General features: G+C 39.3%; 2 protein-coding genes across 5 annotated transcripts; both read right to left on the reverse strand.

Moving 5' to 3' along the window:
- Positions 1–1,249: 1,249 nt before the first annotated feature.
- Positions 1,250–15,110, reverse strand: LOC146671634 (nuclear GTPase SLIP-GC-like). The gene is made up of 21 exons (XM_085403916.1): positions 14,842–15,110; positions 14,619–14,706; positions 14,398–14,510; positions 13,411–13,435; positions 13,167–13,253; positions 12,760–12,847; positions 9,996–10,212; positions 9,654–9,875; positions 7,836–8,042; positions 7,568–7,743; positions 5,995–6,088; positions 5,825–5,912; positions 5,563–5,684; positions 4,456–4,629; positions 4,214–4,368; positions 3,985–4,102; positions 3,752–3,860; positions 3,526–3,656; positions 3,253–3,334; positions 2,974–3,055; positions 1,250–2,860 (listed from the first exon to the last, which is right to left on the reverse strand). Exons 2-21 carry the CDS (start codon positions 14,683–14,685, stop codon positions 2,791–2,793), a joined length of 2,427 nt encoding a protein of 808 aa, XP_085260042.1. The 5' UTR covers positions 14,686–14,706; positions 14,842–15,110; the 3' UTR covers positions 1,250–2,790.
- Positions 15,111–24,461: 9,351 nt separating this feature from the next.
- LOC146671635 (nuclear GTPase SLIP-GC-like) lies at positions 24,462–39,558 on the reverse strand. 4 transcript variants are annotated; one of them, XM_085403920.1, is made up of 23 exons: positions 39,430–39,558; positions 36,645–36,726; positions 36,361–36,473; positions 35,552–35,593; positions 35,405–35,443; positions 34,454–34,478; positions 34,210–34,296; positions 33,814–33,901; positions 32,789–33,005; positions 32,449–32,667; positions 30,633–30,839; positions 30,365–30,540; positions 29,665–29,758; positions 29,495–29,582; positions 29,256–29,377; positions 28,847–29,020; positions 28,606–28,760; positions 27,106–27,223; positions 26,865–26,973; positions 26,633–26,763; positions 26,338–26,419; positions 26,080–26,161; positions 24,462–25,822 (listed from the first exon to the last, which is right to left on the reverse strand). In XM_085403920.1, exons 2-23 carry the CDS (start codon positions 36,709–36,711, stop codon positions 25,753–25,755), a joined length of 2,505 nt encoding a protein of 834 aa, XP_085260046.1. In that variant the 5' UTR covers positions 36,712–36,726; positions 39,430–39,558; the 3' UTR covers positions 24,462–25,752. The 4 variants fall into 4 exon arrangements, with proteins under 4 accessions (XP_085260046.1, XP_085260043.1, XP_085260044.1 ...); XM_085403917.1 differs by lacking the exon at positions 39,430–39,558 and adding an exon at positions 38,790–39,418; XM_085403918.1 differs by lacking the exon at positions 39,430–39,558 and adding an exon at positions 38,790–39,418 and having other exon boundaries at positions 36,645–37,182.
- Between the last annotated feature and the right edge of the window lie 32,531 nt (positions 39,559–72,089).

Below are 72,089 nucleotides of genomic sequence, written 5' to 3' on the forward strand. Positions count from 1 at the left end.
GTCAAGTGAGTCCTCACTAATATTTCAAACTAAACAGGTTTTCTAGATCAAATCCACCACCTCTCATACTTTGAATAAATTAAAAATACACACAAAATGGGCCTATCACATCAATGATCGACCTGCTCATTACTATGTCCACCTTGTTACTGTGGAAAACGAGGAAGACGCTTTTTGCTTAAATTAGCCATTATCACTTATGTCAGGGGTTCTTACATTTTGTTTTTTTTGTTTTGTTTTTATCTCAGGGCCTGACGTTTTCACTACAAAGTGGACCAGGGCCCATTCACATATTAACACTGTATTGAATAAATTAATTTTGCTTTTGGTTTGATTTATATTTAATAAATAAATCAATTCCACCTGATCTTAAAAGCTAAAACCTTGCCAAATAAACATGATGATGACGACATTATACAATGTAATAAGACATTTATTTATTACATGTATGTGAACCTGGAAATAAAACAAAATGCCAAACAGGTCAACAATTCATGAAACAAATCAAACTGCAAGTAGAAATTGAAAGGCTCAAGTCAAGGTTAATAACACAAAAATAATTAATAATTCAATTTTACTACAACGAAAGAGAAAAAAGGGACTGATCTAGTTGTAAAGAGACAAAAATAGTATTTTTATTCTTTCTAGAAGCTGATGCTGTATGTCTAAGGTCATGTCCATGATACGGTGGCTCGCAGTGTCGTTTGAGTGTTCTTTGCAGCAGCCCCTCCGATGATCTCATGGCACATATATACAGTGGCAGGCCAAATCAATTCAGTGCTTCAATGTATAGCATTACTCCACACATTGGGCTCTCGGGTCCGCCTCATTTCCTCTGTTCACAAACCGCATGCTTCAGGAAGTCAAAGCTGTACTTGCACAAACATTTTGACTTTTGGGAGGGGGTTGTCACCTTTATCTTCCTTTTTGCATTTTAAGAACTTCTCCATATATTTTGCTAACTGCAAACAGCAGGCAGACTGTCTTCTTCTTCTTGCTTTTTGAGGCTGTTTAAACAAATCCCACCAAATGGTGTGAAGCTGTATTGAGACTGAGATTGTCATGGACAGGGAACAATAACCAAAAGTATTTTGCGGCTCTTAAGGTGTGGCTCGCAGCCCCATGGTTAAGAATCACTGACTTATGTGATGCTGTTTATACTGTAAGTAACCATAAGAGGGTGGGCATGCTATGCTTTAACACATCTGTGAATCATTCAGAAAAATGGAAGAAAAGGTTGATGACAGACTGATATTTATTCTGGTTTTAATTTTTTAGATTTCCTTAAAAAAAACAAAAGAAAACAAACAACAACAAAAAAAAAGAATTCACATTCAGGATATTCATAAGGATTTCTGTGGGAGTAATGGGGGTAAAGACAATTCAGGGACTTACTTCAAAGACTTTAAGCATTAGAAAATTAGAATTAAAAGGACATCTCGCTATAATATTATGAGTAAGGCTATAATGAAGAGGAACAAAAATGCACAAAAATGATGGCATTTTAGGATAATTGTGCTAAAAAAAAAAAGGAGAGAAAAAAATTTCCCGAAACATATAATTTATTTCTAAGGTAAATTGGGATTAACAATGTAAGACAAGCTTTTAGAAATAATGTGATAGTGTATTTTTATACATAATACACTCAGTTCTTTTGTGGGGACTCAAATGACACAGAGTACTAGACCTGCAACAACAATGGCTGTTAGATGAGACAGAGGTGCACGTTAGACAAACTTAACTTCTGTCAACAGCGCAAAATATCAAAAAAGAGTCAGCTGATACTACTGCCAAAACAATCTTCATAATTAATTTTTTTGTGAAGAATAAAGAAAGGTGACAGGTGAGAAAGGTTGTTGGGACCAAGAAACTTACAATTAAAGAGCATAACAGGAATTATGAATGGGTGCTTGGAAAAAACCCCCAGAAACTTTAGGTTTTACAAATAAATTTATTAATAGTTGTGTTTTTCATACACAAATCCATCTAATCCTAATTCAGATATTGTTTTTAAGAAAAACACCCTCTGCTGTGGCTCTAATGTATGAAAACCTGTCAAAAACACATATTTGAGTGTGAAAGGTTGAGATGAAAAACTACTTTGAATCTCATAATCAGACAGTTAATTCCATAATGAAAAGAACTACTAAAATTAAACATTTATTGGAGGAAAAGATGGACACAATGTAGAGGGATAAAACTAGTCCTGTAGCTGCATGGAGATAGAGCTACTTACCCTAACTGACCAATCAACGTTTACAAGATAAATTTTAGGAGTCATTAATACTAAAAATCTTGGAACAATGGTCTGGATGACTTGTTACCTTTAAATATTTGTAGGTAAATATAATCACAATTTTAATTGTAATTTTAGATAAAATACATTGATTTTCCATTTAATTACACCTTAGTTGTGGGCTGTATTATAAAGTGTTACCATTTTTTATCTAGTGTGTTAAGTACACTGATTTTATATGTACTGAAATGTGCTATATCATTGCATTGTCATCTGAATGAACCATAACTAAACTCATAAAATAAAACGATTAAAATAGATTTGAAATATATGTAGAGTGATGTGATGTGAATCTCTTTCAGTTTTCCGCAAACTTCTTTGTCAGCCTCAATATTTAAAACATTAAAAGATAAATATGTCTTACAGAAATAAAAGTCCACAATCACTTATAATGACATTCACAAAATCAAAGTCAAATGTCACCAAACAACTTTTAAAGGGACCAAATAAAAACAACTGAAAATGATTGAGACCAAATCGGATGGTTTTTTGTTTTAAACAGCACTTCCTCTGGTAAGACCTGTTTGTGTCCAGGTTTCTGCAGTTTCTACCTGGTCAGCAAATCTGAAACATCCAAAAAAAGGTTTAACAATGAGCAATAAGGACCAAAATATATATATTTTTTTTTAAATGTAAAATATTCTATGTAATACTGATGATGACGTATAAGAATTTACCCAGTTAGTGATGTTTCATCATCTGGAGTGCCTACAAGTTTATCATAATGTTTCTTCACCATCTCAAGCTCTGTTGAAACATCTGAAAAACAAAACATTTTTTGAATTGTTTCCTCCCCAAGAGTGACTCACGTAATAGTGTGTGTGACTGTAAATTATAAGTTAATTTTAAAAATAGAGAGACAAATAGGTAAATACACTGTGCTATCAGGTTTCAACGATAAAGAGAAAAGGAAGGAAGCTTTATCAAATGTAAATACAGCAAATTGTCCTGTTTACCTGGGAGTAAGCCCCCATCAGTCTTGAATGAACGTTCAATGGATTCCTTCATAGTTTCCTCCAGAGTCTTCAGGATTTTTTCCTATTTTAAAAATGGTTATTACTTATCACAGATCAAAATATTGTGTTAAGTCAAATACAATTACATTTAGAAGGTTCTCAGATACTGCATAAAAACATAAATGGAAACATATTTTTGTGTAAGTCTATTCCAGTTAAATATGGAAAAAGCCTTCATATGTTCATCCCATTTTTTCATAAAACATGACAAACCATCAAAGTGTGCAATTTCTCCAACATGGTATTTTTTGCCCTCTCAAACATGTCCTCCTTTGAGTGCACGTGGTCCGTAATAGTCTCCCTCATGTTGTACAGCGTGTCTTTTCCACTAAATTCTGCAGCCTCTACAATAAGACAGAAAGCTCCAATCAGATTTCTCTTTCTGAATAATGATAAATATAAATATGTGTTTTTGTGAATCTCTGATCTTATTTCTTACTCTTGTAGCCTTCATCCATAATGTCTTCAATTGTCTCTGTCAGACTGCTGTAGACTCTTTTCTTCTGTTTCCGCATCGTTCTGTTCAGTTTTGCCTTAATTTTTTCTTCCTTAGAGAACAAACATGAAATATGGATGAACATCACTTGAAATCACATCAAGCCATAAAACTAAGGTTAATTTTTCATGTTTTCCATTTACTGTCCATTATGTCAGTAAAGTTTCATCTCTTACCTCTGTCTTGAGAAATCTGAGCTGCAGTTCAGCATTTTTGTACTTTTCAAACAGAGAATCAGTGTTAAGTGAAAATGTATCGATGACTCCATTGAATGCTCCACGTTCTGAGTCATTTCTAAAACATATAAACATTGTGGTTATTAATGGCAGAATTGGCAAGTTTATATGTTATGATTACATATCTTGGATAATATTATGTGACTGTTTAGAACTTGTCTTTTCTTACGGGAAGGTCTTTCTGAATTCATCATCAATGCTGTCAATCAGACAGGAAGCCAACTTCATATTAAGGTTAATTAGGGTCCCTTTCTTTGGTTTGTAGACGCCACCATTCTTAACAACACACTTCAGTACCTTGTGAAAAGCACCACCCTTCTTTCCCTAAAACAGAAAAGAAAAGAAGAAGTATTTAAACACATATTCATGTAAAATATGTTGTTTTGTTGTAACTATATTTAAAATACATACACGATACAAGACGTTCTTGAGTTTTTCTCCATATGATCCTTTGGATTTCTCAACGCCATCATCAAGATATTTTTCAAAAGCCGTATAGGTGTCTTCCATTTCTTTGTTGACATTACGAAGTTGGATGTTCGTGTTTTTCTCAAGTTCTGCACACACCTCGGGTTTTTTATCATCCTGAAAATTTTTGAAGGAATAAAGTCAGAAAAACAACTTGTTGTTTCGTATATATTTATGAAATCAATTGATTTGATCAATTGAAGTCACTGTCCTGTAATAAGAACCTGAGAAGTAAAATAGAACAGCAAAAATAAATGAATCTATTAATAAATCATAAATTAATAGATTATAAAAACAAGATACTCGAAAAAATTTGGAAATCTCAACATGTAAGAGAATGTGTATCTTTTAATGCTGGGCATACACTCTGCGATTTATGGTCCATTTTGAGACGATTTTTCAGTCGTGCGACCGTTTTCGGGATTGGTCCAAGTTTTCCCCTAATCGTGTGTCATGCATCGTGTAGTATACGTGGGGTAACAAGAAGCGATTAATACCTCACGATCAGTTCCCGATCTCGTAAGAAAATCAAACCTGTTTGAAATCCTGTCGCTCGTTGCGAGGGTGTCAACGCAGCCTCTCACACTGCGCACACAGCTCCATCTTTCAGAAGTGAAAAGGTGGAGCAGCAGCACGGCAGTGGAGCGTGTGATCTGGACATAAGCGATGGAGGCACAACTTGTAGAACTTTGGCAAGCTCATCTGAGTCTTTTCGATGTGGCCTCACAAAATTATCACGACCACAACAACCGTGAAAATAGTTGGATGGATATTGCTGCTCATTTGCAGCTGCGTTTTTCATTAGCAATTTAGTAATGTTGATGGTGGTGGTGTGTGTGTCTGTGTGAGTAAAAGACAGAGAGGGAGAGATAGATTTTGTGTTATGTGTTATGGACGCACAGTGTGAGCACATCAGGCCATATAGTGTGAGACCCTGCACCGTGACCTACGAACTTCTCACCCCTGCGATTCAATCGTACAGTTTGCGCAGAAGCTGAATAATGCGACTGAAAAAAATCGCAGTGTATTCCCAGCATTAGTTGACCTTACCACTCCTCTGGAGTTGGCTCCGTGAATCAGAGACAGAATCCCGTGAGCTCCATTCACATAGTTTACTGTCTCTGAGTGACAGTCATTGAGATCTTGCAAAAATCCCTGAAGTTGAGGTATTTCTGTTGAGAAGAAATTTCAGTGCCAGTTTGACATTACTTAAATTCAAATTAAATAATTCTTCTTTCAGTCAGAGCAAACTAAAACAACATGTGCATTTCAGCTGTTTATATTCTGTTAGCAAAACGGAGACTTCACTCACCAGTTTCATCTGGATTTAGATGCTTCCCTTTTAGGAACTCTTTGGAGCTCACTGTGAACACTTTGAAACTGTCATCAGTGAAGTGTTTCTGCGGAAAAATGATTTAATTTTAAAGCATCTTTGCAACTGTGGAGAGTCTGTATTATTTTCTGTAAGCCTATAAAACTCACCTTAATCTTGGTTCGCTCGTTGAATGCTTTCCTTACTCCATCCTTGGCTTGAATGTTTCTTTTAACTATTCGATCATGGATATCAGCTGATGAACTACAACAAATGTGCATATATGTACTGTTACCATCATCACTATTATTATCACCATCATTAATCTGGGGCAGGCTGGGTGGTTTTGATTTACTCTTGGGCTACGTCCCCACGTACAAAGGTGTTTTTTCATTTTTTAAAAATCGCATCGACGTGTGCACTTTTTAAAAAATATCTCTGTTCACATGTAAACGCAAAAACAAAGTCAAACGCTGTCAAGAACATGCCAACTCCTAACTTACTAGAATTATGTCCTCTTTTCTTTTCAAGTGCCTTCATTATTTCAAATGTTAATAACTAAACTGTATTTTGGATTTTATCTCACTAGCTCTTTTGGCCAGAGTTTATTCAATAAAGAAAGAAACTGACAATTTTACATTTGTCTTAGTGATTTATAATCATGAGTCACAGCTCTCTGAAATACGGCTGGTGTAGACTCACAACTAAGAATGGACAAAATGCATGCATACATATATTTAATTTAAAAAAATTAAATTTATTAAAAAATGAAAAAGGCATTGGTGTTAGGACTTGGGTTGTGACAGCGTCTGTGTATTTTACTCTGACACCTCTGTCTTTCTAAGTAGAAGGGCAGTAACTGCATGTGTACATGTAAGCGTGTAAAAAAATGCAGATAGTATTTTGTTTCTGTCTCCCATTTTGAAAATTCATCAAATGTAAACAATCACGTGGCGCACAGCGTGGCGTCATGTTTGATGTTGCGTGACTAACTCCTCGTATTCCTCGTCCACGGGTAAATGCAAAAACTGTTTTCGAAAATCTCCATGCTGGCAGGAGTTTATAAAAATCTCAGTTTTCAGTGATCCAAAACGCCATTTACGTGTGGATGAAAAGCCCAAACCTATAGAAAAAGCTATGTTTTCAAAAATACCAGTGTAGCTGTGGACGTAGCCTTGGCCTTTAGGCGGAAATGTGGGAGGCTCCCTTTCTGACCAAGCTGAGCTTTCCCTGACTGTCGCACACATATAACTCATTGTCATCGCCTAGATTGTATTTAAAGACTGCCTGTGGCACTGCATCTCTACCACCTACGGTGGTGTTCTCCACTAATTCACCAGTTCATATTAGTTTATTCAGTTTATATTTTTCTTTCATTGTAAATAAACCTATTAAACTTCACATCAGTTGTGCATACATAAAAGCTGCAATGATGCCAGTTGCAACTCTTTCTCCTCCTGCTCTCCTGTTATTGCTCACCCTCTTCTCTCTTGCTGTCCCTCTACAACTAAAAAAAATCTACTACCTTTGCCACTCTCCACTATTCCACTCCCTCTCTCTTTATTACTCAGTCCACCATATTCAATAAACTTTATAAAATTGTATCTGCATCTCAGACTCCCTTTGACCCAAATGTTCTGTATTATTAAAAAAAAAAAAGGCTAAACTCTGTGTTTCATTCTAGCCTGCGTTTATCTTACATGGAAACACCTTGTAGTTGATCAGCATTCAAAATGTACTTACAGATCATCTGAATCATCAAGAAGATCAGACTTGGTGCAGATAAAGTGAATTTGCTGACATTCGCCACCATTTCCAATCAGACTACTGACACTTTCCAGGATCTCCCAGGCCTCTTTCTCTGATGCTGCTCGGTTAATTTCAGTCACAATCCACACAGTAGAACACTCTCCAACTATCTGAAAGGAGAATAACATGTCTCAGTGCTTCATTGAAAGATGACTGTTTACAGAAAACACAGTATAAGCAAAGAGCAGTAAATGTGAATTACCCCTTTCCACATCTGATCTCTGCTCTTGTTACAGTCGCCATTTCCAGGAAGGTCCACAAGTGTGACATGCTGGAGAAAAGGATTGTTTGGCACCCTGACAGTCACACACTTCACTAGTGGCCAAAACCACTTTTTTCCTTCATTGCCTTCTTCTTGTTTTGACTCACTTCTTGTGTACTTGACAAACTGTGCAGAAAGTTCATTAGCCTGCAATAAATAGTAAAAGCAGTGCAGTTTAATTTCAGTCCTCACAGAATGTGCTTTATAGAATTCATTAAAAAGTCAGTGACATAAAAAAGGTTAAGTAATTAGTGTTCAGTTTTAGATTTAAATGATCAGATTGTGTCATGTACAAGCTTCCCTTTGTGTTATATTGGACCAAGAAAAACATCAATCAAATCCAAAATGAAAATAGATTTTTATGATTTATTTAATTTTTATTCTCTATTTAAATCGTGCTATGAACACTCTTGTTCTCAACAGCCAGTATTACTATTAGCAGAAACTACTTCATGTTGGCATTTTGCACAGTTGTCCACTTTAACTGACTGTCAGACACTGATTTACTTTGTGGCCACTTTGATTCAGTCTTTGCTGAATTTGCTCAGCAGTGAATTTCTACGGTGCGATTTAAAGTGTAAGAGTAGGTTAAAATAGGGAACTGATCACTGTTGTGTGATAAGGGAAAAGGTTCTTACTGCGATTATTTAAAATAAAAACAATCATGCTCTACATCACGGACCTGGACCAAACTTGGGTCTTGTTAACCAGTTATTACAAGAACAGATTTATTTTTTCTGGCAATGTGATCATCTAAAGATCATTGTGGGATCTCAGTAAGATCTGTTTTGTTTTGATCACTGGATCTGTTTTCAGTGTTTTGTTTTTTGGACTTTTGAATCTATGCTGCATGCTATTTTCAGAAGTGAGATATGTTTTTAGTTCTTAGGCTACGTTCACACTGCAGGTGTTAATGCTCAATTCCGATTTTTTGATCAAATCCAATTTTTTTGTCTGCGTGTTCACACTACAAATAAAATGCGACAGCAAACGCGCTCTAGTGTGAAGGCTTAAAGCGGCCCGCATGCGCAAAAGAAGACTTCACACACAGCGCGCTCTTTAGACCCAGAGCAAACAGTATTGTTTGACAGATGGCCGTTAATATAAAGACTTCGGACTTTACGTTTCCCAATTTTTGCTTTAAGTTATTTTGTTATTTACATAATAATGTAAATAACCTAATAAATATCCTTATTGCTGTTTTAGAGAGGAGCGGTGCTTCAAAGGATAGTTGCAGATTTCTGTCAGAATCTGCAGATTACACAGTACAAATAAAATGTTCACGTTTCTCCAACGTTGTCTTCCCAACAGTTTCACTGACATCTACGCTGGATGGCCAGGAAGCGACCGCGATGTCTTCTCGGGCGCTTCTCTAGTACTGATAATTGGCGTCTGTCTTGTGTCGGTGACGTAAAAGACGGATTTAATGCGACCTGACCGTTCAAACAGCAGTCGCTTTCTAAAACATCGGATATGTATCGGATTCAGTACCACATACGAAAGTGACCCAGATCGGATTTGAAAATATCGGATTTGCACCGTTCACACTGTCACACCATGATCGGATATGGGTCGCATAGTGTCAAAAAAATTGGATTTGATGCGCTTTCGCCTGCAGTGTGAACGTAGCCTTAGTCTTTTGTTTATTTGGTCAGTTCCCTTTTTGTGTCCAAGATGTCCTAGTTTCACCTGTGTCCCCTTCCCAGCATCCCCAGTGTGTCCCCTGTCTGTTATAGTAGCAATATGAGTTTGTCTTACTGATTCACATCTCAATATCTTCCGCCTGGATTGGAGAAATTCTGGAATTTCTTTGAAATATTTGTTCTCCATGAGGTTTTCAGAGGACTTCTCTTTCCATTCTTCTCCATAAAGTGCTGACAGCTTTTCAACAGCATCACGATAATCATCATCCCCTTCCTTTTCCTGATTTTCATTATTGTCAAGAAGCTGATGAAATGACCACAACTCATCGTTCCACTCCTACAAAAATAGATGACAAGCAATTTATTGAGGCATGTACCCAGCCTTAAGCTCCAAGAACTGCACTATAACAAATGATTTAGTTTTAAGTACAAATCAAACTTTGAGAATTCATTTTACCTCCTTTGTGATGAACTCAATTTCTGCTTCATACTTTGTGCTACGTGTGTTGGCTTCCAGTTTGATCATGACTGAGGTGCAGGCATTGATGCTTCCTGAAGGTAAAAGATTCTTCTCTTCAATGATGGCATTTATCAAAGAGCTCTTTCCAGCCCCGGTTTTACCAAAGACACCAACCAGCTCCCTCTTGTCTGTCTCCAAATCACTGATCTTTTTCCTGATGAACAAGATTTTAAATATGGGTTAATTGATTCAGTCATGAAAACTTTTTATGCACGCTTTAAAAAAGAGAGTTTCAAAGAGAGTTATAATCATGGTAGTGATCATCAAATGAAATATCACTAAATATTTTAGTTTTATACACATACACCACTAATTGTTTACTGTATGTTGTTTTGATCAGCATCTTCCTTTTTGTGTCAGTTAAAGCTAAAATGTTTCCCCCAAGAGTTGGTAGATAACAGGAACAGCAAAAAATGTAGTTAAGTCACCAAAACCTCCTAAAAATATCAGTCTTTGTTGGTCTTAACTTTGATAGTTTTATTTTACTAATAAATCATTCTGTGATCTATAGTTGTACTGCTGTTAAGTCAAAAGTATAACGTAAAATAGCTAAACAAAGAACCAACACACCAAACAGACTGACACAAGAAACTAATTGGTGAATATGGAACCAAACTATCATCTGGCCGAGTGGTGCGACACCAACAACCTGCTGCTTAACACCGAGAAGATCAAGGAGCTCATCGTGGACTACAGGAGGAAAGCTGACCCACATCCACCCATCTACATTAAAGGGACGGCTGTGGATTATGTGAGCAGCTTCAAGCTCCTTGGAGTCCACATCTCCGAGGATCTCATCTGGACGACCAACTGCTCCAAGTTGGTCAAGAAGGCTCACCAGCGCCTCTTCTTACTGAGGACTCTGAGGAAGAACCACCTGTCCTCAGACATCCTGGTGAAATTCTACTGCTGCACCATCGAGAGCATCCTGACTAACTGTATAACAGTCTGGTATGGGAGCTTCTCTGCCTCAGACCGGAAGGCGTTGCAGAGGGTCATGAAAACCGCCCAGCGCATCGGTGAAAGACCACTTCCTGCCATACAAGACATCTACAGGAAAGTGTCTGAAAAGGGCTGGGAAAATCATCAGAGGCCCCAGTCACCCAGCACAAGGACTCTTCGACTCCTGCCCTCTGGGAGGCGCTACATGAGCCACAGGACTAAGACCATCAGGTAGTGGTAACAGCTTCTTCCCCACAACTGTCAGACTCCTGAACTCTGACCCACATTAAACTCATGGACTGAACATACACACACCTACAACCACCTATAACTGAACACACACACAATGGACAAAACAAACAAATGGCCAACTGTACCCTCATACACAAAATAATAACATGGACCGGTTCAGGTGGTGGTTCACCAACCTTACAACCACTAGCACTTTATATAACCACTGTAGAAATTACCCACATATCTCACTGATCTGAACTGCACTACTGTAAATGCTGTATAGACAATCATTCTGTACAATACAATAATTATAGTTCTACAACTGTTTACAACTGTTTATTAATACTCACAATTGTATATCTACAATCAGTATAGTTCATATTTCATATTTCTGTATAGTTTTCATATTTTTAACCATATTTAAATCCTGTTCATAGCCTGTACATAGTTTGTACACTCACTACAGCCTGTACATACTTATAGTTATAGCATATTCATAAAATACCTTCATACCGTGTACATTGTAACATACCCATAATTAGGGATGGGTACCATCTGACATAAACGGTAGTAACCAGACCGAAAAGCAGCGCACATTTCGGTGCTTTATTTCGGTGCTTTTATTCCCTGAGCTGTGATACACTTCTAGCCAATCATTTTACGTTTCCGAGGATAGTAGGCGGGTCCAGGTACGTACGTTCTTTTAGAGCAGAGCTACAGATTAAAAATGCCCAAGGCGAAGCGGTCAAAAGCCTGGCTGTACTTCACAGCAAAAGATGCAAACTCAGCAGCCTGCAACAAGTGCTTTAAGCTGATACTGTGATACTGTCAAAGGAGGTAACACCTCAAATCCGATGAAACACCTGGCGACGCATAGCGTTTTTTTTAAAAGCCCAGAAATGCACCGTATTTGATAGCTTGCTGCGAGACCTCACACCGAGCGCATCTACTGCGGGTGGGTTGCCTGTTATCGGACCCGGAGTTAGCTTTTCATTTTTCTGATTTCGTATTATAGGGACGTGTTGGGTGGCCAGAAGCGTAATATACCGACGATTTGTCACATAACATAACATGTTACGCTTTGGGAGTGAGAACGTGTTGTCTTTTCATGTTTGCCTCGGCTCTCTCCAGGTACTTTGGCTTTCTCCAACAGTCCAAAGATGTGCAATTAGTGCATTTAGGTTAATAAATCCTCATCAATGTAGTTACTCATTCCTGTGACTGTATCTTGGTGTAACCAGTGTGACATCCATAAAGTTTGTTTGGACTGAATCATTTTAATTGTTGTGATCATGTGAATATACTGCTTATTTTTGCGTGTGTCAAGACTCTTGAAAAGGGACCATCTTCTCCGTGTGACTCAATTACACATAACTAGCAGTTTTTGAGGATGTTTTACAGATATTTTCTGCATTTTTGGTTTCTTTAAAAACAACCTCTCTTTGATCTGTTTGTGAAACTGTCACATGATCAGGAGTGGAACCAGGCCCATACATTACAAAATATGAAAAAACTTAATACTCACTTTAAGAAATCACTGAGTTTGTCTTGGTCATTTAGTCTGGCATGTACAAATGTCATGATGCTTTTCACATCAGACAGTATGATTGATTCTGTGGACAAAGAAAGGCAAAAACTATTTAAAACAAATAGACTAGAATAAACAGAAAATGTAAAATCTCATGTAAAAAAACAAACAAACAAAACAAACCTGTGTGAATTAGAGTATATCAGGACCATAATGTGACCACTTACCAATCAAACTTACTATACCATACATCAAGCTGACTGTTAAATTTTGACAACAGGCCAAAGAAAAAGTAATTTCTAGCATCAAAGATGAAACTGGCATGTTGGACAAATTGTGCTGCACAGAAATTTAACCCTATAGTGTCTTAAACTGTGACACTGTTTAGAAAGAGACGTAAATACCTGCAAATCCTGGCATAGACAGACGCTGTCGCTTAGCTGGTGACTGCAACCTGCTGGCATCACTTTGAAGATCTGATTTTCTCTTTCCTGATTGTATAAAAACAACAAAAAATAAGAACAAAAAATGTGTTTCTCTCAGCATTGAAAGTTATTCTTAGTAAAGTTATGTAGATTGAAAGGCACCAATATTTTATGCAAACACAGAATAATATGAGATGCAATAAATACGATACATGTGTCTCACCTGTATCACTTGTGGATGGCAAGACCTGAGGATGAATATGAGTTATACAGGAAATTATTACTATTTGCATTGGCATTGCTCTTTAACAACATTTGAAGGACACTAGCATACAAGTTTTACAATCAACAAACTTAAATGCAGTTATATTTATAACTAGCAGACTGATGAAGAATACATTATAAATTACCTTATCACAGAATTGGAGACTTTGCTTCGCACCCTTAAAAATCCTATAGCTAGCCAGGCCCCTTTAGCCTGTCCAGTCAAAGGCTAGCTCCCTCTGGCAAATTGTCCCGAACAGTCGGGTAAACAAGATGACTGGGTGATGGTGAGGAGGAAGCATAGTCTTAAACAGAAGTCCCCGGTACACCACCAACCTGTTCATGCATCTAACTGTTTTTGCCCACTTGGCAAAACACTCGCCAGGAATCAAACTCTGGTAATTGGTGATTCTGTTCTGACTTCGAGGAGGGGGCCTAAGGGTACATCTTTCGCCATCTTAGAATGCTGTAATTGCAGCCATTCCCCAACTCTCTGAATGGTATTCATGGCCATTGATCAGTGGGTTTTGGTCAGTGGTTGTTGATCAATGGTCATGAGAATTTGCATAATTAACATTAAGGAACTGACCTCCCAGCCCATTGTTCCTTCACTGGACTGGTTTCAGTCATTATGCAAATGCACTGCAGTCAGCTGAAACTAAAGAGGTCACTTGGATGAGTGACGAAACGGTTCTCACACAAAACGCTACGTCCAGATGAACAGAATCAAGTTTTGGAGATTTACTTATCTGCATGATTGATGCATCAAGACAAAACGATAGAAATAGTAATTACTCAGATTACCAGTTACAGAAAAAAAGTAAAAGAGTTGCTTTTAACGCGGTTTTTCCCATCACTGATTATTACTGCCAGTGCATTTTTAAATATACAGATAAAGTCACCTCTGTTCACTAAAATAGCAATGATTGTCAAAGAACTTAATTACCTTTAACAGCTTGAGGTTCTTCTTGAATCTCATTCTTGGTCCAGCTTTTGTGATCAAATTCTCAATTTCTCGATCATCAAGCTCAAAAATATTTTCTTCATCAATTTCTTGATCTGTAATTAAAAATAAAGTTGAAGAGATAAAGATTATTCTCAACTTACTTCACAGATCACATCAGAATCAATATCTGTACCCATCAGGGATTCACGTTAATACTTTACCTTTAAATTTTTCCACCCACTCACTAAGCCCCCATTCAACCAGTTTGGTTCTTACGAAATCATCCATGACCAAGAAATGTAAGATAAACTGTAAGATAAAATGCAATATTTAACCAGACAATACTGCTTTACTGGTTAGACATTCGTGATCGACTTCTCCTTTAATGCACATATAATCAGAGACAGTGATATTAAATTCAGATTAAAAGTTCAAACTGCTCACCTTTTGTTAGAAGTAATGCTGGAAAAGGCTGCTGAGGGAGATCTGAGGGAAGCAGTGAGACACAAACAGGAAACAGGCGGGAAAAATAAAAATCGAGCAAAAAGCAAAGTCCACAAACAGATGCGGTTAAAAACAAACTGGAACTCTGTGGCTCAGACTGCACAATTGCAACTGCATCTATACATAAAATACAAAGGTAAATCCAACATGAGTAACGCGGGAGCAGGAAAAGCAGAACGGAGAACTGAGAAAGGCAGGAAGAGGAGGTGTTTGTGCAGCGCAGATGGGCGTGGCTGGAAGAGCGGTAACACCCTCCCTCGGAGCCCTTTTTTTTCAACAATGAAACGATGTTGGGTGATAAACACTTTTTTAAAAAAAGCCTAATAATAAATACCATCTTTAATCCTTAAAAATACTAATAAAAATATAAATTGCCACTCTTTTCTGTTACCGTCATCAGCCCATGAACCATCCCCCAATAGATAAAATACAACTGTTAAGTTGCATATTATCTATTATCTTGTATCTATCATCTTGTTTTATAACCCCCAAAACACAAACACATCCTCCAACCACACACACACACACACACACACACACACGCATGTTTTGTTTTCAAACACCATTGCAGTGTATTTCGCACCTCAAACCTTTTGTAAACAATAAAACAAATACAAGTAAACTGAAACAAATTACAGGTTGCAATAAAATAAAGTACAAACTCTTTTAATAACAGAAATCTTTATGGTTTAATTTATTGTACGTGTAGTTTTTTTTAACTGTGTAAGAATATTTAACATTATGCTATCAATACATTTAAAAAAATGCCTCTCTTCAAAATGGGTTTAAAAACATAAACAGCTGTGGGATACTGTTTGTCCATGATTTGGACAGCCCAGTGCGGGCTTCTGACGCAGGGGGATACCTACCTTGGCACTAGGGCTGGTTATCATCACTGATTTCTAGAATCGGTTGGATTCCAATTCGATTCAATTTTTCCTCAGACAGTCAGAAATATTATAATTTTGATCATTTATCAGTACTGATACTTCATCAGATGTTTAAGCATATGCAATATACACAGCAGATGCCTTTGTGTCAAAGTAACTAAGGATAAAACACAGAAAAACATGAAGGAGATTTTCCTGGCCTGGCTTTTCCTTAAAAATATTCTGCAGTGGATCAAAAACTGAAGAAAACCGTTAATCAACATATGAACATTACCTGATGCTCTTTGAGGATAATAGCTTGCTTGGTATAATTAGAGAGACTGTAGATTGCATAGTGGGAGGGGGCTGGGGTGCAGGGCAGGAGAACAGCTAACCCCCACCCCCTGGACTGGAGGCCACAGTTACAAGCCTGTGGGAGGGCAACCCTCCAGGGCAAAGAGGAGAGTGGTGGAAAACTACTGAAGAGCATTCCCCCCCCCCCACACACACACACACACATTCACAGATCAGCCTTAGGTGTGCTGATCTCCAGATGCATCTGTAAGGAAGAGGTGAAGAGTGGCAAATCCTGCAGCATCATAAGCTGTGAGATGTCATCGTTCAGCACTGATGGCGTGTACGTGCCGTCAAGTGAGAAAGCTGAAGACATCGCACTGATTCTCATGCATTTCGTCCACGCTTTGTGTTTACATCTTTGCGTGGAATCCGTTTACCTGCTCTCATTTGCTGATTTAGTTGTTTGGTGGTTGTTGATATAGTTTTCTTAGCTTTAACCTGAAATGCACAAGATTCATTTGTAATTAATAGAATATATATGATTATGCATGAAGTGTATGAAGGAATGTATATTCACACGCAAAAGAAACAAAGGATGGGATACCCATCTTCTGCCCTTCTTCTTCTTACCACATTTGGTTAGAGGAAGAAGGGTGGGGGAGTAGAAGTCATGCATACAACATGGCCAAATGGCTATCAATGCTTCTAAGGGGTCACTTAGGAGCATTCAGGATTCTTCCTCTAGTTTCCTGCATGATCAGTAAATCCAGACTTGGAAGTTCACAGTTGGAAATTACAGCAAAAAAAAAGCCAAAGGATTAGGTGCTGCCGAACACTATGAACTTACAAATGATAATTTTTTGGCTTTTTTCTCTTCAAAGTAATTGGAGAACACTATAGAGTTACTTTGCTATTGGATTATATTGACAGGGAACAGAAATAAATGCATCTTCAGGCCTGGATGAGCCCATCCTCTCTCTCATTCCTCCCAAGATTAGTATTAGGAATCTACATTAGCTTAATTAGGTAAGTAAAATTCAAGTGATTTTATTAAGTGATTATTATTATTATTACTTGATTGATCTTTTGCTTTGCTTCTACTAAATTCCTTTAATGTAATATTCTGGATTCATCCATCCATCCATTCGCTTCCACTTATCCTTTTCAGGGTCGCGGGGGGTGCTGGAGCCTATCCCAGCTGTCATATGGCGAGAGGCAGGGTACACCCTGGACAGGTCGCCAGTCTGTCACAGGGATTCAAAAAGTCTAAATTCTCGACATGCTTTTTTTTTTTTTAAACCTTTGTGAAACAGGAAATGTAAAAACCTGTATTGTTTTAATATCACACAAAGGGTTATAAAAGGTTACTTTGGCCATAAAAGTTAACAGATTATAGAAGAGAGCTGCTGATGACAGATGTGACTGGAGGATTGTAGATGACCTGCAAGGCCACTGAGATAAGAACGCTTTTACAGGAAGCAGGATCACCAATCATTCGACTTCCGGTTGAAAAATAGATTGTGTTTCAGTCTTTACAGTTCATAGATAATTTTGTTGTATGTTAAAAACTGCTGTGGTGCTGCAAAATACTTTTTTGGCAGGCAGCTTAGTGTCAGAAAAAAACAAGAACAGGGTTTGAAAAAAAAAACATGTTTCCATCTTACAGTATAGAATCAATACAGAATATAAACAACAGAAACAATATAATAGCTAAAGTAGAAGCTGAGACTTACTTTTTCTTGCTGCTTTATTACTCATATGGCAACCAAAAAACCATTGCATTACAGTAAATTTATTAAATTTATGTTAGAAATGTAAGTAAATGGTATACATAAGTCATGTGCTATAGAAGTCTCAAGATAAAACTGAGAAATACATCATGAAAATAAATGTAACATGACCAAAGGCATTAAATTATAATATTCAAATTTACTACAAGGGAAATCTGCAATAGAAGGAAAAACATTAATTGAATCCTTAAACCTGAAAAGAGTCTGAATATCATGGTATTCCTGTGGTTTAAAGCACTAAAATTAAAATCAGTAACACTGCAGTCCCACTGCTGTATACTTTCCTGTATAACTAGGGTATACAAATGATCAACAAATACAACAAAAGTAGGAAAAAAGACATCAAAACATTTTTGGACGTAGTGCTGGCCTTTTGGTTTAGACCAGGGGTAGGCAACTCCAGGCCTCGAGTGCCGGTGTCCTGCAGGTTTTAGATATTGTTAAGGTTCAAATATTGAGGAAGGAGAGTACAAACAACCATGGTCCAGAAGATCTTGGTCAAACAATTGATTTTAATGAATACACGCGTGGGAAGACCAGTTCCGTTCGCAGACAGGGCTGATCTTCGACTTAATCAAAGCATACACAGATTTTTATAGCATCAGGGTTTGAATTAATGACGCCCCTTCATACGTCACAGACAGAATATATACATACGTCAAATCAAAACCACAATGACTTTTAACACGGTTTTTAAAAGAACATTGTCTTCTATCTCGTCTGGAACACGAGCCCCACATCCTGCCAGACGCTGTTCCTCTTTCTTGCAGAGACAACAAGAAACTGTTCCTCTTTCACAGTTACGAGTAAACATAACTAACCTCTCACCTATAAATGATTCCCTCTGAGTGTGTGTGTGTGTGTGTGTGTGTATATGTCCTCAAATGCTCTCTCATCTCACCCGTTGCACTTCTGACCTTTCACCAGAACAGAGGCTCATCCTTATGTGTAACAACCTAACTGAAACTATATGTACTATATTGAATAAATGTTTTAATCAAGAACCTCTACTAAAAGCTTAATAAAAGGATATAAAAGTATACCAGGCAATTTGAATAACCTAGTTATTCAAATAGCCTCCTCTAACCAGCTCCTCAGAATAACCTGCGCTTAGATTCTGCTTCCGGTTTCAGTTCTGCAAAGCCTGCAACTTCCTGTCAGCCTGTGGCTTAGTCTTTCTGAAAGACACACACACTGTTTAAACATCTGAATGCAATATCAATGCTGAAGATTATATTATTAATGCAATAGTAATATTGATGATTATTAACAATAGCAGTAAAATAGTTTCCCTGCTTTCCACAATATCACCCTGGGTCAACACACTTGCATCAAATGATTAGTTCATTACCAGGCCTCTGGAGAACTTCAAGATACTTTGAGGAGGTCATTTAGCCATTTGAATCAGCTGTGTTGGATCAAGGACACATCTAAAACCTGCAAGACACTGGCACTCAAGGCCTGGAGTTACCTACCCCTGGTTTAGACCCTCACAATTAAAATCTTAATATCCTTGAGAGGAATTCATGCTTTAAAATCCCAATCCATCCATTTTCTTCTGCTTATCCAATTCGGGTTTGCTGGAGCCTTTCCCAGTTGTCAGGCGAGAGGCAGAGTACATGACATGACAACTTAAATGACATTGTTCTTAGAGACCATAAGTCAGTCTTTTTTAATGTATCTGTCAACTCAAAGTCTCCTTCCCAAGGATTTATTAGGCGCTGGTGCTTTATTGATGACTATCATTTATCTGTTTTCTTCTCTTTTTAATTTTAAAACCTCTTCTGACCTCCTTACTAATTCTTTTAATGAACACTGTCTTGCCATTCTTAATCAGGCTGCTCTTTTCAAAACTAGGCATTGCTCTGTTAGTTCCCGCACACCCTGGTTAAACAATACAAATTGTGGTCTTCGACGCTCCTGTTGAAAAGGTCTGGTTGTCCATCATGAACACTTCAAATAACTTCTTCACTTATATAATGAGTCAGTGAACGAGGCTAGATCCTCTTATTTCAATAATCTTATAAACCGTCATAAAAATAACCCAAGAATTCTATTCTGTTCTGATTTTATCTGTTTTGATTTTTGATTTTATATACTAGTTTGTTTGTTTGTTTGTTTGTTTGTTTGTTTGTTTGTTTGTTTGTTTGCTTGCTTGTTTTAATAAATTTTAAATCATGCTTTTTATTTGTTTTTGTTTCTAATGTCTCTGTAAAGCACTTTGAATCTCCTTGTTGTTGAATTGTGCTATACAAATAAACTTGCCTTGCCTTTTATACCATCAACAGTATTGTTTCTCCTCCATCCCAGCATGCTGTGTTACTGTAATACTTTCCTCAATCACTTTGTAAATAAGGTGATGGACCTGAGATCCAAAATCTCCTCAAGTGCCTCCCCTTATGAAGATGCCCTGAGTGTCCTGGGTTATTTACTTCTTTTTCTCCAATCACACTCAATGACTTAATTACAGTAATAGGCAAAATGAAATTCTCATCGTGCTCTTTAGATATATTGCCTCTCTCTGTCTTGTCTGGGACTCTCACCATCATTGGTCCCACATTGTTATCCATCATTAACAGTACACTGAGGCAAGGTTGTGTTCCATCCTTTAAACATGCTGAGGAAACTCCTCTTTTTTAAAATAAATAAATAAAAAAAACAAACAGAATCTAGATCCTTGCTCTACTAGTAATTATTGGGCTATTTCAAAACTGCCATTTATAAGTAAATTACTGGAAAAAGTTCAGTTCAGTTCAGGTCCTCACTATGCAGATTACAGATTTTTGTCCCTTTTCAATCTGGCTTTCAAAAGCAGCACTCCACTTAGACCGCTCTCTCGATGGACCCCCTAATGATCCTCTATCTAATCGCACGAGCCAAGGTGTGAAAATGGGTGTAGGTCACAAGGTTTCGGGTGAGCTCATTGTGAAACCTAGCCCCACCCTGTCATGTGATTTCCTGAGGTCAGATGGCCCAGGATGTGAGTGGGCATTAAGGCGTCTGTGAAGGGATCTCAACACTGGATTATAGATGGCAGACAGTTGGTGTCGTAAACCACCGCCTCTGTTCAAAGATGGTCGCTCACAGTGGACATAAATGGCATCTTTTACTCTTCTTTCAAACCATCTAGCTACAGTCGACAGGGGAACAAGGTTTGTAATGTACATGATTTAATTTGAGCAATCTGAAATGCATAATATGTATTGTATAGTTTAATAGAAAACGGTTAGACTAGCGTAACAGCGGTTAAAATGGTGTTAATGGTGTTAGTGATGCTGAAAAACTAGTTCATGCATTCATTACTTCCAGGCTGGACGACTGTAATTCATTATTATCAGGATGTCCTAAAAACTCACTGAAAAGTCTTTAGCTAATCCAAAATGCTGCAGCTAGAGTCCTGACAGGGACTAGAAAGAGAGAGCATATTTCTCCTGTTTTGGCTTCCCTTCATTGGCTTCCTGTTAAGTCCAGAATTGAATTCAAAATCCTGCTCCTCACATACAAGGTCTTAAATAATCAGGCCCCATCTTATCTTAATGACCTTGTAGTACCATATCACCCTATTAGAGCACTTCGCTCTCGCTCTGCAGGCCTACTTGTTGTTCCTAGAGTATTTAAAAGTAGAATGGGAGGGAGAGCCTTCAGTTTTCAGGCCCCTCTTCTGTGGAACCAGCTCCCAGTTTTGTTTGGGGGGACACTATCTCTACTTTTAAGATTAGGCTTCAAACTTTCCTTTTTGCTAAAGCATATAGTTAGGGCTGGACCAGGTGACCCTGAATCCTCCCTTAGTTATGCTGCAATAGACATAGGCTGCCGGGGGATTCCCATGATGCATTAAGTTTTTCCTTTCCAGTCACCTTTCTCACTCACTATGTATTAACAGAGCTCTCTGCATTGAATCATATCTGTTATTAACCTCTGTCTCTCTTCCACAGCATGTCTTTTATCCTGTCTTCTTTCTCTCACCCCAACCGGTCGCAGCAGATGGCCCCGCCCCTCCCTGAGCCTGGTTCTGCCGGAGGTTTCTTCCTGTTAAAAGGGTTTTTTTTCCTTCCCACTGTCGCCAAAATGCTTGTTATATGATCATTGGTTTTTTTCTCTGTATCTATTATTGTAGGATCTACTGTACAATATAAAGCGCCATGAGGTGACTGTTGTTGTGATTTGGCGCTATAAAAATAAAACTGAATTGAATTGAATATATGGATGGGTTGTCATTTTGGAAGTTGCTGTTTGTGTGAAAGACTAGACAAACTAATGTTGTTTTTTGCTCAGTCAAGTCAGAGTGATGTCTGCTGTTTTCTGCACTACACCTCTTTGCAACTGATATGTGATCTGATGATTTACCACAATTGCTGGGTTGTCAGACACAGATTGCATGAAGTTATCAATTTGACTCAATTGCAGGCTGATATTAGACTTAGAAATCCGAAGTTGCCTATTGTGTGAATGTGAGTACAGGGAGTGCAGAATTATTAGGCAAATGAGTATTTTGTCCACATCATCCTCTTCATGCATGTTGTCTTACTCCAAGCTGTATAGGCTCGAAAGCCTACTACCAATTAAGCATATTAGGTGATGTGCATCTCTGTAATGAGAAGGGGTGTGGTCTAATGACATCAACACCCTATATCAGGTGTGCATAATTATTAGGCAACGTCCTTTCCTTTGGCAAAATGGGTCAAAAGAAGGACTTGACAGGCTCAGAAAAGTCAAAAATAGTGAGATATCTTGCAGAGGGATGCAGCAGTCTCAAAATTACAAAGCTTCTGAAGCGTGATCATCAAACAATCAAGCGTTTCATTCAAAATAGTCAACAGGGTCGCAAGAAGCGTGTGGAAAAACCAAGGCACAAAATAACTGCCCATGAACTGAGAAAAGTCAAGCGTGCAGCTGCCAAGATGCCACTTGCCACCAGTTTGGCCATATTTCAGAGCTGCAACATCACTGGAGTGCCCAAAAGCACAAGGTGGGCAATACTCAGAGACATGGCCAAGGTAAGAAAGGCTGAAAGACGACCACCACTGAACAAGACACACAAGCTGAAACGTCAAGACTGGGCCAAGAAATATCTCAAGACTGGTTTTTCTAAGGTTTTATGGACTGATGAAATGAGAGTGAGTCTTGATGGGCCAGATGGATGGGCCCGTGGCTGGATTGGTAAAGGGCAGAGAGCTCCAGTCCGACTCAGACGCCAGCAAGGTGGAGGTGGAGTACTGGTTTGGGCTGGTATCATCAAAGATGAGCTTGTGGGGCCTTTTCGGGTTGAGGATGGAGTCAAGCTCAACTCCCAGTCCTACTGCCAGTTTCTGGAAGACACCTTCTTCAAGCAGTGGTACAGGAAGAAGTCTGCATCCTTCAAGAAAAACATGATTTTCATGCAGGACAATGCTCCATCACACGTGTCCAAGTACTCCACAGCGTGGCTGGCAAGAAAGGGTATAAAAGAAGAAAAACTAATGACATGGCCACCTTGTTCACCTGATCTGAACCCCATTGAGAACCTGTGGTCCATCATCAAATGTGAGATTTACAAGGAGGGAAAACAGTACACCTCTCTGAACAGTGTCTGGGAGGCTGTGGTTGCTGCTGCACGCAATGTTGATGGTGAACAGATCAAAACACTGACAGAATCCATGGATGGCAGGCTTTTGAGTGTCCTTGCAAAGAAAGGTGGCTATATTGGTCGCTGATTTGTTTTTGTTTTGTTTTTGAATGTCAGAAATGTATATTTGTGAATGTGGAGATGTTATATTGGTTTCACTGGTAAAAATAAATAATTGAAATGGGTATATATTTGTTTTTTGTTAAGTTGCCTAATAATTATGCACAGTAATAGTCACCTGCACACACAGATATCCCCCTAAAATAGCTAAAACTAAAAACAAACTAAAAACTACTTCCAAAACATTCAGCTTTGATATTAATGAGTTTTTTGGGTTCATTGAGAACATGTTTGTTGTTCAATAATAAAATTATTCCTCAAAAATACAACTTGCCTAATAATTCTGCACTTCCTGTATAACGGTCTGTCTCTCTGTGTTGGCCCTGCGATAGACCTGTCCACCCCGCCTCTGGACTGCTGGGATAGGCTCCACCTACCAGGCAGAGTGACTACAATACCCCATCAGCCTTTTACGGCTGAGAGCTCATCAAGAATGATAAAAAATAATAAAATCATGTCCATATACTTCACTGTAAATTTACTATTGTTATCATTTATACACTATTTTTAATAGTCTTCACAGTCTCCTTTTACATCAACAGTCTTGCTGCCTTACGTTTTTGAGGTTGAGATACCAAAATATGAAAAAAAAAAAATACTATAATACAAAATGCATTGAGAAATATTTCATATTTTATACTTAAATTAGCCATTATTACTTATGTGAGGCAGTATCAGTTTATACTGTAAATAAGCATAAGAGGGTGAACATGCTATGCTTCAACACATCTGTGAATCATTCAGAAAAATGGAAGAAAATGTTGATGAAAGACTGATATTTATTCTGGTTCTTTAAAAAAAAGATGATTTTCCTTTAAAAAAGAAAAGAAAACAAACAAAAATAACAACAACAAAAAAACAATGCCCCTAAGAGTAAGAGTAATGGGGGTTACAGCCAATTCAGGGATTTATATCAAAGACTTTAAGCATTGAAAATGTATTCACAGAATTAAAATAACATCTGGTTATAATATTATGAGTAAGGGTGTACAACTGTTTTTAATTTTTAATACTTATATTAAAAACTGAACTTGAACAAAAATGACTGGACATGGCATTTCAGGATATTTGTGCTTAAAAACCCAAACAAAAGTATAATTGATTTGTAAGGTAAATTGGGGATTAAGATTGTAAGACACGCTTTTAGAAATAATGTGATAATATATTTTCATACAAAGCACACTCGGTTCTTTTTTGGGCACTCAAATGGCACAGGATACTTGGAAAGACCTGCAACAACAACAATGGCTGTTAGGTGTGACAGAGGTGCACCTTAGACAAACTCAAATTCTGTCAACAGCACACTATGTTGTCAAAATATCACAACAGAGTCCACTGATACTACTACCAAAACAATGTTCATATAATAATATTCTTTGTGAAGAATAAACATAGATGACAGGTCAGAAAGATTGTAGGGAACAAGAAAGCAACAATTAAAAGAGCATGACAAGAAGTGTGAATGTGTCCTTGGAAAAAAACCCCAGAAACTTTAAGTTTTACAAATAAATTTATGACTAGTTGTGTTTTTCATACACAAATCCATCTTATCCTAATTCAGATATTGTTTTTAAGAAAAACACCCTCTGCTGTGGCTCTAATGTATGAAAACCTGTCAAAAACACACATATTTGTGTGTGAAAGGTTGAGATGAAAAACTATTATCTCATAATAAAAATCTTAAATCAATGGTCTGGATGACTTGTTACCTTTAAATATTTGTAGGTAAATCCAATCACAGTTTTAATTGTAATTTTAGATAAAATACATTGATGTTCCTTTTAATTACAGGGGAATTACGCGTTAGTTGTGGGCTGTATTATAAAGTGTTGCCATGTTTTTACCTTCTGTGATAAGTAGACTGATTTTACATGTACTGAAATGTACTATATAATTGTCATTGTCATCTGAATGAACCATAACTAAACTCATGAAATAAAAGCATTAAAGTAGATCAAAACATATATGTAGAGTGATGTGAATCTCTTTCAGTTTTTCCTCCAACTTCTCTGCTAGCCTCAAGATTTAAAACATTAAAAGAGACAAATGTCTTACAGAAATAAAAATCCAGAATCACTTATGACATTCACAAAATCAAAGTCAAATGTCACCAAAGACCAAATAAAAACAACTGAAAAGGACTGAGACCAAATCAGATGTTTTCTTTGTTTTAAACAGCACTTCCTCTGGGAAGACCTGTTTGTGTCCAGGCTTCTGCAGTTTCTACCTGGTCAGCAAATCTGAAACATTAAAAAAAGAGAGCAAAGGTTTGACAATAAACAATAACCAATGAACATAATATAATTTCTACATTTTTAAAATCGTAATATTGCTTGTAAAACTCCTCACACTAAAGAATACTAATGGCTATAATTAGTTTAAATGTTGAATTGCAGATTCCCCTAAAATGGACTCATTGCAGCCTCTGAGCTGATCATCATACTTTGGCTTAAAATAAATGTTAACATTGTTAAGATTATATTATATTAGGAGTTACCCAGTAAGAGACACTTCATCATCTGGAGTGCCTGGAAGTTCATCATAACGTTTCTTCACCATATCAAGCTCTGTTGAAACATCTGAAAAACAAATTTGAATTTTTGTGAATCAGTAATTTATAAGTTAATTTAAAAAATAGATAAATAGTTACATAGACTAAGTTATCAGGTGCAAGATTGCAAAGATAAAGAGAAAAGGACGGAAGCATTATCAAGCACTTGGAACCAATGTAATTACAGCAAACTGTCCTGTTTACCTGGGAGTGAGCTCCCATCAGTCTTGAATGAAAGTTCAAAGGATTCCTTCATAGTAGTCTCCAGAATCTCAAGGATGTCTCTCTAATTTAAAAAAAAATTGTATTCACTTATCACAGATCAAATATTGTATTAAAGTCAAATTAAATTACATTTAGAAATTTCTCAGACTTGATTTAAAACATAAATGGAAACATAACTTTTTGTATAAGTCTATTCCAGTTAAACACAGAAAAAGCCTTCAGGTGAGCTATAACAAAATATGGTCATAATACTTCTTCATAAAACAGGACAAACCCTTAAACTGCGTAACTTCTCCAACATGGTATTTTTTGCCTGCTCAAACATGTCCTTTTTTGAGTGCACATGGTTCTTAATAGTCTCCCTCATGTTGTACAGCTGGCCTTCTCCTCTAAATTCTGCAGCCTCTACAATAAGACAGAAAACTCCAATCAGATTTCTCTTGCTCAATAATGATAAATATAAATATGTGTTTTAGTGCCAAGTTGTGAATAATATTATCTCTTACTCTTGTAGCCTTCTTCCATAATGTTCACAATTGTCTCTGTCAGACTGCTGTAGACTTTTTTCTTCTGTTCCCGGATCATTCTGTTCAGTTTTGCCTTAATTTTTTCTTCCTTAGAGACAAAACATGAAATACAGATGAACGTCGTTTTAAATTACATCAAGCTATAAAACTAATTTTTCCTTTTTTCCTTTTACTGTACTTTACTGTTTGAATTGATGTATAGGAAAGTTTCATCTCTTACCTCTGTCTTGAGAAATCTAAGCTGCAGTTCAGTATTTTTGTACTTTTCAATCAGAGAATCAGTGTTAAGAGAAAAAGTCTTGATGACTCCGTTGAATGCTCCACATTCTGAGTCATTTCTAAAAAATGTAAACATTGTGGTTATTAATGGCAGAGTTGGCAAGTTTATATTTGAAAATTGTGATATGTTATAAACAGAGATGGGCAGTAACGCGTTACTGTAATCCGATTACTTTTTTCAAGTAACGAGTAAAGTAAGGGATTACTATTGCAAAAACGGTAATTAGATTACCTTTACTTTCCCGTTACTAAAACCGTGATTTTTTTGCGAGAATGTCTCATGACAGTGACGTAAGCGAGTGCCACGGTCGTGACAACAGCTGTGTGCAGATCAACAATGGATCATGTATCGAGTGCAGGAGAGAGTATGAGCGTGCAGCGTTTAAAGTGTGGAAGTACTGACCTTACTTTAAGTTTGAATCCATAAAAGGTGACAAAAACATTAGCGTCCATTAGCATTGTGCGTGGGAAGAAAACATCTTTTTACAGCGAAAAATCCCCTAAACTTCCAAGCAAGCTCCGAGTGCGCTATGACTTAATGGGAAATTCACAGAGAAACTGCCGTATCCTTCCACTGACCGCTGCGGCACACCTGCACCAGGGTATACCTCCGCCTACCCAACTCCTGCTTTACAGGTGAAAATAGAGCAACAGGACCGCTAGTCTTTGATTTTATTTATTTTCTGCTGTGTTTTACTTGCATCTATTTGAAAGAGTGAGTGTAAACACAAAAAAATATATATATTTTATGTGCTGGAATGTGCAGAAAATAGGTTTAAATATTAAACAAATTTCTTCCAGTCAGAGAATGTTGCATATAATTAAATTTTTGCTTGATGCATAAAGTTAAAAGATTAAAATTAATAAAACTATAAAAGCTTGTGGGGATAGGTTAATTGGATAATCCAAATTGCCACTAGGTGTGAATGTGTGAATGAATGTGAGTGTGAATGGTTGTCTGTCCTTGTGTGTTAGCCCTGCGACAGACTGGCGAACTGTCCAGGGTGTACCCTGCCTCTCGCCCTATGACAGCTGGGATAGGCTCCAGCGCCCCCCGCGACCCTGAAAAGGACAAGCGGAAGCGAATGGATGGATGGATGGATGGATGGATGGATGGATAAAAGTTTTAAAAAGAGACTGTTCCATTTGATTACATTTTGTATGGATTATCCATTATTAGAAAAAGTAGAATTGGGCTGAAAGATCTATCGCTTTATCACCTATTCAGGTTGTAAATCGTATTTTTAAAAAGTAACTAAGTAACTAAGTAATTAATTACTTTTGAAAATAAGTAATCAGTAAAGTAACGGGATTACTTTTTGGGGAAAGTAATCAGTAATTAGTTACTGATTACTTTTTTCAAGTAACTTGACCAACACTGGTTATAAATTACATATCTTGAATAATATTATGTGACTGTTTAGAACTTGTCTTTTCTTACGGGAAGGTCTTTCTGAATTCTTCATCAATGCTGTCAGTCAGACATGAAGCCAACTTCATGTTAAGGTTAATTAGGGTCTTGTTCTTTGGTTTGTGGACGCCACCATTCTCAACGACACACTTCAGTACACTGTGAAAAGCACCACCCTTCTTTCCCTAAAGCAAAAAAGAAAACAGAATTATTTAAATACATACTCCTGTAAAACCTGTTGTTTTGTTACAACTAGATTTAAAATACATACGTGATACAAGAAGTTCTTGAGTTTTTCTCCGTATGAACGTTTGGATTTCTCAACGCCATCATTAAGACATTTTTCAAAGGCCGTAATGGTCTCTTCCATTTCTTTGTTGATATTTGCAAGTTGAAGGATCATGTTTCTCTCAAGTTCTGAACACACCTCACCTTTTTTATCATCCTGAAAAATATTTGAAGGAATAAAACTATAAAAAAAATACTTATTATTTCTTATAGATCTATAAACTCCACTTGGCTTTAAGTCACTCTACTGTAAGTAAAACAGAACGGCAAAAATACATGAATCAATTGATCACTTAATAACCTATAAATTAATACATAAAAAAAACATAATAAGAAACGCAAAGACATTTGAGAAATCCCAACATGTAAGAGTTGGTTTTACTTGACCTTACCACTCCTCCGGAGTTGGCTCCTTGAATCAAAGCAAGAATCCCATAAGCTCCACTCACATAGTTTACTATCTCAGAGTGACAGTCATTGAGCTCTTGCAAAAATCCCTGAAGTTTGGTTATTTCTGTTAAGAATAAATTTCAGTGCCACAGTTTGAAATCACATACTATAATTCAAATTAAATAATTCTTCTTTCAGTCAGAGCAAACTAAAACAACATGTGCATCAAGACTTCACCTACCAGTCTCTTCTGGACTTAGATGCTTCCCTTTTAGGAACTCTTTGGAGCTCACTGTGAACACTTTGAAACTGTCGTCAGTGAAGTGTTTCTGCGGAAAAATGATTTAATTTTAAAGCATCTTTGCAACTGTGGAGAGTCTGTATTATTTTCTGTAAGCCTATAAAACTCACATTAATCTTGCTTCGCTTGTTGAATTCTTTCCTTACTCCATCCTTGGCTTGCTGGTTTCTCATTACTATTCCATCATGGATATGAGCTCGTGAACTACAAGAAATGTGCACATCTGTACTGTTACCGTCATCACTATTATCATCACCATCACCATCATTAATTTGGGGCAGGCTGGGCGGTTTTGATTTATTCTTGGCCTTTAGGTGAAAATGTGGGAACCAAACTGAGCTTTGCCTGACTTTTGCACACCTGTAACTCTTTGTTAACACATAGATTGTATTTAAAGACTGGCTGTGGCAATGTTTCTCTGCCTGATGGTGCTGGTACTCCAGTTTGTTGCCTTCTATTTTTAAATGTCTGGTCTGGTTAATATCCTCTCATACTTGCTAACTTGGGTTGTCAGAGCCTCACACCAAAATACTTACCTGTTCACTACAGTCTCCGTCTTTTTTCCTTCCAGCCAGTCATTGAGTACTCTCTCCCAAACCACCACCTTAGGGTGGTGCTCTCCACTAAATCACCAGTTCATTGTATACATTTGTTTCATTGGAAATAAACCTATTGAGCTTCAGTTGTGCGAGTCTGCTTTGCGGGTCCAGTCATATATGATTATATGGCTTTATTTGCTTAATGTATTTATTTTGACTGTTTAAAAAACAAACTCGCAAATATGGGAGTTTGCATGGAAAATTTACTTACAGATCATCTGAATCATCAAGAAGATCAGACTTGGTGCAGATAAAGTGAATTTGCTGACATTCGCCACCATTTCCAATCAGACTACTGACACTTTCCAGGATCTCCCAGGCTGCTTTCTCTGATGCTGCTCGATTAATTTCAGTCACAATCCACACAGTAGAACAATCTCCAACAATCTGAAAGGAGAATAACATGTCTCAGTGCTTAATAGAAAGATGACTGTTTACAGACAACACAGTATAAGCAAAGAGCAGTAAATGTGAATTACCCCTTTCCACATCTGATCTCTGCTCTTGTTACAGTCGCCATTTCCAGGAAGGTCCACAAGTGTGACATGCTGGAGAAGAGACTTGTTTGGCACCCTGACAGTCACACACTTCACCAGTGGCCAAAACCACTTTTTTCCTTCATTGCCTTCTCCTTGTTTTGAATCACTTCTTGTGTACTTGACACATTTTGCAGAAAGTTCATTAGCCTGCAATAAATAATAAAAGCAGTGCAGTTTAATTTTAATCCTACAGTTTAAGTGCTTTACAAAAACCATTAAAAAGTCCGTGACATAAAAAAAAAAAAACAACTTAAAGAAATTGGATCACTAAAAAAAGGTTTTTTTTAAATTATTTTATTTTTTGCTTTTATATTAAACACAGCATGCTTATACAGATTCAACTGAGGACAATTACTACATTTAGCATTTGTGAACTTGTAAGTAAAAAAGAAAAAGAAGGAGAAAAAAAGAGGAAGAAAAAATTATAACAACATTAACTAAATAAAGAGTAAAATAAAATAAGAAAATTCGCGCAGAGCGTGAGGCATGAATTATGATCAGTTAATTAAGAATTCTAGAAATGGCTACCAAATCGTACAAAACTCGCCAGTTTCCCCTTTCTATCAAATATTATCTGTTCCACCCTGGCCACAGACACCATCTCATTAAGCCACCTTTTAAAACACGGGGCCGAAGAAGACCGCCACTGTAAAAGAATAAGTTTCTTTGCAGCCAGCATTGTAATTATCTGTTTTTGTGAAAAGGAAAAAAGATTCGATTGATGCAAATGATCCAATTATAGCCAGTGTACCATCAAGTGGTACTTTTTCCTAAATTGGTTTGAAAACCACGTAAAAATCTGGCTCCAAAAAGCTTTAAAGACAGGGCAATGCCAAAATAGATGTGCAAGGGAACCTTCGTCAATTTTCGATTTAAATGATCAGATTGTGTCATGTACAAGCTTCCCCTTGCGTTATATTGGATCAAGACTGAGGAGAAATTCAGGTCATGTGAAACCCTTTTTAAAACAATCAACCATTTGATAGTTTTGAGAAAGTCTCTAATTATCATTCAAAAAAAGTGAAAATAGATTTTCATGAATTATTTAAAAGTTTTTATTCTCTATTTAAATAACACTTACTACACTCTTGTTGTCAACAGCAGAAACTACTTCATGTGAGAATTTTGCATAGTTTTCGACCACTTTGAGATATTAATAAGCCACTTTAAGGTGCTCCCTTATTTGCAAGGGACCACTACAGCGAATAACTTGGCATGTCTTGACTTTCAGGGTTTTACACCACTTTATGCCATTCCTGACACAACCGACTGTCAGACACCAATTTACTAAAGTTTGTGGCCACTTTGATTCAATCTTTGCTCAGCAGTTAATTTCTAAAGAGTGATTTAAAAAGGGTAGTTAGGTTAGAACAGGGAACTGATCACTGTTGTGTGAAGAGGTAAAGGTTCTTACTGCGAAAGAAAGAAAGAAAGAAAGAAAGAAAGAAAGAAAGAAAGAAAGAAAGAAAGAAAGAAAGAAAGAAAGAAAGAAAGAAAGAAAGAAAGAAAGAAAGAAAGAAAGATCGATCGATCACTGGATCTGTTTTTGGTGTTTTGTGTTTTTTGGACTTTTGGATCTATGCTGCATTCTGTTTTCAGAAGTGAGATGTGTTTCCAATTTGTAATCTTTTGTCAATTTGGTCAGTTCCCTTTTGTGTCCAAGTTGTCCTAGTTTCACCTATGTCCCCTTCCCGGCATCCCCAGTGTGTAGTCTATCATGGCTGTCTGTTATAGTAGTAATATGAGTTTGTCTTACTGATTCACATCTCAAAATCTTTCGCCTGGATTGGAGAAATTCTGGAATTTCTTTGAAATATTTCTTCTCCATGAGGTTTTCAGAGGACTTCTCTTTCCATTCTTCTCCATAAAGTGCTGTCAGCTTTTCAACAGCATCACGATAATCATCGTCTTTCTTGTGCTGATCTTCATTATTGTCAAGAAACTGACAAAATGACCACAACTCATCTTTCCACTCCTACAAAAATAGATGACAAGCCATTTATTGGAGGAATGTACCCAGCCTTAAGCTCCAAGAACTGCACTATAACAAATGATTTAGTTTTAAGTACAAATCAAACTTTGAGAATTCATTTTACCTCCTTTGTGATGAACTCAATTTCTGCTTCATACTTTGTGCTACGTGTGTTGGCTTCCAGTTTGATCATGACTGAGGTGCAGGCATTGATGCTTCCTGAGGGTAAAAGATTCTTCTCTTTGATGATGGCATTTATCAAAGAGCTCTTTCCAGCCCCAGTTTTACCAAAGACACCAACCAGCTCCCTCTTGTCTGTCTCCAAATCACTGATCTTTTTCCTGTTGAACAATATTTTAAATATGGGTTAATTGATTCAGTCATGAAAACATTTTTAAGCATGCTTCAAAAGGTTTAAAAGAGAGTTTTGTTATTTTTAATAGTAATCACTACTAGGTATTTCAGTTTTATAGACTCGCTCCACTAATTGTTTACTGTATGTTGTTTTGATCTACACCTTCTTTTTTGTGTCAGCTAAAGTGAAAATGTTTCCTTCAAGAGTTGGTAGATACCGGGAACAGGAAAAAAAATGTAGCTAAGTCACCAAAACTTCCTAAAAATATCAGTCTTTGTTGGTCTTAACTTGGAAAGTTTTAGTTTACTACCGAATCATTCCGTCATCTATAATTGTGCGGCTGTAAGTCAAAAGTATGATGTAAAAATAACTAAACAAAGAACCAACACGTCAAACAGACTGACACAAGAAACTAACTGGTGACTATTGAACCAAAAGGGTTCATGTTCAGGCAGCTCGATGGCATGATGGCACTGTTGTCTCACACTACCATCTGGTTGGGGGCCTTTTTGTTTTGAGTTTACGTGTTCTCTCTGTGTTTGCCTCGGTTCTCTCCAGGTACTCTGGCTTTCTCCAACAGTCCAAAGACGTGCAATTAGTGCATTTAGGTTAATTCATCTCCATGTGACTAAATTACACATAACTAGCAGCTTCTGAGGATGTTTTACAGATATTTTGTGCATTTTTGCTTTCTTTAAAAACAAACTCTCTGTGATTTGTTTGTGAAACTGTCACACAATCAGGAGTGGAACCAGGCCCATACATTACAAAATATGAAAAAAATTAATACTCACTTCAAGAAAGCACTGAGTTTGTCTTGGTCATTTAGTCTGGCATGTACAAATGTCATGATGCTTTTCACATCAGACAGTATGATTGATTCTGTGGACAAAAAAGTAAAAAACTATTTAGAAGGAATTATAGACTAGAATAACCAGAAAATGTAAAATCTCATGTAAAAAAAACAAACCTGTGTGAATTAGAGTATATCAGGATCATAATATGACCATTTACCAATCATACTTAGTATACCATGCATCATGTGACTGTTACATTTTGACAACAGGCCAAAGAAAAAGTAATTTCTAGCATCAAAGATGAAACTGGCATGTTGGGAAAATTGTGCTGCACAGAGGTTTAACCCTATAGTGGCTTAAACTGTGACACTGTTTAGTAAGAAACATAAATACCTTCAAATCCTGGCATAGACAGACGTTGTCGCTTAGCTGGTGACTGCAACCTGCTGGCATCACTTTGAAGGTCTGATTTTCTCTTTCCTGATTGGATAAAAACAACAAAAAATAATAAGAAAAGAAAAACGTCTTTCTCTCAGTAAATCTATTCTTAGTAAAGTTATGTAGATTGCAAAAAATATTGGTGCCTTTTAAACAAAGACTAATATGAGATGCAATAAATACGATGCATGTGTCTCACCTGTATCACTTGTGGATGGCAAGACCTGAGGATGAATATGAGTTATACAGGAAATTATTACTATTTGCATTGGCATTGCTCTTTAACAGCATTTAAAGGACACTAATGTACAAGTTCTCCATGTTTTCAACTAGCAGACTGATGAAGAGTACATTACGCCCTCCCATTACCCTCTTCTTATGCTATGAGACAATTCTTTTACATAATTAAGTTTTGGTGGCAGATTTCTGTTCTCGTGTATTAATCACATGTTTAATCATATCACATTAGTAATAGTAATATCACTTTAGTATAGCAAGAGCACTCCTGTCACTTAGTTGTATGCATGTGCACTAGAAATGAGCCCTGTGCTCTACACACACACACTGACACAGTGGGGCCATTGTTAGTTCATGGGAGACGTTAAACAGATAGTGAGACTCCCTCTCCTTTTCAGGGATGTAAATCTTTAGGTGACGGTTAAGCAGAAAGCAAGGTTATAATTCTCTCTGAGAGGGAGAGGGTTTTAAGCATGAGGCTGATGGTATAGCCTCCCCGTGAGAGGGGCCAACATGTAAGAGTTTGTGGAGTGTCTTTGTCTGTCTCTGGGTATATAAGATGTAAGGGCGGTGGCCACGATTCAGAGATGATCCTAGTGGTTTGGCTGGGATGCTTCTATCCACATTGCAATGTGTTTATTACACCCTTTTCAAAACGCTCAATGGGTGTGTTGCAGGTTATTGTCAAAATTTCCACAACAAAGTCCCAGTCATGAAGACCTACAGAGACGGTTAGCGAACCCCTAGCTAGGGCAAAATGTATATTTCCCAACCCAACCTATGAATTAGGTTTTTAGATTCAGTCATTTATTGGTTTCTGTAGAGAGTGGTCAGTTTCTATAGACCAGAGGATGGAGCTTTACTTTGTCTCAGGTAGTTGGCCTAAATGTCTGAAATTCAGTATAACCCTTACCTGAACCACATCAGCTGCTTCTTCATGCTCCTGTTCACACTGCAGATAAAAGTGCAAAGCAGTGTTTAATATTAACCTCTTAAACGTGTATTAAAATTGTATTTGTCATATGGACATTTAAGAACTTTTCCCTTCACATTTACTTACTTGAACAGAATTGACTGTTTCCCGATTTGAGTTTTCTTCTTCCTACAACAGTAAAATCAGTTCAAATCTATATTAGTTAAGAATTAATAAAATTACTCTACAAATAATTACTGCCAGTGAGACGCTGTCGAACACCAGTGGGTCATTTGGTGTTCCCTCTCCATGGTAGACTATCACTTCTTGTTCCAACGCAGAGTGGTATTTTTGTGTAGCTTATCTGTGTAGCCAGTCTAATTAAAAACGTATAGATAGCGTATTTCATAGTGTTATCTTCATGCACTCTGTGTATTCACTCACTAATTATAGTCACAGTATTCACTCACTGTGCCATCAGGGATTCGCTAGCTTAGCTTGGCCTGTAGCCAACTCACTAGCAGCATGGCCCTTTCACCTGTACCTCCTGCACTTTCTTGCTCATTGTGTCAGATTACTTTTGTTACTTTTGTGCTTAATTACTCCTTAGCCTCCTTTAGCAATAATGATACTATTTGTAGACTATTTGCAGCTCTGGAGGCCAGGATCACAGAATTGGAGACTCTGCTTCGCACCCTTAAACATCCCATAGCTAGCAAGGCCCCTTTAGCCCAGCAAAGCAGTGTTTAATATTAACCTCTTACTACTGTTTCTTGATTTCTTGATTTGTGTTTATTTCTTCCTAGCACAACAAAAACATTTCAGTTTTAGTAAAGAATTAACAAAAATGACACTACATATTATTACCGCCAGTACATTTTTAATATTCTGATAATTCTAACAACAGTTCACCTCCGAACACTCAAATAAAAATGTTGTTAAAAAAACGTAATTACCTTTAACAGCTTGAGGTTCTTCTTGAATTTCACTCTTGGTCCAGCTTTTGGGATCAAATTATCAATTTCTCGATCATCAAGGACACGCAGACTTTCTGCATCGATTTGTTCATCTGTAATTAAAAATAAAGTTGCAGAGATAAAGATTATTCTCAACTTGCTTTAGAAATTCTTGTTCAATGAGTGACAAAGCAATGGGCATAGTTATATGAGCTGTTTCACAGTTAACAGATCACATCAGGATCAATATCTGTACCGATCATGGATTCACGTTAATACTTTACCTTTAAATTTCTCCACCCACTCACTTAGCCCCCATTCAGCCAGTTTGTTTCTTACGAAATCATCCATGACAAGGAAGTGAAACTGTAAGATAAACTGTGATGTTTAACCAGACAGTACTGCTTTACAGGTTAGACATTTGTGATCAACTTCTCCTTTAATGCATATATAAATCAGAGACACTGATATCAAATTCAGATTAAAAGTTCAACAGTTCACCTTTTGTTAGAAGTAACGCAGGAAAAGGCTGCTGAGGGAGATAATAATGGATTGGATTTATATAGCGCTTTTCAAAGAACCCAAGGCGCTTTTCAATGCCACTATTCATTCACTCTCGCATTCACACACTGGTGGAGGCAAGCTACGGTTGTAGCCACAGCTGCCCTGGGGCAGACTGACAGAAGCGAGGCTGCCATATCGCGCCATCGGCCCCTCTGGCCAACACTAGTAGGTAAAGTGTCTTGCCCAAGGACACAACGACCAGGAGGGAGAGCCCGGGGATCGAACCGGCGACCTTCTGGTTACAGATACGCTTCCCCCCTGAGCCACGGCCGCCCCGATGTGAAGTAAGCAGTGAGACACAGACAGAAAACAGGCGGGAAGAAAGCAAAAAGTCTGAAAACAGGTTAAAAACAAGTTAAAAACAAACTGGAACTGTGTGGCTCAGACTGCACAATTGCAGCTGCATCTATACATTTAATAGAAAGGTAAATCCAACATGAATAAAGCGGATGCAGGGTAAAGCAGAACTGAGAACAGAGAAGAGCAGGAAGAGGTGGTGTTTGTGCAGGCCAGATTGGAAGTGACTGAGAGAGGGGGGTAACAACCTCCCCAGACCAATATAATCCAATAGTAACGTAGTAACTCTATACTGAGTCCTTCAATTACTTGACATTGTAATCCAACACAGCACAAATAGAGAATAAATGTAGTTTGGAAAGGAAGGCACTTTTGTGCTATTTTAATCACATAATCATATGATTATGTGACAAAATAGCACAAAAGTGCTAAACTACATTTATTCTCTATTTGTGTTGTGTTGGATTACAATGTCAAGTAATTGAAGGACTCAGTATAGCGTTACTACCTTACTATTGGATTATATTGACACGACCCAAAGAAGTGCAACTTCCTGCCTGGATGTGCCAATCCTCTGCTCTCTCATTACTCTCAAGATCAGTATTAGAAATTTGCATTATCTCGGAGTAGAATAATTAGTTAAGTATATTAAGTGATTATTATTATTTAATACATCCTTTGCTTTGCTCCTGCTAAATAGCTTTAATAAAATATTCTGCATTCAAAAAGTCTAAAGTAAAGATCACAGAAAAAGTGGTTGTATGCATGGGCGTGAATGGGGCAAGTTGTCTAAAGCCCAACTTAAGATGGGCAGCAACAGTACCTCAACTGAACATAATGTCACTGGAAACAGAATAAAAAATATTTCTGACAAAATACTTATAGACGGAGTCTGAGTTTGATAGAAAAATACACACAGTTTAAAAACCAAATATAAACAGTTCGGCTAATATGACACTTTTGGTTCAATCCTTTTTTTCCCCCTTCAGTTCTAAGACCACCCATTTTGTGGATGAAAGAGTTATTTTAGCCACAGAACATCTGATATGATTTTCTTGGCTGTGCGGAACAATCAGTTTCAGCTTATACTGTTTATTCTTGTGCTCTGTGTGCAGCTGGGTTTGCTAGTTCACAGACTTTATAGAGCGCATTGGATCATGACAAGAGGAATGCAATGTACACTTTATCTCTTACACCCTAAACCTCCCCACCCCCAACTTCCTGGCGCATCCCACAGCCCTGGAGAATGTACGTTCCAAAATGTTTGCATTGGACTGCAGAACAATGTTGTAGTACTCATGTTTTTAGTAGATTTTCTGTTTCACAGTCAGTAGATCACATCCGTATCAATATCTTCAAATCTCTCCAGCCACTTACTTAGGCCCAGTTTTTTTTCTCCACAAAATCATCCATAAGCAAGAAACTAAAAGATAAACTGTAATATTTCATCAGACAGTACTGCTTGACAAATTAGACTTTGTAATCAACTGGTCCTTAAATTCATTGACTCTAATTCTATATTCAGATAAACTTTTATTGAATTCAAATTAAAAGTTTAAACTACTTACCTTTGGTTTAAAGTAATGCAGAAAAAGACAGTTGACAATAAAATAAATAAATGAACAAAAAGTTAAAAAAAAAATAAAAACAAAATGCAGGGAGGCACACACTGGAACAGGGTGAAAAAAAAAATCTAGCAAAAAGCAAAAGTCCAAAAACAAAACTGAGACTCGGTTTTGCAAAAAGTGTAGTTCACTGTTTGGCAAGTGAAAGTGGATCGCTACATATAATACAACGCTAAATCTAGACAGAGTAAAGTGGGTGTGCACGGAAAAGCAGAACTCAGAAAACAAAAAACAGGATAGGGAAGACGCAGAAGTGGTGTTGATGCATGTAGAAAGCGGTTTTGTTTGGTGACAAACAAATCGAATGGATTAAAGTTTACAGATTATTACAGATTAAAAACAAAAGACAAGAAATAAAGAACACTGTGTTATATAAGTATTTAACACAAATTAGTGATAAAATCGCACAATTATGTCCGTTTTCTAAGCTTCATTCCGTACTAACAAACAGAGGCGTCATAAGGATGAGAAAAGTGATAACATGAGCGCTAGAAAAATAGTAAACCGTCAATTACTTTTACTTTTGAAAATATTAACATATTACAATAAAGGGATGTTTGTTTCATAAGGTATTTGACCTTACCACTCCTCTCTTCTAGAATTAATGTCGTTTTGTCATTGCCAACAAATAATGAAATCTAGTCAGCGTCTGACATCGCCTCCCCTCCTTATTTCATGATTTGGTTCGGTCCAGTGCGCCAGGCTGAGCGCCAGAGCACTAACAGATCCGGTTCATAAGAGAGAGAGAGACAGATGGAAATAATAAGAAGATAACGAAGTCCATATGAAAGAAACTGCTCGAAATTCCTGGTATTTGTAATGTGTTGTATTGTGGCGGGGAAAGAAACAAAAACAAACAAAGCCAAACAAAGGAAAGCCAAACAATAATGGTTATAAAATAAAATAAAAACCCTGTATGTTAAAAAAGGAGTAAGAAGCAGCTCTGGAAGAAGCATAAGCTTTTCTAATCCCACCCCCTTTCCACCACTACTAATAATCAACACGTTTTCTTCCTATTTATCCATCAGAAATTCTTCCTTACAATTTGTTACATGTGTTTGCTTTTATAACCCTAACACGTCAAAACATATACAAATTTACAGATATATAAAGTTATATAAACATACTTGTGCGTGCGTGCGTGCATCCACACACACACACACACACACACACACACACACACACACACACACACACACACACACACACACACACACACACGTTTTGTTTTTTTTACTGCTTGTTAGACTGAGTCGTGCTGGGACATTGCTTCCGTTCTTCACTTCAGTCCACAATTTCACTCCACACACAGAAATGCAAAAGCTTTTTACTATTGTATGGATACTGGGGTATATTAAATTTAATCCCCCCAAATTGCATGCCCCTTCTCTTTAAGAAAACAATTTTAGAATTTTTTTTATTTTAACAGTGGATGACTCGACCACCTGTCCCAGATTATGTCATCGGTGTCACGGTCTGCTCCGTGCCTCTGCTCCTTGGTATTCGTGTAACCCGTGCTTGCTGTCCTCTCCTTCCACAATCCTCCTGGGAAAATACCAGAGGCAAATACACCACACTGCGACAAACTCACACTCACTGACTTCTAGCTGGGAAACTGACGGGAAGTCTCACGAAACAAGCGTCGGAGAGAGCTCCACAACACACCTAAGTAGCTCCCCCGACGAGGCTTGATCAGCTGCAGGTGTGCGTAATGAGCTCCCTCAGGTGTGGCCAGCATCCAGTCTGAACACACCTGCCGGGCCTGATGATGCCTGTAGACCGGTGCTCTGTACACACACACACACACACACACACACACGCACGCACACACACACGCACGCACACACAAACCAGGAAAACGAGCGACAGCAGCACCAAAAATACACATGTCCATAACTTATTTAATAACCTTGGATCCCTCAGACCCAGGTCCGTGACATAGGTTTAACACACGTGATGGTGGCCCAGAGTCTTTCTTCTCTGGATTGGTGAACTATGCAAAACCTGGCTCCATTAACTCATGTATGTGCCTTACCTTTTTCCCTCGCAACTATATATATTACCCTGGTAATTCTTGTCACTGTAAATAAAGGCACTAAACCTTAACCATTCTGCCATTGAGTCCACTCCGTCCAGTGTTCTTGACATCTCTCGGCATTTAAAGTTTATCTCAATTAATTATTTAGATGTTGCAAAAATATTGCTGCCTTTAAAACACAGATTAATATGAGGTTAAAAAAAATAAGATGCGTGTCTCAGCTGGATCCATGTGAATAGCAAAAGCAGAGGATGAAATTCAGTTATACAGGAACTTGTCACTGTTTGCATTGGCATTGTTCTATAACAAAATTTAAAGGACACTAAAATACAAGTTTTATAATCAACAAACTTAAATGCAGTCATGTTTTCAACCAGCAGACTGATGAAGAATAGATTATAACTCCATTGTTTTTAGTAAACACCTGTGATCCTATGAGACAAATCTTTTGCATAATTATGTCCCAGTCACACAGACTTGATTGATGGTTAGCGAAGGGCATATTCCCCAACCCCCTATGAATTAAGTTTTTAGATTCAGTCATTTATTGGTTTCTGGAAGGTTGCCAGGGGGCTCACTGACAGTCTGTAAGCAACAGACTGGACCTCTACTTTGTCTCAGGCAGGCTTATTATACTGCAGTATAATCCTTACCTGAACAAATCAGTTGCTTCTTCATACTCCTGTTTACACTGCAGATAAAAAGTGCAAAGCTGTGTACAATACTGAGCAGACTTTAAGATGTATTCAAAATGTAAAATAAATAAATTAAAAAAAATAATGTAATTTGTTGTATAGATACTTTTGTAGATACTGAATCAGAAAGAAAAACTTTTTTTTAACTTACTTGAAAAGACATGTTGACTGTTACCTGATTTGTGTTTTGTGGTAAAATGAAATCGCAAAACCATATTAAATTTTTCAAAATTACACTACAAATTATTTCAATGTTACAGTTTTGTAATATACAGGTAATTCTAACAAAAATCAGCAGTTAGTTACTTTTCACAGCTTGAGTTTCTTCTTGAATTTCACTCTTGGTCCAGCTTTTTTGATCAAATTTTCAATCTCTCGATCATCAAGACAATACAGACTTTCCTTGTCAATTTGTTCAGCTGTAATTAAAGATTCAGTTGCGAAATGAAGAATTGCTCTTAACTACTTCAGAAATTGTTTTTTAAATTATTTTTAAAGAGTGAAATAGCTATGGGAACAGAAAACTTTCATTTTTCTGTCTTGACCTCAGGACCTGGCGTTCACATATTGGGACATCACATTTTGGGTTATCTAGACCACAATACTAAATTTTGCTCTTTCAAATGAGCCACATTGCTCAAAGGGGCACAACTGCTATTTCTCATTTTGTTTTTATACTCAGGAAAAATGTTGCTGTGTTCAGACACCAAATAAAGAGTTTTGCACATCATTACTCAATTGTGACTTTATAGTGTTCAATAGAACACTATAAAGTCAAATAGCAAAGAAAAATTTTAAATGCAATCCATGAAAGAGTTCGGGTCTTAGGAGATTAACACATTTTGTGTAGTATGAAAAAATATCTCAAGCGTTTTTGTACTCTGAATGGAAAATGTTAAGGCCGTGGGATGTAGGGTAATGGGATTGCTGCAGCATGCAAAAAATAGATAGATAAGATGTTTGAAACACTATTCCAGATGTTATTTTTGCCTAAAATGTTAGATTTAATGTGTGATTAAATGAGTAAAAATAACCTGTGAACTCATCTGTCATGAACGCACTGACCTCCACCAGGTTTGGATTGGTGAACACTAGAGTGCTGAGTAATAAAACTTTTATCTTAAAGGATTTATTTATGACCCAAGGACTGGATTTCCTCTGTATAACTGAGACATGGTCAAGGGCCGGTGAGTCCAGCGTTTTCCCAGATCTCTTACCAGATTACTTCTTTTTAAACTCTCCTCGAATATCAGGCATAGGAGGAGGCCTAGCGATTGTTTTTAAGCAGTATAAATGTAAACCACTGTCCTTATGAACATCACCTAGTAACTTTGAACTGAGTGTGTTTGAGCTAGGTCGCTCTCACACAGTGCTCTGTGCTGTGGTTTACAGACCCCCCAAATACAATAAGGACTTCTTGAATGACTTTTCTGATCTGTTGGCTGAAATTATGGCAGAATACGATCATGTCCTTAATGTTGGGGACTTCAGTATTCACATGTGCTGCCCTGACAAGCCAATGGCAAAGGACTTTTTAAATCTTATCGATTCCGTTGATCTTGAGCAACCTGTGTCTGTGCCTACACAAAAATACGGGCACAAGTTGGATCTTGTTTTAACTCATGATTTACCTGTCTCTAACTTAGAAGTTTGTGATATTGTCCTCCTCCTGTTGTTGCTCGGTGCTGGCGTATTTTTAACCCATCCTCTGCTGGTAAGTTCTCTGTTGTTTTTAATCAGAACTGCAGACTTCCTGATTCTGTATATAATGATTCAGAAGAGCTGAGCACACGGTTTTAGTCAGTCTGCCAAACCGTTTTAGATTCGGTGGCCCCCTTTAAGCTTAGGCAAGTTAAAGCCAAATCTGAACCCTGGCTGAATGAAGACACCCGTGCTGCCAGAAGAAATTGTAGGAGAGCTGAACGTAAATGGAAGCAGGATAAACTTCAGGCGTCATACCAAACATTACAGAATTACTGAAATTCTTATCAGAAAACTGTAAAAGATGCTAAGAGGAAACATTTTGCTGCTATTATTCAGACAAATTGCCGTAAGCCTCATGCCTTATTTAAGACTATTGACATGGCCGGTCAGGATCCTGGGTCTCCTGACCCAGTGTTGAGTTTCTAGTGTCTCAGTATTTTTTTTATTATGATGTATGTTCTATGTTCTCTTTGTTGTCCCAGTTTATTCTATAGACTCTAGTGTCTGAGTTTGGGTTGCTTGTATTCTCTTTAGTTTTCTGAGTATTTAGTAGCTGCCCTCTGTGCCTCCTTTATGTTGATCTCTGTGTTTCTTTGTTGCTCTGTCTCCCCTGTCAGCTGTATCTCCTAGTCAAGTCTGTGTCTCTGTGTTACATGTCCTGTTTTACTTTGAAGGTCTGTGTCCTATGTGAATGTATTGTGTTTCGCTTCCCTTGACTCTCGTTATGTCCGATTTCTCCCACCTGTGCTCCCCTTCTGTGTCTCATTCCCCTCGTTACTTCCCAGTGTATTTAAGGCCTGTTTTTCTCTGTGTCAGTGTTGTGAGTGCCCTCATGCTGTGTATTTCTCCCTGCAGATCCCAGTAAAGTTTTTTTTGTTTTTTGTTAAGCAATAAAAGCTGCCGTTTTGAGTCTGAATTTTGGGTCCTTTTCCTGCCTACACACAGCCGTTTTATGACATGGTCCTTCATGCTCCACAGACTGTTGGTGTCGAGTCCTCTCAGGAAATTTGTCTGTCGCTGGCTCTCCCTCTCTGTCTTTCACTCACACAGACACACACACCACCATCAACTTTGCTAAATTGCTAATGAAAAACATTGATCAGGCAGCTGTGATTAAGCAGCAATGTAAATCCAACTATTTTTACGGTTGTTGTGGTCGTGATAATTTTGTGAGGCCACATCGAAAAGGCTCGGATGAACTTGCCAAAGTTCTACAAGTTGTGCCTCGATCGCTTGTGTCCACATCACACGCTGCACTGCCGTGCTGCACCGTCTTTTCACTTTCATTTCTGTGTTAGCGCGTGCGCAGTGTGAGAGGCTGCGGTGACACCCTCACGACGGCCGACAGGATTTCAAACAGGTTTGATTTTCTTACGACCAAGCGATTGATGATCGGGAGCTGGTCGTGAGGTGTTAATCGCTCCTCGTTACCCCACGTATACTACACGATGCATGACACACAATGAAGGCGAAACTTGGGACAATCACCAAAACGGTCACACGACTGAAAAATCTGCTCGAAATGAGCCAAAAATCGCACCGTGTATGCCCAGCGTTAAAAAGATAAATGGCTTCTCAGTAGACCCTCTGCTCAGATGCCTTGATGAAATAAGGGCCTGGATGGCTTTGAACTTTTTACATTTTAATGAGCAGAAAACAGAAGTGATGGCTTTTGGTGGGACTTCTGAGACCTTCTTCCCACTCCTTTTCAATATGTAACTGAATCAGAACAGTTGAAGGAATATTGAAATGTGGTCGCTTTATTTCGTTTTGAATTTTCTTTCTCTTCTTGTCTTTGCTAAATGAACTTTGTATAATGTTCACATGAGCAAAATAAATTAACAACCAACAATAAACAAACCAGTTCAGTCCAGTTTAGACTGCTTACAGTTGTGCGCTGTGTGCATCTGGGTCTGCTTGTTCAAAGATTTCATAGAATGTGGCAAGAGGAATGGAATGCTATGTACACTTCATGTCCTACACCCTAAACTTCCCCACCCCCAACTTCAGGGCGCATCCCACGGCTCTGGAGGATGTACGTTCCAAAATGTTTGCATTGGACTGCAGAACAATTTTTCAAGATTTAGGATTCAAAGCGTTTATTGTCATGTGTACAAAGAAAAGCATTTCTCTGTACAATGAGATTCTTTCTTTGCTGTCCACACACAGATGCCAGTTAATATGTACTAACAGATAAAATACAAATAGCATAAATAAATAAATAAATGGAGACCAGAAAAAGGTGGGTGTAGTGAAAATAGTGAGAAGCAGGACTGAGAAAAGCAAAAGAGGCGGTGTTTGTTCAGGGAAGATATGAGTGGCTGAGAGATGTTACAACAACGACGAGTGGATTTGTTGGAAGGGATTAAAGTTTCCAGATATTATAGGTTAAACACAAAAGAGAATAAAGGTAGACCGTTGCATTACATGTGTATATTCTCAACATTTTAGACAGTGAAAACAAAAAAAAACGTCTCCCCTCCTGTGACTGTACGCAGCTGTGGACCGGTGGAGACCGAACGGCTGAGTAGTAGTTTAGGATTCCTGGATTTTTTAAACATCTGCTTGAAGTTCGCATCCTGGCGTGGGTGTATTGTCATCTAAATTCTTAGCGGATGCGTCCCCACTGTCACAAAAAACAGGCGGGCACGTGAAATGCACGTCATTAGACCCGGTGCGTCAGCAGTACTTCCCTGTTCTGGCTGTATAGCAGACTTGTACACGTGAAAAGTACAATATTTAATTATAAGGGGCGGCCACAGCCGGCAGCTCCCTATATTTGATTTCAACTGGATGGTCTTCCCGACACTAACACGAAGGGATGTGTACCTCTTCCCAGGATCAAACTGGGAATTATTAACTTGTATGCATCCACTGGCATTATGCATACATGTTATTACTATAATCGTAAACACAAAATAGTGATAAAATAGCACAGCAGTGTCCTAGTTTCCAAACGTCCTTCAGGACTTAGATAAAAACATTAATACAGGCTTTATTACATGCAGCCACATGCTGGCCATGTACTGATAACAAAGGAGTAAAATGATGTTATGTGTTGTGTGATGGACACTTTATTTTAAATATGAATTTTTATTCAAATTTCATTACATTTGTGATCCTCAAAATTACTAATAAAAATATAAAGTACCAGGATGGGAGAGTGGGAGCCCTCCGATACATGGGCTGACCATTAAGGATGTTCTCTTCAACAGTATGCAGCCCACATTCCCACAACACATAAGAAGCCTGAACACAACCAGAGGTGACAAAGGCAAAGACAGTTTTTATTTAAGTAGACGTACAGATACTTTCTTTAAAAATACTCGGGTAAAAGTTGAAATACTCAGCTTCTCTACTCAAGTGAAAGTGAGAAAGTACAGGCCTGAAATGCACTCAAAGAAAGAGTAAAAAGTAGCCCCTTGAAGGACATTTCTGTCCATTTTGTTACAAAGCTAACTGAACCTTAAGCTATATTATTATAAGGATAGATGACATTATTGTTATTATTATTGTTAGCCCTGTGACAAACTGGCGACCTGTCCAGCGTGTACCCCACCTCTCGCCTTATGGCAGCTGGGATAGGCTCCAGCGTGCCCCGCGACACTGCAATGGATAAGCTGAAGCAAATGGATGGATGGATGGCATCATAAACCACACAGGGGTTAAAGGGATTCGGCAGCAGGGGGACTGGTTGAGTGGCTCCGTATTGGAACAATCACAGCTTACACTCATTTACATTTGGATTTTCTTTGAATGCAGGCTGTGATCAGCTGACCTGTCCTGCTGCTGCTCTGAGGTTTACTGCTGTTTATGGATTTACACAGCTGAATTCAACACGATGTAAGCAAATATTTTCAGTAATGTCTTGGCTGATTTGCTGCTTATATTGTAGTTATACTAGACAGTATAAAGTATTTTCATGCAACTTTTGCATAACACAAAGTTGGTATAATTCTATTTTAGCATACCTCTACTTTTTTTTTTCTTGCACACAAAGACTATTCTTGCTCGGCCAGTGCAACAAATTCAAAATACCATGTTGTTAGGACTGGCTGTATTCTGCCATTGTCAGATAAAAGTGTTTAATGGGATTTACAGAAAAACTCTGCTTTAATGTTCTCTAAGAATTTATAATCTGATCTGATGTTAGCCTTCACTGTTAGATGATGACTGTCTTATAGTCATAGCAGAAATGTTTACTGAATTGCTATTTTTAATAATCGGAGTTTCATGATAGGTTCACATTTCCCTGAAAAAAATGCAGGGCAGCTTTAATAAATGTAAAAGCAAATATGTTGTAAGAAATGCCCTCGCTTTTATAGTTTTTAAATACTTCAGAATAGTGAACATGGGACAATGAGCCAAATAAAAAGGCAGAAAAATATTAAGCCTTGACGGATGGGATGATCTGGGAAATGACCAGGACCAAAGTGGATCTGGGTTTGATTTGTAATCCTTATCTATTTTGGATCTTTCCTACTGTCCACGTTGTCTACAATGTTTTTCTGATTTGTTTTTTAGGGGAACGTAACAGACTCATACTCTGAAATTCAGACAATGTAACTTTCAAACTGTCGACAGTGTTTCATCACCAAATCTGTGAAAATATTTTAGTGTGAGCTGATTTTAAATCTGTGATGTAATCACATTCAAAGTTTGATATGTTATGTGTTCAGAGCTCTTCTGCAAACCTTGGTTTTATAAGTGGCGATCTGAGTAACTGTTGCCTTTGCATCAGGTCATTCTCTGATGTCAATGACAATTTTCATGTATTTTCATTAGACTCAGTACATTTCGCTATAGTGTTTGTCCTCATGCATTAGTTTTTATTTAGTTATCTTCATTAATGAAAACAACAATGAAAAGTATTGGTCAACAAAATTACTACTGCTTCAGATGAGGAGGCTAACTGAGAGGCTTTGATCCTTTTTAAAATAGCTTTCTGACCCTGAAGATGGGGCCAGTTTATTGCAGCCTATCAGACAGATGTTTTTGGCTTCGTCATGGTGGTGAAACATGATGACCTATTTTAACCCAGTCCCTGAAATTTGCATTACCATTATAAAAATCTTTCAATGTCAAATTATTAAATAAAGAATAACAACACAGAATTCTTATGGGAACGTTTTACTGAATAACTCAGCATCATGCTTGACTGATGGCAACGATAAGTCCATGTTGAATTTTATTTTTTCCTCTTTTGTTGTTGTGTTGATGCCACCTTTCTGAACTACAGACTTTAGTGTCTGTGAAAATCATTCCCCTTCGTTTTCTGAAAACAAACCAGAAAACACACTTCTAAACACATCGTCATAAAATACCAGAAAGTGTTCTTGGATTCTTTTTCACCTGTTTCAGGGTTGCATGCTATTTGTCAGTTTTATTTTGCTGTGATCTTTACAGGGTTTCCACTCCCAGGGAGACTAGCAGCAGTCAATCATTTAAGACAATCATTTGCAGACTCCTTGCTGGTGAATGCGAGGATGTTTTCATGATGATACATGATTGTAAATCAATCACAGACCTGCACGCATATGCACACACACTCACACTTATTTTCTTCTTGTTGTTTTCTTCCTATTGAGCACCAGAGGGCAGTACTAGTCAGTGTTTTGATTCATTCACAGACATGTTCCATATGAACATAAAAGATTCCAGATACAGAAATCAGTTTTAAGACATTAAGAGATTTAATGTTTAGTTTACATTATATGATGTAAAAACAACATTAACTTCTTGAAACAAAACAAAAGATGTGTTGATGGTGCAAAGTCACAGATTTGTTCTATCTTGTAGTTATTTAAATATTTCAAATTGACAGAGTCATCCTTAGCTCTACTGTTTTTTTGTGTGTTTTTAGATATTCTGTCTTTAATGATCTTTAATGAGACAGATCTGCAACCAAAAAAGCTACGTAGGATTTTTTTGACAGTTTCTTATAGATTTTTACTCACTTTGGCGGGAAAATATGTTTTTAAAATTCATCTGTTCAGGTTTTCTTGCAAAACTCATGTTCTTAGAGTAATTAAGCATACAATTTCCCTTTTTAAACTGAAGTCTGGTATCCTATACTTGAGTCCAAAAACCATGTCCAATAATGATTTCTTACATTGATTTAATATGTCTAAGAGTGAGACTGAGGAGAAAAACAAACAGAAAATGCAAGGAATTGAGGGGGATCAGGGTGGGGTGGTGGGAAGATGGGTTTGGCAGAGTGAGAAGCTCAGATGATCATAGCAAAGTGTAAGGAATCTCAGAAAAACTATGCATAGTTAATTGTATTAAAATGTTGCTTTTTTTTTCATTGCTGCTGTGTTTTTCTTTTAAATATAAACTTCTCATGTTTTGCAACAAAAAAAAAAAACCTGTACATGATGGGTGAATGAAGATCATTTTTTGGATTCAGCACCCTAAGAAAATTTACCAAAAAATATCCCATGCAGCTGAATTTTGTTGTTGTTGTTGTTGGGTTGTTGTTGTTTTGTTTTTTTGTTGTTTTTTTTTAGGGGGGGGGGCAAACGTTGGATTAAAAGAGAATATGAAATCAGTGGACAAGAACTCAGAAACTTCATTACTAGTTCTGTTAGGACACAATCCAATTCTTTTATGTATAAAAAATAGTCAAAAGACAAAGCCAGTTAAAAAAAAAAGAATTAACTCATCTAATCTGGTTCACTATGGGGGTTTGTAGAAAACCAAGTAGTAGTACTGCTGATTTCTTATTTCAGGTAAAGCAGTGCTGAGGACATTTGTAATCATAATTCAGACTTTTATTACTTAATTTGACAGATAGTATGAAGTAAGTAAGTAAAAATTTAAAAATACAAAATATTTTATTTATATATAGCACCCTTTAAGATAAATATCAAAAAGTGCTTCATAGCACTACTTACCCAAAAGTAAGTTTAAAAAGATGAGTTTTAGCTGTCAGGTACATCTCCTGATCACATGACCTCAGGGTCCTGCTGGGGCTGTATGGATGTAAATGTTCACTGAGGACTTGGTGCTTGTCCATGCAGGGCTCCAAAAGTCAAAATCAAAAATCTTCAAGTGGACCCTGACGTTAATGGGGAGCCAGTGCAACAGAGTTAATCATAGTGTGGCATGTGTACTTCCTCTTAGAGGCGTTCTAAACAACCTGCAGATGTTCCAAAGAGGTTTGTTTTTAAATGAACAAAACAATCACATTAATCCAAATGTGGCAAAATAAATGTATCAATAACAAACTCAGAGCCTGACACAGTCGAACTCATGTTGGCAATATTTCGCAAATGATAAAAGCATAAATTAGTGAACCAGAGATGAGCATCAATGAGCATCCAAAGTGAAGGCTGAATCAAGTCACTCCAAGCTTTTTAAATACAAGATTTAGCAAAACTGATAAGGGGACCAATAATGTCTATTGTTCCATATACCTGTTGGGTACAGAAACAAAGACTTCTCTTTCTTTTGACAATAAATTGGTGAAAATTGTCTGCCATTTGAACTTTTCTTGCACTATATGCAAGAAAAATAGAAGAGGAGCTGAACTCAGAGGCAGCCACAGAGAAAGATCCCTCAGGCAGAGATCCAAAGCAGACCCTAATATACTGACCCAGTGTCTCAGCCTATCAAGCACAATGTCATGGTCAACAGTGTCAATGGTAGAGGTCCGGTAAACAACAACAACACAGAACATTCTCCCACATTACTGTGAATCAAGATCTAATCTGACACTCTACAGCTGTTTCAGTGGAATTAGCTTTATGAAAGCCAAATTAAAGCTTAGCCACAACCTTCTAAATTCTTTGCAATAAAAGGTAATTTTGAGATTGGTCTTTTTGAGAGGGGTCAAGCTTGTTTTGTTGGTTTGTTGGTTTGTTTGTTTTTAAAGTGGGTAGAGGACATCATTGTTCTTAAAACAGACAGAGACTTGATCAGACAGCATTGATTACAGTGAGCACACAGGCGCTGACAGACCGAAAGACATTTTTGAACAAAGATGCACTGCTGCAGGACTGTTTATGCAACTTTGATTCGTATAAAAAATGATGATGATAAATACAGCATCATTAGTACTGGTGTGGTGGTTCACTGTGAACGTTTGGGAGGAGATGAGATGAGAATAAATAAACAGCTTTAACTGGATAAGAATCAACCCAAAACCTCAGTTTGGTTTCTTTTTGCTTACAGTATCTCTTATTAAACCATGCCCTGAAAATGACCCTCTCTGGGCAAAAGAGGCTCCACATTCCTCAACACAGCAGCACTATACTCAGGTAATGGCAATCATTAGTGCTCAGCAGGTTGGCCATTTGTCTTAGTTTTGGTTAAAGGGCATATAGGGTATAAACCTATATGATTTATCACACCACTGGCTTTGTGTTTGTCTATCTCAGCTTTTTAATGTCTCTTTGTTCTCAGATCCACAGGGTCAGTGCAACTGCTGATCTGTTATTCTTGACTTTTTTAATGTTTGGGAATTAACCTGACAACAGGAAAACCCCCTACAGCTCACCAAGGCTACAAATATAAGCAAGGGAAATGAGGGGAAATGAGGTAAAATGAGGTAAACAACTTGTAAATAGAAGAGTTGTTGTGCCATGGTGAGCAAGGCACACCTGGGTGGCTTACGGCTGAGTCAGGTCCTCCTCGGGTCCCGGTCTGACTGCCTGACTGTCTTGAGGGACCTTGTCTTGAAGGAGCCATTGTTTGGCCAGTTCTGGGATGGTGTGCTGTTCCACGGAGACTGGGTGCAGCTGTCGCCACTGAGCAAGGTCATGGAAAGGTCTGGTCAGCTGGGCTTGGCTCTGGAGGCAGGTGAACAGGGACATACATTTGCAGAGTCACCAAGACACAGAGTTTTCAGTCTATTAGCTACAGTTAGTAACAGCTATTGCATTTCAAAAAAAGCAGCATGTATATAAATCACTACTTTATGATCCCGGTTATTGTATGATCAGTCATATGTAACATTATCATTGTTCAGGTTCAGGTTTTGGCGCTCCAGCATGCATTAGGCCTCTCTGTCATTTTTCTTAACTCTTTTTATTTTTCTGGGTTGCAAATGTCCAACAATCACTTATTTTTTTCTCTTTTTTTTTTCTTTTTTGTGTCCCGTTTGGATCTTTAGCCATCAGAATTGTTGTCTTAAGGCCAAGAAAGATGCCAAGCGGATTTATTTTACCAAGTGGATCATCATGGCCTTGCCATATTGGTCAATTTGATTGACCTTTATTATAATTATGAATTTATTTTATTTTCAGTTGCTACAAACGGGACAAATATGACTGGGGGATAGGACAGGGAGAAAGAATGAAAGAAAGAGAGGAAGAGAAAGAAAACCAAAGGGGAGAAGAGACGGTGAGAAGGGGGGAAGAAAGAAAAAAACAAACAAAACACCTGGGTCACCTGTATGGAGAAAAAAAACAGAAGAGAAAGCAAACAACAAAGAGCAACATAATAAAAAAAAAAACAGCACCATCACAATAAACTAGCTAGCAGTAGATAACAGTAGATACTAAATAATAAACGATATTGTGCAGCACGCAAGATAGACAGTGCACAATGTGCTTTGAGGCAGCAGCCAAGAAAGGTGTAGTCCGCGTCTGTGAATACCCATGTGTACACCTGTGTGCATACCTGTGTGGATCAGCATGCTTGCATTCCAAAGGTTTCTCCATGTAACGATCTGCTAGGGAGTGTGGGGGGGCCACAGCCCCGTCCTCCAGGGTATGAAGCAGGTATGGAGGAGATCAAAACTCCAGACATCCAGAGGCCCCCAGAACACAAGAGACCAAGGAAGACCAACAGAGGGGCAGCCGCGCCACTGTCCCAGTAAGAGCTGAGGAGAGTCCCAGATGAGGGCTCACTCAGCAGCCGCGGAGCAGAAGCCAGGGGGAGTTGCAGTGACGCGCCCATGAGCTCCGCCAGCAGCCAGCTGTGCCTGAGTGACCGAGCCCCAGGCCGAGAGGCCGGGGGCACCCCACCTCCGAAGTGGCCCGAGCGAGCCCCAGGCTCCAGGCCCCGATAAGCGGCCGCCAAGGAGTGAGCCGGTGTGTACCCGGACGCCCACCCTCAGACACAAAGAACCACCAACGCACCGATACCTGAGGGAGTCCGCCACTGGCAGGGGAAGTGGTGGTGGGTGGAGATAGGCCTCCAAACCTTGGAGGGCCTGAGATGTCCCCAGAGAGGTGGCGTCTGATACCCAACCTGACATATAGACACAGACATACAGGCACACACAGACACAAACATCCATTCCCACCCTCATGCTCTCATATGCACTTACTCCACACTCAACCAACGTGGAGACAGACATAAAGAGACGCTGTACACACGATCACACTCCCCAAGCGTACTCTACGAACCAGGTCTAGGTACCCTTGCCCCTGGAGGGGGGAACTGCACCCAGACCCAGGTGGTGTTACCCTTTTCCCTGCGGTGGGGAGAGGCAGACCGCCCCAAATCCGCAGCAGCAGGGAGGCCCCACACTCCAGACTGCAGTTGGACGGCCAACTCCTCCTAGCCCCCCCGCTCCAGCAGGCCGCAGAGAATGGGGGTGAGAAAAGACTCCAAACCTCCCTCCACCCGCTCATTGTAGTGTTGATGCATGTGTGTTCTAAGGTGCAATTAAAACCCAGGAGGGCATGGAGCTACCTGCCAGAGAGCAGCAGGTAAGCGCATGGTCCCTCCTGCTAGCCCTCAATGTCTACGTGTATTTAAAATTGAGGGGTGGGCAACAACGCCAGGGGTGAGGTGTACACCCTGATGGTAATTTGGACTCCGTGTATCGTGCCCACCCCCAAGATCCTATATGTATGTGTAATGAGAGTGTGAGTAATGTGAATGTCTAAGTTGTGGGATAAAATTGAGGCTGTCAGGGTCCTGGGTCTCCTGACCCAGCGTTTTAGTTCTTTGTGATTTTTGTATTATTGTACTTGGTGTGAGTTTCTAGTTTCGATCCCTTGCCCTTCATGTTTCTCTATGTCCCCTTTGTTCTGTGTAAGTCTGTGTCTGCATGTTTGATTTCCCCTCTGTGTCTCTCGGTTCTTAGAGTCCTCTGCCTTATGGTTTATGTCTCTGTGTTTCTTAGTTGCTGTCTCCACTGTGTCAAGTTCGCGTCTCTGTGTGATCCTTCCTGTTTTACTTTGAAGGTCCGTGTCTTATGTGAATGTGTCCTGCTTTGCTTGTCTCGTCAGTTCTAATTTCCCCCAGCTGTGCTCTCCTTCTGTGTCTCATTCTCCTCGTTACTTCCCAGTGTATTTAGTCCCTGTGTTTCTCTGAGTCAGTGTTGCGTCGTACCCTTAACAAGCTGTGTGTGTTTTGCCTCTGTGTTGCCAGTGTTTTGTTTCCAGTTCCAGTTCAGTGTTTTGTGCTTCAGCGTTTTAGTCCACCAGCGTTTTTGTTTGTCTTTTGGTGAGTTTAGTTAGTAAGAGGTTTTCCAGCATTAAAGCTGCGCTTTAAGTTGAACTTCTGTGTCTGAGTCCTGCATTTTGGATCCACCACTCCTGCTTGCCCGCCTGCCACACAGCCAACCATGACAGAGGCAGAGGCAGCCAGAAGGGGACGGGGGGTAGCCTCCTCTGCACCCTGGTGACATACCCCTACTCCAAGGCCCTGCATGTGTGGGTGGTTGTGGTGGAGCGGGAAGAGGGAGGCAGCTGGAGATGGGGAGGGAAGGAAGGGAGGGGCAGGTGACCCCTCCCTAGGGCCAGCTCCCCCGCTGACCCCAGTAGGCACCCCCATACTCCGTGACCCACCAGGGAAAGGGGGCCCAGGCCCATCCAGACCGGGGCCCAGCGCAGCAGCGCCCCCCGGCCCCACAGAGCCCGGGACAGTCCACCCAACCCCACCACAGAGAAAACTGCACCCACCCCACCATCCACTCATCTTCCAGACTACATGAGACAATAGACGCCCAGGCTGAGATCTTCCTCCACCTCTCCTGTATCTCCCCCTCCTGCAGAGAGTTCCTGAGGAGAGGAAAGCTCCTGCAAGATGTGACAATCTCCCCCACCAGTTGAAGAGCCCCCCACACCGGCGGCACCCTGCGCCAGGGATGGGCCCCCATGCACCCACCCGCCCACAACCCCGGCAACACACAAACCTGGACCCAAGGCCCCGAGGCCCGGCCAGGGCCCCAGCCCAGAGACGGAGCGCCCCCAGAACCTCACGCCCATCCCGGACCCACCCAGGGGCAGACAGGCTACCAGGTCAGTAACCCACGTCCGTCAGCACAGACCCTCCCCTAGCCCCGCTGCACGCAGCCGCGAGGAAACAGTCACCTGAGAGCCAACAGAGCCCCTAACCGGACATGACCGCTACCCCGGGTTGAGCCCCCCAAGGAAGATGCCTCCGGGGAACCCCCTGACGCCCTAAGCCTGTCCCTACCCCCACACCAATCACAACAGTGAAGGCGGGACCAAACTATGACCCTCCACCCCCACTAGGTGATGGAGCTGATCAAAGGAGCCCAGAGCAATTGATCTGATGTGGTGGCAGAGGCTGTATCAAGACTAATGTAATCTAATAGATAATTTCTATATTGGTTAGAATTAAGATTGTTTTTATTTTTCCAGTTCATGAGGACTGTTTTCTTGGCTATGCATAGGGCAGTGAAAACCATATGGGCTATATTCTTTTCTGAAGTGACAGTCATTTTTCTTAACTCTTTTTATTTTTCTGGGTTGCAAATGTCCAACAATCATTTATTTTTGGCTGCTGAATGTTCCACTATATTCCTAAGTTAGATACCTAATTTGTCTATGTGCTGTTTGACATTGATCAGCTTGTCTACAGTTAGTTATCAGAACCTTTCCATTCAAACAGCTGTCTGACAGCCCTATAAAAATACTAAGTGAACCAAAACATTAAAGCTGTGCTGGAAAACCAAAACATTTAGCTAGAAAATGATATGAAACCCAACTGAGCTGAGGAAGACTGCCAAATCAAACACTACTGAGTGCATTTAGGTAACTTTAGTAACAGAAAGTTTAATAAGCTCCCTGACAAGAAACCAGTCTGTTATGATATAAGTGAGGTTGAACATGATTGGATTTCTTGTTGTGTCTTTCAATACTGGATAAGTAAGAGGTCATATTTTTCACTGCCCTTAGTTATCTACTGTGTAATTATTGCATATCACTCGTTTCATTAGCGTGTTGTTAATCAACCTAAATATTAAGTGCTACAGATTTACTTTCAAACCCACAGAGAATCAGTATTTTCAAATGTTCAGCGAGCTCAAGCAAAACAAAATGTGCTGTCCAACCCGTCAATTTTAGGAAGAAGACTTTGGCTGATAACAGTCACCAAGGTGACATTTCAATTCCCCATCCATCTGCAGCCAAACCCAGCTGTCATAATTCAAGAAGCATGGTACACCCTGGAGGGGTCACCACTCCATCACAGGATTTGCTCCTACTGAGCAAAAACATCAGATTTCTCCACTGCAGTTAAAAACAGTCATTTTATATTAAAGATTTGCAAACTAGGAATAGATTACAAAATGAAGCTATTCCTGTTTTGGTGGGTCTAAAAAAAAAACCCAAAATAAATGCTGTGAGCCCAAAAGTTTGGCACATCTCTCCTAAGAGGAAAAATGTTACAACTATGAGTGCAGTAAACATTAAACCATACCAGCATGTTATCATGTGACCATATTATCATGCTGATGTTATGAGTTACCACAAAGTACTGCTTCCTCAGAGTCACTAACTGTACGCCGCTCTGTTTTGAATCCTTTAAACCTTTGTTATGACAGCTGAGCGACAGGCAGGAAACATGGGGAGAGATAAGGTGGATAACAAGCAGCAATATCACCGTCACTATCAATCTCTTAAGGGACTTGTTTGCTCTCCTTTATCCTTTCTACCATATTCTTCTATGTTGTCATCGCCCTCTTTTTGCATCCCACTTTACCATCTTTACTGTCACTATTATCGCCTCACTCAGTGTGTGTGTGTGTGTGTGTGTGTGTGTGCGCGTGTGTGTGTGTGTGCGTAGTAGGCATATGGAGCGTGTCAGTATTTTAGCACCAGGTAAACATTCCCTCAGGCCAAGAAAAGCTGTGGTGGTGGTGATGTTGTGCATGGTAATTGGAAGGAAGACAGGCCTCTGTCCAATGTAAAGCAGCTGGATTAAGTTAGTGTGCATAAATCCAAATGAGCCAAGTAGACTGGCGCTGTCTTAGAGAACCTGGGATCATTTAAAGAAACACTGCAGAGGATGCCAGTGTGAAATCGAGGTATTTATGGGATGATGCTTCCACAAAGGGGATTATTTCGATTTTAGAAGATCAAAATGAGGTCTGGTGGGAATTTAGGAGGACATTTCTTTCGGTTTGAGTATAACGGCTTGGCAATTGGTAACCAAACACAACCATCTTTCTTTCCTTACCTTTGAGACCATAAAAGGCAGGGATGTGGTGTGATGGATGGCAACAGGGCCTCAGACAGAACAGGGACCTGTGGTGCCACTCTACAGAGTCCCTGCAGTTTCTCCATTCAGCTGCATTCACAGATGACAGCATGAGGGAAACCCCCTCTCCTACTGAGCAAAAACATCGCATCCTGCCAGCGTCCCCACTCTCTCCTGTCCTTACATCCAGACCTAGTAACACTGCAGTATTTTTACGCTGTTCGACAAACTGCTCCTTAACAACCAGACCGAAGGCACCGAGAGGCCCATTTCTCTCACAGTGCGCCTAAATCAGCCCCATTCTTCATCAGAGAGACAAAACTCAATGTTGGTTTGTGTTTCCCTCTCATGAGAACCAGACATGAAGTTTAATAACTACTTTTTCTACACAGTTAAACGACACTGTGCCATGTCGGTCCAGTTTTTCACCTCACAGATGTTTTTTGCTCAACAGCCAAAATGTCTTTTCCACTTCTGTCACAGTTAAAGCATGCTAGCCACATGAAGTATTGGCCACAGTACATCATAAAGTACGATTGGGTGTGATATTACCGACAACAATTTTATATAGCACATAATAGATGGAAGGAAACATGCAGTGTTACAGGTCCATCCTAGTCCCACATTACATTCCTATATGGAATCAACACCTCTTTACTGTAATAAATCAGCCTGGGCATGAGGTGAGAGCTGCTCTGTTGACGGCCCGTGTGTGTGTGTCACTGAATGGAAAAGTTAAAGGTGAACACACACACATGCACATGTGAATGTTGATGGAGCCACGGCTGTCTCTCAACCCCAGGGACTCTAGGCAAGTTAATAATGTCCCCTTTTGCCTCAAGCTCTTCTTCCAGCCCCTCCCTCCTTGCCACATTGGTCCTTCTTTCCTTCTCTAACCAACATCCTACCACCATGGGTTACCTCAACATCATCATGAATGTAGACAGTTTCCTCTCTTTTCCATATGTTACTATGTCACATTTAAAGCTTTCTGATGAGTCTGGAAATGAGGCTTGCAGTGTGACTAGAATCAAGGGACCTACATCATCACAGTTGACTGCTGTGGGTTTTTTCAGGGCCAGTGTGGCTGCGAATCAAGGAGAACGGGACCAGCTCATGTATAAACAGGGATATATTTGCAGAAGTACAGTGAAAACCTTCATTTATTTCTTTTTTCTATATAAAAGTACTTTTCGAATAAGCAAACTCAAAACTTTGCTTCATTTTCTGAATATTCTTTTAGTTTATTATGTTTTTATGCAATTGAAATTTGTTCAGACATTGTTTTTTTTTCTTTCTACCTCCTGGCCTCCTGGGCACGAATGAGCTTTCTTTTTTTAAATTTTTTAATTTTAAACTCACCAATTAAAATATGAATCTTGGTTTTGGACTGAGAGAATCCATGCAGCAGGCACAGAGAGAATAAGACTGTGGCAGTGTTGACAATGACAGTTTTTTAAATATGGCACATTTCACCACACGTAAACTCAACGTGTTTAATAGAAAAGATAAAAGCATAAAAACTGGTCTACAATTCCTTAAAACAATAAAAACAACAAAACAAACCGGAGAAGAAGAAATAAAATACAAGTGAACATGTACACACAAATTCATACAGTTATTTATTATTAGCCTGTGAGAATAAAAAGGATTGAAGTTTGTTTTTGAATGTAAATACAGTAGTACTTGACCTCAGGTCAGCAAGCAGCTTTTTCCAAATAACAGGACCACAGTAACTGAAAGCAGCCTCAGCACACTTAAATCTAATTCTGGGACCAGTTAAAAGATCTGCAACTGATAACCTGAGAGTAACAACGTTTACTGCTTTTAAAAAAAGTACATACATGTGAAAATTAGTATAAATGAATTTTAATTTATTTCATTAATTTTTAATTAGTGTTGCAGTGTTAATGCTAAAAAGAAGTCAACTTTTTAACCTGCTTAAGGGTTACTGATGTATTAATAAACTCCAGTGTGGCTACTCTATCACAAGTCCAGTCACTCGCTCTGGTGCATCCCAGTCGTTCAGTTCGTTTTAAACGTGAGCCAGCTGCACTTGGTGACTTAGCGTTGCCTCGGTGGTTTACAGTGGTCATAACCGATGAGGAGATTAGCTTCTAAGTCTACGTCTCAGACAAGTAGAAGAGCAGAAAGAACAAATCTGCGCATTGTTCATGTGAGCGACACATTCAGATTCTTTCTTTTTTTTTTTCAGTTTAATTACCGAGTGAACATCAATCCCAGTCTTAATCTAATAAGCAATCAGGCCTAATCCACACGCCTGCACCTGCTTTGAAGCGCCGCTGTTGATTTACCTTTTGTTGGTCCTGTGCTACGCAAAAATCCCACACTGGGGAAATTCGCATGTTACAGCAGCACAAGGGTGAGCGAGAAAAAGTGAATTAGAGAAAAAAATGCTGTAAATCTTTCAAAAGCTATTAAAAAAACTGCAGAAGAGTCATTTCTGATGTTCTTCTAAGGAATTGTGAGGTTTTGAAGCACATATCTCAGTGCAGATTGAATTCCATACAAAGCTGTCGAGACCATGCACAAAGAGGAAAAAGATTCATTCTTAATGTTCGCTTCACTTGCTGCTGAGTTAAAAACATCAGTCAAGTTTGTACTTTACGCACGCTTGGCATCTTTAGTGGATTGGATAAGTGCTGGATTATTTCAGTAAAAAACATACTGTGTTTGGCAGGACATCTGCTTCCACCCTACATGTTTGGGCTTTATTGGAGTGTACATATACTTATATTTGCAGCATGATTCACAGCCAGAGGAGGTTCACAAAAGAGCAAAACTGGCTCTGACCTGATGGATGTAAAAAGTACAACATTGTGTCCTTTTCCTGTCTTCCGGTGACTCAGCTCTCACCCTGACATAAGTGATCTATACCCGGGCCTAATCATGTCAGACATATCTCACCCTCACTCACTATTATCTTACCTTCCCTGCTTTGAGAGAGTATATAAAAACATTCTCTTTGGCTTTGAGTCCTTTATTTACCAAATCTGTCTGGGAGGAATTTTAATTTGTATCCCAACCAAGAGAGCTGACAGGGAGAGGAGAGGAGGAAGCAGGTGCAGTGGGGTAGAGTTCCCTCCTCATAGCTGTGGCAATAGACGTGACTGACTGTACTCAGTTTATTTTATCCACTGCATACTTTGGAGTTTACCATGTATGCATAAAACATATTTTTCTGCCACTTTGTCTTTGATAATTTCTAACCTCTGATAACCTTACACAGAGACTAAAAAGCTGTTTATAGTTGATGGGGAAAATTTACCAATATTCTCCCAGACAGATTTATCCTTAAAATAAATCTGCTCACAGTTAACTGTGCACAAGGTGTCAGCAAACGACAAAGAAAACATGGCATGCCTCTATTTTAATGAAATTACTTGAAAACTGTGGCTGAAATGAAGAGTTATTTATTCAAACCAGCTGCTCACAATTACAATACATCATAAAATAACAGCACATCTGAGATGACCTGCTGGTGATGGCACTGGAGCACAAGTCAGTCCATTAGATATTCTGTCAGTTTAATTATCAGTTAGGTTTTTGATCAAGCTAGACACTATTTTAAAGAAAGTTTGGGCTCTTTTTGGTTCCTAGAAGAACAGGCTGCTAGAAGAAGACAGATTGACACTGCTTCTGCCTCAGTTGGTGGTTTTAAAACCCTAACTTCAGTCAGTTTCATGTTGTATATCATTTGCCCATGTTTGAAAAGACAATAACATATAAAATGGGGTATTTTTTTTTAGCTATATCTAGCTTGTGAGCAACGTGGCTCCATTATAAAAATGCAGTGTCTTCCGTTTCTGAGTCAGACCCACTCCACGCTCATTAGGTCTGATTTAAAGAGCAAACAAACATGATGACAGCTGCTTGCTGTCTTGATCTCTTAGATCCAGAGAAATAATAAAAAAAATATTTTACTGTAAAAACAACTTTGCTTCCCTTCTTGCCTTAACTGAGAAATGATAAGGACACAGTAAGTTTTCCCTGGGACCCACTGAGGTCTCCGGTATACAGTCCTAACAATGCAGCTCGCTAACCAGACTTTTCTCGTTACGATTAAAAAAGGTTCCCTGTATTTGTCAAGCTGGCGCTCTTCAATGAGTCCTCATGAGTGATGGTTTTATTAATTTTTCCATTGGCACATGGATGGTGGGAGAGAACGAGAGACAGAGCGAGGACAGAGAAGTGAGAGAGAGCCTGAATTTCCTTATGGACAGCCTAAATGCAACATATTATTAGGGGGCTATTAAATGAGACATATCAACTGAAGCAAAAACATACTTTCAGGGCAAGAGTACAAGTTTTAATATTAACTAAGCAAAGTATTTAAGACACCTTTTCATGGACTGACCTTTTCTCCTCCCGCTTGCTTGTCATTCCCTCCCTCCTGCCATTAACACAGAAAACAAATCCAAATATATTCAGAGTGGGAAAACATAAACGCAGGCATATGGAACTTTACGGCTAAATGGAGCACACAAAAGACAAAGTGTTGGCTTCAGCCTTCTCAGAGAAATCCTTGTTTTATTGGCAAGGCTGTATTTGTATTAATTTGGGTTTATTTAAAACTTTCCAATCTGCCGGGTAAATGTTTTAGGAAAAAATGAAATCTCGCTGTGAACTATTGAGAGTGGGAGTGGTGCAAAGACCAGGAAGACCCAGCGTGAATGCTGTCTTTCTCTCACACACTATATTAACAGACACATGAAAAGACAGACAGAGACATTCGCGGCACATGTGACCAAGCAGTAAATCTGGACCCTTTCACACTCCTGTGTATAGCCTTTCTTATCATCATATCATAAAAATATATTGAGCCAACAATCATCTACGACCTACAGATGGCGCAAAACAACCAGTCATAAAGTCATGTGGCCCCGGGTGATTCAGGGCTTCGGTAAGTGAGAAATGGACTGAACGTGTGATTCCCGAGTTTGCGTGCGTGTGTGTGTGTGTGTGTGTGTTCATGTGTGCGGAAGTGTGTTGCTCCCATTACAGCGTCTGTGAAGGAAGTTGACTCACAGAGAGAAAACATGAACCCTAATTCTCCTGCCTTTCAACCACTTTCACACAGCTTACTCACACACACACACACACACACACACACACACACACACACACACACACACACACACACACACACACACACTTTCTATTGCCTGGTAGAAAAATTAACCATGAACTATCAGGAAAATCACCCAAGAAACTAATCTGTTATTTGTTAAAGCAATTATATCAGCCTCTTTTGACTCTGACTTGAATATCTCAGGGTTTTGGACTGTCAAGAACACAATCAGCAGAAGAAGAACGGTAATAAATAGAGAATGAATGCACCTTATTTCTGATTTACTGCCTGATCTCACAGCAGACTACACTTCTCACCTGTGTCTGCCAAATCATTTTTATCTACCCTGTGCAAACATATAAAAGCTATATCTGACTGAATATTTCACTACAGAGCAGCAGTGTTTGTGGAGGCATGATTGGCTTCACTGGGATCCTCCTTCTGGCACATTTGCAGACAGACTGATTCGGGTTTCAAACTTCCCTTTGCTGCAGGGAGTCCTGGGAAATTGGGAAATGCTCAGGGAGTCGACTGGAAAACTAAACATGATCGTGCCAAAGAAAGGCATGGCACAGTTTAAGGGTAAAGGGTCACGGGTGAGGGGCTGGTGAGCTTTTCAGAGTCGGCTGCACACATATAGAAATCCCTCCTCATCCCCGATCTCACCATCAACATCCTGAAAACACACCAGAACGCCCACAAGCACAGTATCAATATTTGCTGTACCGGTGCAGACCGCCCTGCTTGTTATTGTGTGAGTGAGCTGCCTCCCTATACCTGCCTGCCAAACCGCCTGCACAACTCCAGGCCGTGCTATCTTTAAGCCATGACGGATATTGTTTAACATGTGAGGCATGAGGAGACAGGTGAGCATGCCACACAAGAATATTGACCTGCACTGTGTCAAGCTTCTTGGCAAGGATTAAACATCACATTTTTTTTTCTTCAATTTTTACTACACTGAAGGTTCACATGTGCACAAAGAGGTCATCAGTTTACTAAAACATTATTTTTTTCCTCTATAAATCTTCTTTTTTTGCATTATTTCACACTTATTTGGCACTACACTAACTCCCTTATTTCAGTAAGGTTTCTTTCGTTTCCTTATTGATTCAGGTTTCTTGGCAGGAAACATAAGAGACGAAAGGATGACATAAAGGTCACTGGCCTTAGCTCAAATTGGCGCATCCCATTTTCGGAGCTTCTTTGACTGCTGGCCATTGATGGTGTCCTGAAGCAAAACACTTGATGATCCAGAGGCCCAGGATAGCCAAAGCCTCCAGCTCACATTAGGTGCATGTTCAGAGGTGGGATGCACCTGAGTCATAAAGCTTTACTCTGTAACCACCAGCCCCTAAGGTGATGGCTCATTAGAGTGTCTAGCTGACCTAGCCTCACCACCCAAAGGATCAGAACTAACAGAGCTAAATGGAGCAAGTGTAGACGAAAGAAAACATAAGAGGGGGCACAACAGGGCATGCACCAAGTATAGGATTATTCAGTTAACCAAACCCTACCTAAGTGCACCATTAAATAGCCTTGGAGGGGCCTACATCTCATATGATGTCAGCAAAATAGGGAAGTTTTCCGTGTATTAAAAGCGAAGTGTTTCCTAGTAAATCATGGGAGTGTTTTGGCTCTTGTCAAACCATCATCATTTGCCTGACGGACAGATAACATCTGAATGAAAGTTGGCGATCTTGCGTTCCTGTAGAGGGGGTTAAATTCCAGAATCCCAAGCTGGCAGAGGTTTATTGAAGTTCTAATTCAAACATGCCAGCAAATATTTCTTTGAGGGAAAATACACACTCACCCACCCCACCCCACACACACACACACACACAAACAGCATAAAATAGGAAAAAGATGAAAGAGGAAAGATGCGGTTGGCAATGGAGAAGCAATACACAGCAAGAGTATCTAGATGGCTCAAAACTGGATGGTTCCCAGGAGGGAAATGCAGACAGGTGTCAAGTTTCTTCTTGTAGTTTTTTACACAAGCCTGAAGTTGTCTCTAAGAAAGTTGTCAAAGTTCGAAGAGGTTAGCTTAAACGTCAATGACTGTAAGACATTGACTCTTGTGTTGCAAGAGCTTCCTTTCAGGCTTCATGACTGATACAAAGGAAAAACGTATCTTTTTCAGACTTTTTAAGGAAGTTGAAGTAGGGTGCATCTTTCTCACTATGTCAGACTGTCGCTGGCGTCCTGTGGGGTCGAGCATTGGGTCATGTCAGTGTGGTGCCGAGTGTCTTGGTGTCTACATTGCTGTAAAGCTACACTACAGCAGATGTATGTACACAAGGAATTTACACGCGTGAACAGGCCGCACACACGCAAATGCCAGCAGAACGCATACTTATGTGACATGCTTACTGCACACGCATGCACAAATGTGCACATGACCGCAGACTCTATCATGACTCTGGTCTCTTTGCCACCTGATCAATCATTCCATGTGCCGTTAGATATACGACAGAGGCATTCTTTCCCCCAACAACTGGAGAAAAGGCCAGTATGTTCATGTCTAAATCTTTATAAAGAATGTATTTTCACTCAGAGCTTAAAAGGAAAATTGTTTCTTCCAACTCTTTAGTGCTTTTTCCATAATTTATCTCTCTTTTTGCAATAAGTTGTCAGTTTTCTTTTACTTCTCTCGGGTGCTGTGAGCATAGCAGGCGCATGTAAGATGTTGAAAAGCTAAACATGGAGCTCAGTAAAGTTGCCTCTAGCTCGTGTCGTGTTGATGCATGTTTTGCATCACACTCATGAAAAAGTAGTGTGGGGGGAGTGAAGAATATAGCTTCTTTTGATAAGCTACTTCATCTCCCCGGTGTCTATATCTTTTACTCCGTCCCTGCTTGTCCTCACCTCTCTGCTCTTTGATTTTTTTTTCCTTTCTTGTCTTTTCTTAAAGAGTAGACTGAGCTGCTCCCAGTGAGCTCTCCGAGTGAGCGTATGTGTTGTGCATTGTTCCCCTCTTCCTCAGTTTGATGAGAAAAGCTTGAAATAACAATGTCCGGGGGTGGAGTGAGAACCTCTGTTCTCTGTTTCATCTCTTTTCTCTCTCTGTTCTCGCTTATCCACATGACATTGATGTTTTCTGCAGATCTCCTGCAGGTGCGGCCCTTTTGAGCCTCTTTGGGACAAATTGCACTCTCATTCCTGGGTATACGCACACACACTAAGATGAAAGAGTAAACGTCAGTCATGTACATCCTCACACACTCACGGTTATGCGGTTGCATGTGCATACAGCACACAAGTGCGGAAGCGATATTGGAAGCCTGTCAAATGAAACATGTGTTTCCCATACATGTGATCAGAATTTGAAAACACCATTGCTAACCATCAGCAAACTACAGTATAAAGAAAACACATGAAAACACACAGGGGTGCAAACATGGCCACAGTTTTAGCCTCTCTGACAGAGAGAGAGGACACATGCATGCACCCCATGAGCTATGAGACAGGATTATCACAGGATCTGACCTGCTGACCTTGAGCAGGTCATGAGTGAGGCTGCAGCCGCTGGCCCCACCAACACTAGAATGTCTGATGTCTCAGGAATTGTTGCCCCACCATGCAACACAACACAGGACTATTCACAACACTGTGCTCCTCTGTATAGGGTGAACATGAGCTCACAAAAATAATCAGCTCATAATCAACTGCGATAACAATTTTGACTCTATTGTGTGCTTCAGTCTTTGTCTTCTGTAAATGAAAACAGAGGGATACGTTAGCTCTAATCTAAACATTTTGCTGAGTATGATGAGTTAAATATTCACAACAAATGCCTGAAAGATGAAAGTGTATCACATTGCTTCTTCTGGTGATACAGTTCTGACATATTGATGCCAAGTAGGAATAGCTTTATCAAGTGTTCTTCATGTACTACATTTATCTTAATCGCTTCTTTGTTACTCCTCATAGTGGCGCATATCTAATAAATGAGTGCAAATTAAACCAAAGTTAACATGACTTGAAGTGAAGAAGAGAAAAATTCACAGGATGAAAATGTGCCCTATAGGGGAAAAACAAAAGGTAGAGTGAATTTAATGTACTGTATTATACAGGATTAAATCTGGATAATAATAATCACCACAATGTAGTGAAGGTAAGGTATTGTGCTTCTTCCTCCACAGATACACAGATATTTCTCTCATCCCAACCGGTCGAAGCAGATTGCTGCCCCTCCCTGAGGCTGGTTCTCTACCTGAGGTTTCTTCCTGTTAAGAAGAAGTCAGGCTTCCTCAATCCTGATTTCCAGGTGATGGGAGTTTTTCCCACTGTCACCCAAAGTGCTTGCTCATAGAGGGTCATATGATTGTTGGGTTTTTCTCTGTATGCATTATTGTAGGGTCTACCTTACAATATAAAGTGTCTTGAGGTGACTGTTGTGTGATTTTGCGCCGTAAAAATGAAATTGTCTTGAACTGAACTGAACTAAATTGAATACCCACACAGCAGTCTAGGTGTCAGGATCCCTCCATAAACCAGTAGTCACTGATGAGTATTCTTATCATTTTTAAAACTGGGCATTGCATCGTTTCTTTATGTCATACAGGGACTACGATTTGGAGTTAAGTGCAGGTGGCAAAACCTTGATTTTCAGTCAGTGGTTTGAGTTCAAAAAAGTATCAAAGAATATCAAAGAACATGAGATTTATTTGAGGTTAACTCTTGAGTCAGTTGTTATATTGCCAGGTGACCTCAAAAGTAAGGTTGGCTTCATTTTATAGTTTGATGATTCTCTCCGGTGGTTATGCATGGCTCCCCCTGGCTCGCTGTCTCTCTACTGGACGACATACCCCTCGTTATCCTTCTACCACCTCACCATCAGCACCACAAAAATCTCTGTTCTGTGTGTGTGTGGGGGCATGCTTGACTATGTCTTTAGTATGTGCCGCTGTGTGTGAAAGTGAGCGTATGCTTGTGTGTATGTATGTAACTGTGTTTTTGCAGGCGCTCGCACTGGCCACAATCACTTTTGATGGATATCTATTCTGGCTTTGGAGAGCTGTATGTTTTCCAGTAGATGAGTCATGGGGCTTCTGACGGATGCCTGTACCAATTTACTGCCACTGCTCTTGTTCCCCACCCCATGTGTCTGAGTGTGTGTGTGTGAGTCTATGAATAACTATCCTGTGCATAGGCTGGTTGTGGTTGTAGTTTCCAGCTTCTGCTTATGAACTTTCCACTCTTCTCTTAAACAGCAGACAAGGAGAGTAAAAAGAGAGAGGGGCAACCACAGTTCTTTAATGACACACTTAGACCGAGAAAAATGAGGCAACTTTTCTGCAGGAAAAGCACCTCAATCCTGATTTCCAGGTGATGCTGCTATTGTTATGTGACTAGATTATTAATCCACTCAAAGATAAATGTGCTCATAGCAGTATGTGCACTGTTCTGTAGCACAGAAAAAAAGAGGAAAAGTTAAACAACTTACATAGCTTATCTGAACAGACCATTGTTCGGCCATATATGAAATATGAAATCTACTTTTCAATTACCACACAATATTGCAGACCTGAAGATAACCCATTTCAGGCATTTAGGAATTAAAGTGTTGAATTTGCAGAGCCCTGGAGTAATAGATTCCTGCCTGCAATGGCTTACCTACTTCATTCTTTACTAGCTTGACAAACAAAGTGACTCACAAGCTTTTTCAGCTCTTTGAATTTCCCAGCCAAGACTTCAAGGGATCACAAAATAATCACTGTTATATTTTTCCAAGTCAAACACAAAAATACAGTCTGAGCTGCGATATTATGTGTGGTATGACTCCCTTCCTGCAAAGGTTAATGGTGGCCAAGCAGGTTTTGTCAGTTAAAAAAAACCCTCTTTCCTGCCTGTGCTACGTAGTCAGGTTAGACAGTTGCATGTGGGCTAACAGAACAGACACATGGAAACAGAAGCACTAATCCTTTTTAAAAAGATCCCAAAAAGATCGCATAAAGAGCTTATCTAAAACTTGAGAAAACAGAAGCTACCAAAGACTTCTGGACAAATGGTTTAAATAACCTGGAGTAAATTGCGCTTAAGTTTGCTCACACACTTAAACTAAGTTGAGAGGGATCACGAGTAGATCCTTATTTTATGGTCATTGCTGGCACACACTGAGCTGAGGGGAAATCCCCTTCACTGCACCATTTCTTTTGAAACTTTGGGAATTATAACACTCCAAAAGGATTGCATATCTTTGAACTGAAGTATTTCTGTCTCTAAAAGAACTTATATCAACCTTAATTACTTTAGTAAGCCCCAGACTAATCTAATCTAATGCAGACTGTCTGAGAAAGGAGTGAACCGCCTAAAAAAAAGAACACATATAGTTCATATCCCCAAAGATGACAAGTCTGTAATGCATCAACTGTATTTAATAACTGCATGACTAATCACCCACTGCAACAAAGGAAAGAAAGTCCTGCTGAATCTTGCCGCATGCCAGGAGAACTTCCCACCTGGGAATCATTCAGAGATCACGGAAATACAGCTCATCCTTGACTGAGCATATTCTTACACTTACGTCTCTCATTTCCATCAAATTGCAATGAGCGCAATGAGTAAAATCGTTTGTCTTTGATTTATGTGTGAACGAGCTGACCTCAGAGTCAGCACTCGGGCTGTTCAATGAAACATTTTTAATTTTTTTTCAAAATATAGCAAATTGAATTTGGCTGTCACTGCTAAGCCAGACATGGATCCTTTTATCAGAGATCTGGTGGAAAAACCTAATTCCATTGACTCTGTTTTCATAACTCCCATCTTCATGTGTAAGCAAGGGAGCCTAACACACCACTGTGACTCCTGTCTTCATCACAGGCTATTCTGGGCTGAGGTTACCCAGGACACCGTGTGGATACACCCAAATTTAGCAGCCCACAGTATGCCTGAGTTAAATCATCTGTGTTTGTTATGCAAATAATAAATATTCATTAATGGTTCTTCCATGGTTCCTTGGATTCTTCCTCATTATTTTGTGTCAGCTCTGTAATCACTAAAGGGATTTTATCCTTCTGGACTTCTAGAAATAATCTTAAACAAATATTGACAAGTGCTAAAGAAGTTCACCTGCGGTGGCGGAGTTGGACGGGAAGACTGTGAAGAGGGTCGTGGAGCCAAAGCTAAACCGCAGTGCTGCACGGAGAAGAGAGGGTGGCCAGCGGAACAACGGTGCATCAAAGACACCAAGGTGAACCACCAACCTAGTCTCCGCTCCTCTCCGCCTCTCACGTTCAGGTCCTATTTTCAGAAAGACCAACACGGGGGCAAACAGCAAAGCCTCCATTATTGTTGTTATCGTTGCCAAACTTTCCAGGGGAAAACTTAGTAAGGGATGCTGCATTATGATGTATATGCACATATACAGGAACAAGCACTTGTGTATTTTTTCCAGAAGCATTCCCGTACACACACACTTTCTCACTTTACCTGGGTCCAGATCCCCCTAACTGCTCTGCTTCGTGCTGCGGCTCAGCTAGGAATGGATTTTGCTGGGCATGGCCACTCTGGGCACTGGTCCCATCCTCGTATTGAGTTGATGAAGGAGGACTCTGTCCCCAACCCCTCCCTCAACCATGGCCAGAAGAGGCGAGAAGGTACTCAGAGCACATGATAACTAGCTTCTGAAGATATATTCATTGATGAGACCAGGTCTGGCTTCTCTAAAAGAGACAATACCAGCATTTCATACCCGCTGTTGCCCATAACTACTCCTCTCTTTATGACAAGTCTGCAAATCTGAGGGCATTATTTTTGTGTTGCTTTAGAAAGCATTTGGTTTGTTCTTGTGATCTCCATGTTTTCACATTCAAAAACTCTCTTGCATTCCCCACTTGTCCCCATCTTGTTAAAATAAAAAGAGAGCACCTCAGTGCCACTGACTGCGACACAGTCAGCTCGCCCTCAATCTCCAGCTCCCTGATTAAGGTGTTGTTTTGATAATACTGCAAAAGGATTTAACTCTGCTTCCTAGCCCAGGTGCTTGTGAATAGGGAGCAGTGACAATGGACCATCAACTGAATAGAGCATCAAAGCCACCAGTGATGATTTGATGATGGTTGAGGGTCCCTGCATGAGGGTAGGGCCTCCTGCTTCAGAGAGCTGTTTGTGAGTGAAAAGGACCGTCATACAGGTTCACGCTGCCTTTGATTTTAATCTTTCATTAAGAGCTATAGTGGTGCTGATGTCAGCTGCATGTCACTGATCATTGGCCAGCAGGGACAAAGGGCTGCTTTAACCAGGAGCAATTGTCCTGGTCTTAATTTAAAGAGCTGACTGGGGTTTTTGGTTGAAATTTTACTAAAAAGCAGGTTTTTTTTATATATTTCTTTCAGTGAACTAAACACTCTGTGCAGTCATGACTCACATGAGGACCACAGCTTGCCACCTGCTCGTGGGAAAGCAATGTTCTGGACAAGAGTTCTCAAATCTGAGGAAGGATAAAGGGAGAAGAGAAATAAAAGAGAATGGAAAAGCATTTAGTTTGAGCATGTAGAGTGCATACCGAGGCTCAACTCACAGATTCCACAGACAAGCTGATGGAAGTGAGCCAGGTCGCCTCACACGGGAGGGGAGGAGAAATGAAAGACAGGACAGAAGAAGATGAAGTAAGAGGGGAAGAGCACATGAGAGGGGGGTGGGGGAGTTTAAAGAGATATTCTCTTTAATCAGGAACCTGCAGGATGCTGATGGACAAGGGACAGTGAGTGATGGAGGGAGATTGTAGGCGTGGAAGCAGAGAGTGACAAAGATAAAGAAAAGAAGGTTAAGGAGCTCTACAGCTGGAGTACCTCAGTACCCCCAGGTCTCACCCCAATAACCCCATGCCTATCTTTTATTTGCCCTCGAACCCCACACCCCAGGAAAAGAGATGCCACTGTCTCTTTGCTTGCACCCCAAAATGCACTGGCTGAAAGAAAAAGACAAATGCAGAAGTGGAGGGAAGAAGGAATGCTCCGAATTGTTGACCTCCTCCATGAAATGACAGAGAAGCTTTGAGAGAGGAGCCAAGCATGGCCTTGCAAGAATTCATTGTTCAGGGATATGCAATGAGACAACCGTGCCCCAAGTGGTTTGTCATGGTCTCATTAGTTTGTCTCAGTGAACCCACCATATCTTTATCCCACACTTACTCACATCACGCTTCCAACACCAAAAATCCCAGAATCCTACCTCTCAGACTAGTGAATGTGTAGAAAACAATCTATGCTCTTTGTTCAGAGATAATGCCATCCTTCACTCCAGAGGTAGCTCACTGACAGGCTGCTCAGTTGTTAGAAGAGAGATGGATGATGACACTTTGT

This window comes from Rhamphochromis longiceps, linkage group LG4, assembly GCF_057381845.1.
Source record: "Rhamphochromis longiceps isolate RC_006_pf linkage group LG4, R_longiceps_female_GT1.1, whole genome shotgun sequence".
Lineage (NCBI taxonomy): Eukaryota > Metazoa > Chordata > Actinopteri > Cichliformes > Cichlidae > Rhamphochromis > Rhamphochromis longiceps.

Bases quoted from the DNA above. Each gene is read 5' to 3' on its own strand.
- LOC146671634 (XM_085403916.1), bottom strand. From the start codon at position 14,685: ATGGATGATTTCGTAAGAACCAAACTGGTTGAATGGGGGCTTAGTGAG. The intron at 10,213-12,759 runs GTGAGTATTAAG...CTTGTTCATCAG, and splicing joins AAACTCAGTGATTTCTTAAA to GAAAAAGATCAGTGATTTGG. The intron at 3,335-3,525 runs GTTTGTCATGTT...TTTTTAAAATAG, and splicing joins AGAAATTGCACACTTTGATG to GAAAAAATCCTGAAGACTCT.
- LOC146671635 (XM_085403920.1), bottom strand. From the start codon at position 36,711: ATGGATGATTTCGTAAGAAACAAACTGGCTGAATGGGGGCTAAGTGAG. The intron at 26,974-27,105 runs GTAAGAGATGAA...TTTGTCTCTAAG, and splicing joins TTAGATTTCTCAAGACAGAG to GAAGAAAAAATTAAGGCAAA. The intron at 26,764-26,864 runs GTAAGAGATAAT...GTCTTATTGTAG, and splicing joins TATGGAAGAAGGCTACAAGA to AGGCTGCAGAATTTAGAGGA.